Genomic DNA, 71,097 nt, shown 5'->3' on the forward strand with positions numbered 1-71,097 from the left:
TGCTGCAGCTTCCTATTGTAATGTATTTTACTCTGTGCTTTCAGTTTTGTACCCTACAAGTATAATGTGAGAATGTATAGTTGTTTGAAAAAAAATACTCATCAAAAACAGAGTTTGGTAGAAAATGATGGCACTGTTTGTAAATAGGGACACATGAGGACACAGTGTATGGGTCAAATCAAATGTACTTTATTTCTAAGAATTTAGGAGGCTTTGTCAACCAGGAAACGAGTTGATATTCTTCAGTAAAAAGTGTAGGCTAAATGTGATTTGTACTGTACTGGTTGATTTAGAATCTATACTGCAGGCTAACGGAAACAAAGAAATACTGGATTCGATATCCATATTTCTTTTTCTGGCAGAGTGGAGACGGCTTTGAAGCAGCATTCACACGTTTAAGCTGACGAATTAACATGTGTAGAAAATGTAACAGTTAACCAAGTTAATAAAATATGAAAAAAATGTATTTCAGAGATTTTCTTTTGGTGTTTGTCATACATTTTCCAATAGGAGTGTGTCTGTGATAACTTCAGTATTTCTAAAATCTTTTCTCAAGCCCAAATTATAAACTTATTAGTTGCTGTAATTTAAAAATGGGAAATCTGCAACATTAGACTGTAGGGAAATAACCTAAAAATAAACCCAATGAATACACCACAGTAAAACAAAAAGCAGTAGATATAGATCTAAAATGATATCACTATCTCACTATACCAAAGGAGATAAGAAATAATTGAAGATGTGATTAATATTACAGTGATTTTTCTTTTGAGAAAGTGTAAAGTTAACAGCTGATTATTTCTCTCTGTGGACAAAGGATCTTCCTTTTATCTTGTAGCACAGTCATTAACTATTTGTCTGGCTCTTATGGTTATGCCTCCACTGGTCACAGGTATATGACTGTACTATGGTACTGGTTGGTAGTGGTGATATTTTGTAAAAAATGCCTTGAAACCAGGGGTTCATTTAAAATTGTGAGTATATAAAACACATCCTTTACTGTGGATTTTAGTTTATTGTTGCAGTTTTAACATACATATTGTATTGCAGTCATATTGTATTGTTTAGTCATACAACATGTATATAGTATAACAACAAGGAGCAGCATTAGTGTGATTGAGAGTAACCACTCAAGCCATGTTATTGAGGAAAATTATATATTGAGTACACGGTATCCAGTAAAACATCATGTGAACTGGTTTGGGAGAGGAGTTCTTTGGTCTTTTGAAGTCCACCACCATCTCTTGTGGATAGTTTGTACCAAGCTTGTATTTTGTGGAGTGCTGGCACTACCACTCCACAAAATATATGATTCTGAATTATCAGCCATGACCCAAACTGTCACTGTTCAGTGTACACAGACGAGTTCTTTGTGTCAAAACAACAACAACAATGTATTTGTCTGTCTCTCAATTCCCTACCCTACCCCCTTTTTTAAAGGCTATTATTTCCCTAAAACAGCTGGGCGCTGTAGTTTTGAGCAAACACTTCCCAGACAGAAGTATTTGGTGTATTTATTAGGAACAATTGTCAGCTGCAAGGTGATGTAAATTTGGTGGTCCATTCTTTTTGCATTTACGGCAGCAAGATGGCATATTTGGGATTGACTTAATTACCTACATGTGGCTATGATTATCAAAATGAAGGAACATGCCAAACACCCTTTTTAACTACGTGGCTCACTGACGTGTTTTATTATTTTTTGGATATCAATGCAGGTCTGTGGCACAGAGTCAAGCATCAGGCTTTGGCTTGACAGGTATTACTACTCGGACAAAATCACTGAGACAAATCACAGACTCTCTTGATTTCCTGCATGTAATATTAAATCCATTATTTAAATTGTTAGATATTAGTGAATTTCATGGCTTTTGCCCATTGCAGGGCATTGTTATTATCCCTTTTTCTGCCCAGATTTTTATTTGGGCCATAACCATCATAGGAGGCAGTTGCATTCAGGCATGCGTAGCTAATACATTCTGATAGAGAGACAATAAGACACAGTTCACAGAGGACACGCAGGTGTCAGTCAGTCTCTGATGTGCAGATGTTGTGTAGACCATAAGAGAGAATCCTGTCAGAGCTGTTCTCTAGAACAATCCATATTTAATGAGAGCAGATAAATGGATATATGAGCTCAGCCCTGCAGCTTGCCAAGTAACAGTTTCAGAGCCTTTTTTTCACAGAAAATTGTTATATAGATTGCAGGGAGGAAATGAGGCATCTCATTTTCAGAATATTCCTCCATTCATACATCCTGCCCTATATTCATGCAGACCATCTGCATTTTGCAACATGCTGAATGTTCCTGAATGTTTCTCACCTTAAGGTTCTTCCTCTGAATTTCTGGGTTTGATAATGATTTTAAATCTCCATCAAACCCCAAACCCGTAATTTAGTATTATCAATTACTACATGAAATGCTAAATACAACCCACTTTTTAAGCAGTGCCATTATTCCACCCTGCAAAGTGTCACAATGTTGCTGTGATGCAGTACAGTGTAGGAGTTGCAGCTGAACTGGTTGAACCGCAAGATACTGATGCACTTAAGGCTTAAACCTGACAGGATGTTGAAGTCAATTGGAAGAATTATCTCCAAACAAGTGGTAGTGAATATATGAAATTAAATTAGCTTAACAAATCAAAATGCAGCTTACAAAATGACCACCAAGCTGAATTATCCCTGATTATTTTAATAAAAAACAAACATTTTCAGTTTCCCTAAAGCGGGATTCACTAGGGCAATATCATTGGATTGTATGATAAACAGACGGTATTCTGCTGCCTGCTTATCGCACTACCTACGTTTACTATCCACCATACAAAAAGATGCCTGAATTCCTTACCGCTGCTCCCCCTCACCTCCATGGAGCCCTCCACTTTCTTTCTAGAATGCTACCATCCCTTGGGATTTCCACATCTCAACCCCGTCACACTCTGCTGCAAACTGCCTGAGGTTACAGTCTGAGAGACAACATCATCTGCAAATAGCTAGAGTAGAGTTTACGAAGCAGCTTTGTAGCTGGTTTCCCCACAAGGAATATTGCCCCTTATATTTATTTTGACTTATTTAACCAAATGTTCCTGCTTGAATTTTTATTGGCCCTCTCCAGCTGTAATCCCTTGGAAATATCACTACCTCTCTCCCACACAAACAGAAATAATATCATGCTTATATTAACTGTATGCAGACATTTGAGCTGGCATTAATATAAACAGAGACCAGGCCTACAATTGGATCACTTATTTTTCTTTAAGTTACATCAGCCTCAAAAATAAAACTGCTGGAGCTGCATTTGTCACGCAAGCCTCAGCACTGAGTCTATCTTGCCTGGTCTGTATTGTATGGGTGCTCAAAAACTCAGTCATTTCTGATACTCCCACGCTGCATTCTGCCCCTTCTGCACTTCTATTACATGCTGTATGGTAGGCGCACTTCCTGCCATAGCGCTTGGGCTGACCTCCTAACAAAGAACAGGTTCAATCTGCCTCCCCTCCCCCAACCCGGGAAGCTGATGAGGGTCACATGACCTTTCTAGACAGCACTGAGGAGCAATGGTAATATGTACGGGTGGGGGAAGGGTGCTGTGAGTCACACGACTCTTGTTGTGCCGTTATAAGGCCGAGGAAGCGCTTGGAAAGCTCAGTTTGTAGCAGGGGAATATCCAGTTGGGTATCTATTCCTCATTGTGCTCTGGTGTCCATTGACATATTGGATTTAGTTCCCTAAGCCCTGCTGCTTTATTTACACCATAAAGAGAATAGGAGCATTGGGGCTGGGCTGTCAGAGCCAGTCTGGAAGAAAAGGCTTCACTATCTCTGTGTGCGTGTGTGTGTGTGTCTGTGCACATATGAGCGTGTGGCTTTAGAAAGAAAAAGCGAGCCTTGTGTAGGCCCTCTCACTGTACAACACCACCCCCACTGTCTTCCTCCCCTCCCCCCTCTGTAACCTTCCACACAGGCTAGAGATGCAGGAGGCTTTCTGTGGTACACTGTTATGTCATAGCCTACAGACCTATTTACCAGACAAAGCAAAGTAGTATGAAAGAAAAGGACATCTGTATTTCCTGGTGCAAATGCTTTGCCTTCACGCAAGCAAAGAACAGTAGATGTAGGCCTAGCAGCTGACAAAGTGGAGCTCCAATGAAACTATACAGTACGCAAGATGCTGCAAACATAATGTTTGTATGTATATATATATATCAGTGAACAATTGTGATATATATACATATGTATATATATATATATACATATGTATATATATATATATATATACATATATACATATACATATATATACATATACATATATATATACATATATATATATATATATATACATATACATATATATATACATATATATATATATATATATATATATACATATACATATATATATATATATATATATATATATATATATATATACATATACGTATATATATATATATATATATATATACATATACATATATATATATATATATATATATATATATATATATATATGTATATATATATATCACAATTGTTCACTGAGTTGAGATTATTTTCTTGAGAGCTTGAGAATGTCACTATAGGAAGCCACATCCCCCCCATGATCAAATTCCTTTGACAGAAAAGGGGTCGGGCAAGAGAAGGCGGGAAAAAGCAGACAGATGTCATAGATTCAGGGGTCGAGGACAAGGGTCAAGGGTTGGTGACCTGGGCATCCAACAGACTCGCCTTCCCTTTCCTCCCCCTCCGGCACAATGGAAGTCATTGACTTTACGATGCTTTTTTTTCTTCTTCTTACAGTGACATGTAAATCTTTAAGTGACAGTTTTGAAATTCCCACTCAATCTGTTGATTGCATCTGGAGCTACATGTTCTGCAGTTTATCAATATTCTTTCCTCTTTTGATATTAGATGTTAAAAAATGTTTCTCCAGAACATCGAACATAATGCTACACAGTTGAAAATATGCTTATTCGCTTCCTTGCCGAAAGTTAGATGAGAAGATTGATACAAGTATATCTAACAATGGTGTTATCATCTGTCAGCAAAAAAGCGTGTTTTTCCCAAACTGTCAAACTATTCCTTTACCAAAAAGGTTAGTCAAGTAAAACCAGACCCCATTTTTGTGTCAGCTCTATATTTTAGACAACAGTCCAAATGATCCTTAGTAGTTAGTCCTATACATGTGGACATATCCAGAGAGTGTGTTACAGTACAATGGTCACAGATGGGTTTCCATCGAGATCATTGTATGAGTCGCAATGTTGAGATGTTACGCAGTGTGGAAAATATTCCTGCTAGGTATCACAATGTATTCATTCAGTGGTTTAATTAGATGGCACAATGGTGAAGCTGTGCATTACATCCTAACTGAAGATAATACCAGTGTATTTTACTGCGTTTTATACCATTTGCACTTTTGTGATGTGTCACACTAATGTGTCTAGCGGACCGTGCAATCAAAAGGGTCAATTCAAACATTTCCATGCCTAAAACAAATTGTTATCATGTTATCTGTTTACCTGACATTACAGACAAACTTATTCCTTTGATTTGTTTTCCTGGAAGTTAGTGTCGAGCTTCCTCAAAATATCTCTTTAGAAACCAGGCTGGTGAGCTTTGCTAAAGAAAATATAGGGCGGGGTTAGCTTTTGGTTTATAACCTGAGGGCGTTATAAAACATTCCTGCTGTATGATTTCTAGACAGGAGAATCTCACAGGAGCGGTGATCTCCCAGTGACACTGTGTATTGTTAGCTCAGAGGCTGGGGGATGGGCATGTGTGCTGTGCAGTGGATCACTGATTCCAGCCTCCTGCTTTGTCATAGCAACATAATGCTGTGTAATGGGCCTCCACTCAGCTAGACACCTACTACTACATTGTGACATGTCACTCTCCATAATCGCTCTCCTGACCTCCAGGTTCAGGACATTTGAACACGGTTGTCACGGCTCTCGGTGTTCCCTGTGGATATAAGTGGCGATGACAACGAGAAGCACGAAGATTTACACGTGGCTGAGAGTGAGGGGGTTGTATAACAGACAGGAAAGAACAATCTGTCTTATCGCACATCAAGATAAAAGTCATTCATATGGAGATGTCAAGCTTCTCGTGATCTGACATGTAAAATAGGCCTACAAATGACTGAAAGAGCATTATCATCTGTTAACATTTCCTTAGCAAATTAGGTTATAAAACATGAATAAATCCTGCTTCACTATGTAAGAGTCGTGTAAATCCATTTGAATGTCTTATTCCAACGCATGTGTGTCTGTGTGTGTGTGTGTGTGTGTGTGTGTGTGTGTGTGTGTGTGTGTGTGTGTGTGTGTGTGTGTGAGTGACAGATACAGAGAAAGAGAGATTACATTGAGTGTCGAAATGTGTTCTATTTTCCATCATCTCTGAAAATTGTTTGCCTCAGACGAGAACAAAATCCTCCCTGATAAATTCCCCATTGTTGGGTATTAATGCTGGATCATCTCCTGGAAAATATTGTGAGAAAAAGAGAAAAGGAGAGAGAGAGAGAGAGAGAGAGAGAGAGAGAGAGAGAGAGAGAGAGAGAGAGAGAGAGAGAGAGAGAGAGAGAAGGAGAGGGAGAGCTTGTCTGGACCTAAAATTTGTCTGTGCACACATTGCCATCTAGTGGTGCAAAATGGCACACTACCTATGAAAAAGTATGTTTTTTTGTCTTCATACTGTGAATAAATGAGTTGAAATCAGTGCTGTTTCATAACTGCCTCCTCCTTGTCTCCTTTTTGTCTATTTATTTGATCCAATCTGAAATCAATCATCAGCACACTTTGTAAAAAGGTGCTGTTATGGTCATCTGGCCCGCTAACAACCACCTTGAGATATGCAGCTGTCAGTCGACCGTCACTGTCTAAACTGAAACCAGCATGTAACTCCAGCTCTAAGTGGGTGGTTTTACATGTGAATAACAGCTTGTACTGGAATATCATCCTCCACCATTGCACAAAGCTGCATTGTTTTGTGTCGTGGTGAAACAAGGAAAATGTTTCATGCAGGCATTCAGAAGTCGTCCACGCCAAGTAGGTTTTTCCAACCTCATACACAAGATAAATATTTTCACAGGGAATGTTAGAAAAATCTTCTGAACACACCAGGAGTGAATACACTGGAAATTATGAATGGACAAAAGAGTGACTGTGGTTTTTATCAGTGAGACAGCCCATTCAGAGATTTTTCCACATTCTATATTTTATTAGTTTTAGGATAGCAGTGCACAGCATCATAGGCATAAAAGCATAACTCAAGGTAGCAGAGCATCATCAGGTTATTCACCAAATCAGAGACGGTGTATAGAAAGCACATCCAGATCCAAATTATGAGGCATACTGTAAATCTATGTTAGCCCCTCTAATCTGCAAGAGATGTGTACAGCATTTATTTTTAATTATTCTCCCTGCGGCTTACATATCATTACTGAAAGAAAATATTCTGCTGATGGAATTGAATAATAAACATGCATGCAATGCAAATAAAGTTATCTGGTTAGGAATATGACAGAACGTTTTAATTTACTGCCTACATTTGAAAGCCACAACATGTTATTTGATTTGGTAAAAGGAACAAAAGAGGATCAATAAATGAAATGCATTTTTTAAAATTGATTGTCCGTGTGTGTGTGTGTGCCACTTCAAGAACAATGATTTCTTAACTTGGCCCGTGATGAAAGGTGTTTAATCAACTCCTTTGTGAGTACTGACTTAAGAAAGAGTTTTCTGCATCTATACCTGGTGGATGATACTGTCTGTTGCAATGCTGTTATTGTCGTAGCTTGCTCTATGAGACAGAGTTTATGTTTTTTGTATTTAGTGTTGGCTGCTGATTTGCCTGAAGCCGTTTTCTTGATATTAGTATCACTCTGGAAATTGGATAGGCGTTAAATCATGGCCTCTGCAGATTAAGCAACGATAATGTCAGGCGGGGTGGAATTATAGACTCACAGTTTTGTCTGTCATCGAATGGGAGATCTTTGAACTTTCTGTCTCATCTATTAGCGGGTGTCAACCTGTTCTGCAGCAGGTGAAACTATACTATTAAAAAAATACATACGCAACACTATTGGAAAAATCTGCCCGTTTATTCTGTGAGCCCTTTCTTAACATACTACTTGTGTCCATGATTAAAACAACGGAGCAATATTTCTGGATTAAAATGTATTTCAGAAATGCACAAAATTACAATATAATTTGAATCAACATTATTACTGCACCTCCAGTTCATAATACTTAAACTACCCGTGTTGAAATACTTCCTCTATCTGAGCTAATCTCCTCCTCTTTTGTTTGCTAGTGGTCACAACAAAAGCCGGTCGTCTCCTCTGATCCGGGTGGCCTCTCATCAAAGGTGTGAACTATGAGCCCACCTGCAACTATAAGCATCAAAGATACTCAAGTGTTTGATCACCATACGCCGTCTTGCAGAAGTATGCAGGCTGAAAACTGATACTGCGGTGTTATCTTTTAAGATGCCTTTTGTGAGATCATGTGGTAGAAACCCTCATTATTGCAGCTGTAGTACTGCAGCCAATCCTTCGCCACACCAGCATATCAAGTCATCTTTCACAAAACCAACAAAAGAGGCTGCAATATAACCATGGGTGCTCTTGAACAAATTTCAGAAATAATATATACTATCAGGTCCTGGTTAGCACTGAACCTGGGGCTATTGATTGGCTGTCTTAAACTGAGGTTATTCATATTTTGTGAAAATGGGCAAATTGAACCTGAAAGTTGGGGGATGACTGAAAATTTGAATTCTAAAAAGCTGCATCGAGCTACTGGTTTGTGTTCGAATTTGAGCAATATCATCTAGATCAGTCACGTGAAGTCATAATGACTGGGCGCACCGTGCAGGACAAGAAGTGTATCCTTTGTTGTGTACAGGTTTTATTGGATCTATGAGCCAGTTTATGCCCTCACAGCCTTATTTACATAGGTAAACATATGTTGTCAACGGTGACAGATTGTGAATACAGGCGTGGACGCAATGACGTGACATAGAGATGAAATCCTGTCAGACAGTTCCTCCTCTAGGTAACTTCATAGTCTGAGTTCACAACTGGGGGAGGCTTTTCCCAGTCAATGAAAGCATGGCGTCGGAGGGGTACGTGTCCCACAGGCTGCAGGAGACATCAGGACCGCACACAGACAGTGTGTTTCCTTCACTGCGCACTATAAAACCCCTCACCACACATGGATGTAATAAGCCAACAAATTAAGCCATTATACTGTTTTTAAGGTACACAGACATCCGCGTTTAAATATTTTAAGAGTGGCAAGGGATCTCTCACCCCGAGTAACATTGTGTGTCTGAGACCACCAGGGAAATGATCGCACATCCATCTTATCATTAGAGAGCTGTGGGATGATATGAATGATTAATAGAACATACTTTTGCAAAACTACGACGGGCCAGTGCTCTCATTACAGCGGCCTGCTTACTCTCACCGAGCAGTATGTTGAGTATTCATGGACGACATGGGAATTTGTATCTGATGGGATTTTCTTGTTTGATTCAATGATTCCCCCATCATAGAGACAGTTTCTGCGGTTCAGGATGTGCTAATATGGGCATGTTACAGTTTCAGTGCAGAGGCATGGGTCAAACTATTTGGCACAACGTGTAATCGGCCCACGGCAAGATGGCGACCGAAGCCAAATCTAATGATGGCGTGTAAGTGTGTGTTCACTCCCACTCTGCACTGAGTTTAAGAGCAACACCTATAAACCTTCATTATGCTGCTGCTGTAATGGGGTTCAGGGAAGTACTCCATGAGCTGACAAAAGCAGGAGTGTCTTGTAAACCCTTGAGGGAACTTTCTAATTAAATACTCACTGTTTAACTCCAATAAATAGCGAGGATTTCAAGCTTTTCCTACATGTCATATTTTCTCCATACCTCAGGCCAGAAGTTGGGAGTCCAGCTTGAGGAATTTAGTCAGGATGGTTTTAATAGTTTTCAGAGTAGATTTGTTTTTCCAAGCTACTGTTAAACTGGGAGGTGAGAGCTAATGGGAAAGGGCTTCCCTGGGATGTTGGCAAGCTTCACCAAGACCATATGTGAGGGTTTGATATGGAAAACCTGGCTTCTCCACATTTCGGATGAGTTGTGTCATCAGTAGATGGTGGTTGGGCTATCCCTCCTGCTTAGTACGCAGGTGTGTACCTGGCTTTCCATTGTGCATGATGTGTGGGTATGTTGTTGGGGCATTTTGATGACGTCGGGAGCTGGTACACTGCCAAACAATGAATTCATATACGAAAGGAAGGAAGGACACAATCAGATAAGAGAAATTAGTTCATAAATAGATTAGACACAACACATTAACACGTATATTTTTCCATGTTCCTTGGCCTGAACGTAAAAATATAGAATAATTTGTTTCTGTCTGTGAAGTAAAGATACACATTGAAAGGCACTCAAGGGAGCTTTCCAAAGTTTGAAAAAGATAACCCTGATGATTTATCTCTGATTGTACTTGAGAGTTTAATGTTCTATCATAAAGACTGTGTTGCAAACTGGAGGTGTGGATCTATAACGAAATGTGTAATCCAGTAGCATTATGGAGAATGAAGGATTCCCATACTGGGGGACTAAAAGTCTAAAAGAGTCTTGGCTTCTGCTGCTTTGTTATTGACCGTTCTTCCTTTAATCTGTCTCTTGTGAGTCCCCCAACTTCATAAATGTGAAATACTAAATTGCTGCAGTACCTCTGTAGTGTGTGGCCATATTGTTTACTTGTATTGTTTTTTTTTAATGACTTAACAACTAACAATAAACCAGATGTGTATTGCTGTCCCAGGTAATAAAACACTGTAGATCAATGACACAAATGGTGAACGGTACAAGGTTCTGGGTTGGGCTTGTGCAGATTAAAAAATAAAGAAAATAACAATAATTATCTCTTCTTTCTATATTTACTGTTGCTCATTCCATTACGTATTATATTACAAATTATGATTATAGGCTATGATTTCCATTCACCCTTCTGGAGCAGCCTGCCCATGCTGTGAACAGTGTGCAGGTCTATGCAGCAGTCTACCTGCTTTAACGCTCCTCGTGTCTGTCAGTCACCGCGGGATCCTCCAATCGCAGGGCGCGCGAGCCCGTGACTCCTCCCCGGTGTATAATTGAAGTTTCTTTAGTTTCTCCGGCGGAGCCTGCGCGCAGTGTTGTACCGATCCGTGGAGGGATTAAAACCACAACCGCGGGACCATGTTTTCCAGGAGCCTGAACGTGTGCGTGACCCTCTGTTTGTGGATTACGGCGTTAATGAGCCCGGGAAGTGTGTCCGCGAGGAAGCAGGACGACTCTTTCTTCACTTCCAGTATTTACCGAGCAAGATGCGCCTCAAGATGCCTCAGTCTGCACATCACTCGCATCTCCGCGTTCTTCAAGCACTCTCAGGTACGAGCATGTGGCCACAAGACGCACAAACTTCAGGCGTTGAATATGAGAAGCAAACGCGATTTTGTGTTATTAAATGAATGAGTGCTCATGTGTCAAGCCTGTTTGTATTGAGCCCATCGTGAGGAGATAGAGCAGGTCACTAGTGGTGCTGAAATACTTTCAACACTTGTGTATTCTGTCACTGGCAAGTATCCTAAATCAGACCTCTCTCAACTAAAAGTAAATAATAATAGTAATAATAATAAACACCAGTCGCAGATATAAGAATGTACATGGAGGTTTAAGTTGCTTATAAAGTTGCCACATACTGGTGGTGTAGAATGGGCCGCTTTAAATATCTTATCTAATTAACACATTGCAGTATTGAGACTGAGGGATGATGGACGCCTTTCAGTGGAGCCAGTTTCCATTCATTACTCGCTAATCACCGGACAATGAGACACCCGTTTCTGTCAAATGTGATGGACTCAACTCCCGTTCTGACTCTATACAGTGTTACTTTTGTGTTGCCCAGTTATTTATAAGGCACCTCATATGAGCTTCATGTGCGTTGACAAGGATACTTGTGCACTAGTGTCCCCACAGAGCATGTTGCGATGCGGACTAGTTGGGGAAGCTGGTATAAATTAGCTGTTTTCTTTGTATGATTCGGTGTGTGGTGTCAGAAGTTGTTTCTCACCCTCCGCTGGACACACTGTTCTCTGCCAGGACTCTAGAGGAAAAAGGACTGGTCCCTGATCCTTCTCCGCTCTGCTCCTTTCCACCAGCTATCTATCTGGTGACCACCTTTATTCTCACCTCATTTGCATTTGCAAGGCTTGTCTTCTCCCCAAGGTGCATTAATGAACCCGTGATTGTCAGGAAGCTTTGTGAAGCGAGGTGAATTTGTCATTAGGTCTAATGAATCAGCAGAGTGCATTGCTTGTTTCTTTGTCACCAATTAACTTTACTTTGTAAGCACTGATTGATCTGGTGTAGTAGTTCTCAATGCATGTCCGTGGGACACAGAGGCCCACTGTGGTTAATTCTAGCAATTTTATTAAGGGGGGTATACACCCAGGGGGGAGGGATGAATGCAGTTAACTGCATTTGTTTGGACAGAAAACAGCAGTGCTGTGCATCCAAAGGACACAGATTGAAAACAGTGTTTTTTAATTCACAACTTGGCAAGCAGTGTTACGGATTTGTTTTGAGGAGAAGCCAGGGGTGTATTGCTGCTCTGGGTTGCAAAGCTGGGTGATTACATTAGTCACCAGAAGACTGAGAAGTCAAATAACTGATGGAAGTCTCACCTCTAATGAACAGCTAATAGTGTATATAATTGACTGCAGAGCCTCTGAGTCTGAGGCAGCCTTTTTTTTTTTTTTGCAGTGAGGGGAAAATGAGAGGGAGATATTTTGTCTAAAGAGAGAAGCATTTTTGTGGTTATAGTGATAAGCAAGGTTGCTTGAGCAAGCGTGTAGGTCTAAGAATAGAATGCAATTGTTGATAATCTGCAAAGACTGTCTCATGCACAGGGTCCTCGGCAGTCCTTTCATGTGAAAATGGGGGGTCTGGTCAGCTGCAAAAACATATGCCCCCCCCGCCCCAGCCCTCTACCCCCTGGCCCTGCCAATAAATGCCAGCATCACACCTCAGAGGCATGTAGAGGATACAAACACAGTGAGCTACCGATGCCGCTCCGCCGAGGTCACCTTCCTGCTAAATGCTGGCGCCCAATTGCGCTAAATGTGATAAGCTCTAATGTGCTGTTGCCATAACACTGGAGCATGCTCAGTCAGCACAACCTACAGGTGGATCTGCTTCCTCTGCCAGATCTTATTACAGCAACGGGCCGACAGGCAGCAGCTCGGAGCTCCACTCCAGTGATTGAGACGACAGACCTCTTAATTCAACTCGGACATCCTTCAGAGGTCATTTAATACTCAATGGGAAAACCAAGACACACAACACTTTCCAAACGCCTGGCTGCATTTCAGAGCGGTGACTTTTGCATGCTGTTTCATAATGCTTTACTGCGTCGACTCAATTTCTGGTAATATGGACCACTACTTATTTTGGTCATGGTACAAGAGACAATTTGTCTACTTAACACATTTTAGCAGCTGGAATTTAAAACTCTGTTTTTCATATCAGCTTTTATATGATCATTCTGTGAATACTGGAATGATACTTGGGAGAATTTAGCACTTGCAGATGTTATGAACACCCGCATGTCTTTCCTTTTTATGTGGCTGAATTGGAGGACAAATCAGAGACTTTGTTTTAATTGTGAGCAATTGTGAATTAGTGTGAAATGGAAACAAGCACGGTGTTGCAGAGTTAGGAAACACATGGGCTGTCCATCGGTTGTCAGATTTATGGCCACTGTAGATTTATTGATGTAATAGCGTTTCCAAATACAGATTTATTGACATTTTACTCCGCATTTGGGGAACTTGTCACCCTTGTACAATAGACAGAGGGGAACACCCAACCATAAATATTAGCCTCGGACACTTTCAAATATTAAGAGCGAGCTGGGAGCCCTGTGCAATAATGTATTCTGAAAGCATCAGCCTTGTAGTGGATTATTTATGTGGGGACCTGTGAAGCCAAAAACAAGGTGTGTCCATGAGGTCGTGTTATTACACTGAAAGCAATAAAAACATTTTAAATTCAGTCATTCATTTCTAATGTGCTGCACAGTTAAGTCTAAGCATCTTGTTTGAGAGATTTGTGATTTAAGCGAAGGGAAGAAAAAACATTGGAAAGTAGTTTTTCCGTGTCCCCTTTATTTTTTGCCTTTTGATATTAAATAACATGCGGTGGAATCAAACCTCAGCCAGTGCTCGTCTCATGTGTGGAGTTTTTCATTAGTGAAGACAGCGGATGAATAGAGGACTATGTAGCTTGGCCTCACCTCCTCCTGTAAATGCTTTAAAACCATGACAGTCCCGTCTGTAAATCTCTGCCGTTACACCCTGAGCTACCTCATTTGACAAATAGCCTTCATTCCTAACTTTGCGCCAGTGTTGTTTGAGATCTCTGAAACACCCTTTCATGTTGACATTAGATGTGCGCTAGACACATTAGCTCACTTTCAGAGCTCTGTCAAATAATTCAGCTGAAGTGAATAATTGATGAACAGAGTGGCCACGGCCCTCACACCCACTCAAGTCAAAGCCTAAATCTTTTTAGTGCTGCATATGTGCCCTTAAGGATCAGTTATTTTGGTGTTGCCTGAGGACCCCTGGGCTGTCAAAGGACACGCAGAGACAAGAGGCTGTCCTTTGAAGTCCTGTCTCCTGTTAACTTGACCGGAAATGTACAAGGTCTCATATAGACATAGCAGTGTTCTCCAGTAGTTCTCCAGTAGTTTATTGCTGGGAAAACATTTACGCGAGTTTGGATAGAATTCAAACGCAATTCATCAGTGTAACCTGAGATCCATTCAATCCAAATCGGAGGCTCATGGGAAACAAAAGATTTCCATGTTCAAAAGGTGGAATGCCATCCTTCAAGATAAAAGGGACTTTTTGTCCATGTTCGCCTCAGTTTGTCTAGACAATACAACACGCCCCTGGCCACCTGCTCTATCTTCTCAACTGACAACAGCCATAATGTATCTCTGTGATAAACCCCCTGTTTACATGACTCCACCGGTGTCACCAACAAAGCAGACGGTTCACCTTAGCCTCACATTCATACACCCACTGTCTGGTCTCCTCTCTTCGACCCCTGTCACACAGGAGGATATCTGGAAAGCATTCATTCACTTGAGTCCTTGACAGTCCTCAGCACTGCATAATGTTGAGACTGCAGAGGAATGCCATGGTGAGTCAGAGGGATGAAGTCCTGACCTATAATTATTCCCCCGTTGGTCCCTGACATGGTGGGGTCAGGCCTGGACAGCTGGGGCAACATCCTGCTGAGCTTCTCCGGTATAGGGATGCTGTCACGCAGCAAAATTAGCTCCTCTGTGGATCTGGCCCTGTCGCCGTTGATGGATGGGTTAAGAAAGGTGTCAGAAAACAGGATTGATGATTTAGAACATGGCCTATAGTTGTGACAATCTGTATGAATTATCCAGAGGCTCTGACTGCCAGTGTAAATGTCAAGGTTTTATTTACGGGGTGTCACCGACGGGGGGGGGGGGTTTGGCAAGGTTGGTTTGATCATTTTTTACAAGTTAGCAAAGTCCGCAAGGATTTCAATCATGCGATATCGTACAAAATGATGTACTAGTGAGGAATAATTCATATTTTAATCAACATTCGGCCAGGCAGAGTGAAGGTGTTCCACTACACAGAAAAAGGGCAGAAAACTTGCTGAGGCACTCCTCTGCCAAGTTAGTGCTCATTTCCACTTCATTTGGTAAAAAATGAAACGACTCTTCCTAGTCTCCTTGGTGCTCAGACTCCTATTTTTCATCCTTATCAGCAGTTTTTTGTTGAAGAGATTCTCCTAAGACATGACTATACAATCATGGATTCCTTTGAAGCCATTTGACCATTATCCTTGACACTAAAAGCACAGCACTTACTGGTACTGGATGTCAAATTAAACCCTTTAATGATAAGTTCTTTCCTAAGGTCTCATGGGAAATTTCCTCTGGATTACATTGTGGAAAAGACTTTGAACTTGACATTGAACTTAAGCAGACTTTTTGCCTGCCGACCCCCGAAAGTTTTGCTGTAACCTACTGCTGCATTGCTTTCACTGACTACAATTGACTAGAATGAATTTGTTTAATGAAGCTCTTATCTCAGAGCCTCTGTTGAGAATATTTAATTCAATTTGTATCACTTTTCCAGAGGTGTAGAAAACAGGCGTCCAAAAAAAAAAATCGGTTATTTAACCTAAATGTCAATTTTCCTGATTCACATCACATCCTGACATTCCGTCTCTTTCATGTTGACCAACTGGTCGTTTATTTCGAAGCACTAGCCTTGCACTTGCCATCCAAGCACAATTATGTTTGCAGAGGATGACAGCATAATTCCTCGCCCTAATGGAATTCAGGAAACGACCACTCGCACAAGCCATTTACCCCCACTGGCCCTTCGCTCGACAACTCCCCATATTTACACATAGGGGATTTATAAATACACAGCGCTATTAGGACCAAATGTTTGCCTCGCTGACGCGCACAAGGTGGCACTTCCACGGCAATTAGAGGAAATTGGCAGTATCTGCAGTCTACACAGGAGTGCTGACATCAGTTCTCGCCTCGGTGACCTCGGGGACGTCTGTTGAGAGATCAAACGGGCCCCCAGAAAAGCTGAGGTCACCACGCTCTGCTGAAACTGACCAGAGGTTTGCCCCGGCCCTGGTGCCGGTGACCCCGCTTTCCTGCTTAGGTTACATGCACTCAGCATGCGAAAGCTGACCCTTTGAAATATCTCCACTGTTAGCATTATTGTTTCTCAAATGCTAATGCGATAGGAGAGGAGAGGGTCAAAGCTGCAAATTAATTTCATGACTTGATAATTGAATTAATTGATTGATGGTGTTTTTCCTTCTCTTTCACAGAATAATGGATCCTTGGTTTGGTGCCAGAATCACAAGCAGTGCTCCAAGGTAGAAAGGTTTTCCTTCTTTCATAAGCGAGACACATACAGCCACATACAGCGCATGCCTCATTATCATGCGATGATAATACAACATAAAGTGTGCGAGTCACGACATGACTAGTTTTGTCATGCCTGCAGAATTACTTTGAGAGCTGTTGACATAGACCGAGAGAATGAGGAAAAACTATTTTCTTTACAGCCAGTCCTTACTGCTGCTTTCATTGATACTCATTTCCTCTTGTAATGGGGAAAAAAATTTAAGTAAATACAATTTGAAAAGGTTCAATGCATGTCAATTTCTTCAGGCAGACCGTGATTGTTATTTTTTACTGCTCGTGTCATTAGGAATTTCAGTCAGATGCATTACGCTACACCTCCCGCAGGGCTTGTTTGTGTTTCGTGCCCTGTCCCAAAGAAGGTTGATACAAAGCTGGTGTTGACAGCTCCTCTGAAAAGATGGCGCTGACATGTTCTATCAGACTCTCCCGGAGCTGTTGACAAGGCCCTCGGAAATGTGCCGTATAGGCTGCAGACGGAGAACACTATGGAGCTGAAATGAGGAGGATGATATGCTAGCCAAGTAGAAATCCGAACGGTGCTCTCTGTAGCTGTCAGAGGTTCTCATCTCCTCACACAGACCGTGAAACCAGGATTCAACGCTGTTTGCCCATGAGGACTCAAAGTAGGTCAGAGTCAACACATATACATTGTCTAAATGAAATACAGGTGGGCGTGATGACAAATTAGATGTAGTGCTTGTATGTATTTATTGTTTTTTCACCAAAAAAAAAAGTCCACAGACCTTGGTGTACTTATAGAGGAATGCATGCTGGGAATTTGGACGAATTACAGTATTGCAGTGATGGTGATTAATTCGAAATTTTAAAAAAAGCTTCTTTTTTTCCTGTTTACTTAACACGGCCTCACATTCAGTGTAGATATTAATCACAATCAGTGTCTATTATCAGCCGCCTCACAAAATGACCCCTTGTGTTTGAGTTCTAAATTCTCTCTTTTGAATTTCAAATTGTTTCCTTGGTAATTTGCATTTGCCTGGGATACAGCAGAGCCATTGTTCTTTGTGCTTCATTCTACATCTGCAAATGTATAGGTTACTTTCCTTCCCCAACTTAGCAGATGTTTACAACATTATCATATCACTGAATGTGTCCTAATCTGTGTGCAAATTGTGAGCTTATATCTTGCTTCTTTATTAATTACAAAGTCCTATTATTTGTACTCCATGTGGTAGTTTGAGCATCTCGAGTCTTGGCACCATCAACTTAAGTTTGGTCCCTAAAACAAAAATGTGCGATGAAGAATATATCCTTTTTATATTATCTTAAACCTTCTGTGACAAGTTAATGTAAAGGCAAGCCTCCACTGTGTTCACCATAATGCTGTGAAACTTGTTTCTCTCCTTTCCACTGTGATGGCCAACATCGGCTCTTGGCACCAGTCGTTCCCCAGTCGTTCGGCAGAGTTTTATGTTTGAAAAAGGCTTTTGCTGGCTGTGAGTCCAAGTGCAGCATACTGTTTTCATAATCAACCAGCGAACATTGCTGAAAACTATTGCAAACGTCCCAAAAACCCTTTATGGACTTCTTGTTCTCCTTGCCCTAACAAGCATGTCAGTTAGCACTTCTTTATCCTACTGGTCGTCCGTAAATAAATGAGGCCGGATTTGATGTAAGCCCTTAAAAAATAATGACATGCTTGTGTTACAGCTGCACAAATGTGGTGCCCGGCCGCTCTGTCGTTCCAAATCGTTTCGAGGGCCCTCTGAATTTAATCAATTTAATTGTATCCTAGGTTTTAGGTTCAGCCATTCAGGATGCAGGCCAGGGCACTGCGCTGAAGTTTAATTTGCGGCCAGAAGTCAATATTTTGGTAGCAAACACCACCGCACTTCACATCCACATCAATGACTCAAGTGCACACTTGGGGCCTGTGTCTAGTGTGTCAAAACACAGAGCTATTGTGGCCACTTTAACAATTGTACCAAATGGGCCCATGCTGTACAGTGGTTCCCTGTGAATAGCTCTACAGCCGCTGATTAGCCTCTTCACTTCATGAACAGCACACAGTCAAACAGAGAAGACAAAGGCGGTGGCTCCCGGGGAGTGCGTTAGGGCAGAAGGCCTGTCCACCCAGCGCTCTGTTAAAGGACCTCACAGAGCACCCTGCCTGTGAGGAAGGGCTGCCTAATAATTGAGACAAAGATGCGGTGACCCCGTCCATCTGTCTGCATTTTTAGGAAATAAAAAGCCTCCCGCTTCCATTTGTGAAGACAAAGTCATCCCGGTCATCTCGTATGCGGTGTCCAGAACCCGGCCCCGCTCTCAGAGTCCCCATTGTCATGGTAATTAACCTACTTGCCCCCTCTCCAGAGCAGAGCGAGGTGGCATTTGGAGAGCCGGGGAGTCATTATCACGCCATAACATTGGACCAGCAGACAAACTCCATTCAGCAGGGAAGATGCCAGGCGAACAGACAGCAGGCATTTTCTATGAGCTATTGTCATTTGGTCTCCCTACTGTTAGAGCTCCCCACTTGAGCAGTTTGAATGTGTCCCCTGAAAGTTTTCAAAACTCCAGGGTGTTCTCCCTTTTTTGTGCGAGTGCACGGGAGAGCGTGCAAGAGCAGCCAGGAAGCTTTCCACATTCAGAACATGGCCCATATTAAGCTGGGTTAGCTTTTCCCCCATGGGTGTTATCCATGCTCCGAATCAAATGCTAGGATTGACTTAAGGCAGCTAAATGCCGGTCTACAACAAAGCGGAGCGCTTCATTACTCACACAATCTCTCCGGGAAGGAAGAGAAGAAAGGACAATGTGCATCATGCCTGGATAAGTTGGCCTGTGGTGACTCATTGGAACGTGGCCATGACTTATAACTCCTGAGGAAGAAAAGTGTCATATATTTCTTGTAAATACACTGAATATCCTGAAAATGTTTTAAAAATCGGTATACTTTTTTTTTCCTCCCATAGAGACTTATCCCACAATGAATTAGATTGAGTTGTGAATTAAAACACCGGTGTGTAATAAAACATCTTTTAGCAGGATGGAGATTTTGACTATGCCTTATATTTCTCTAACCCTGCCAAGTCTCTGCCCTTTTATTTATCAAGACTTTCCAGAGGGAAAAGCTTCAGAAAGCATCATTGTCTGGTTACCATTTGACGGCAGTGAGTCGTGCATGTCTTTCATAGATGTCTCACATATCCCAGGTGGCTCTTTTGAGCGCTCCTTCCTTCCAATCACACCCTGAGGCGCACATACCCCGCGCAAGAACAAGAAGTGTTTACTCTTTTGGATTACATGCGCCTTCTCCTTCACATGTCGGAAGCTTTGGAGCGCTTTGCCTGAATAACAATCACTGGAATGCTACTATGTCTCATTCAAAAGTGTCTTTCTTGTCAACTCCCCCCCCCTCTCCCCTTTCCCAAACACCACATTTTCTCACGCCAAAATAATATGGTCAAACTTCCCATCAGTTTCTCTTTTTTTTTCCGGGTCATTTGAACCAATAAAAGCACCGGCTTATTCCTAAGTTTGTATGAATCTTTATTAAAGACAAAAGTAACAGTGCACTCTTTGGAGAATGGTCGCTTTGCAAGTCTGTCACTGCTATTTACAAGTCTTTTGTGTGGTCATCTTGTCTTTGGCTGTTGGGTAGTATATTTTGAAAAGCTGTGATAAAGTGGGTGCTGGTCGGTAGGTTTACAGCCGGGCACGGCACGGATTGTTTAGGCGCTTAGAAAGACTTCAAAGCACCTTTTGGTCACGCTGAGGCCAGACGTTGGTCTCACCTCCCCGTGTTAGCCACATTACCAGCACCAACACCTCAGCAAGCTGGACTAGAAATCAATCTGTCAAGCGGGCAGTGTGTCTGGATTGCCGGCCAGTGGAGCTGCTAAGCAGACTGTATTTGAGAAAAAAGTTTTCCCCAGTTTATTATTTCATATATGTACATATATGTGTAAAGAGCCATCACTGTCCTTTCTTAGACGCCTGTCTTCTTGTATTCCATCTAGTTTGAGGCTGTGTGTGTGTGTGTGTGTGGGTGTGTGTGTGTGTGTGTTGGTGTGTGTGGGTGGCGGAGGAGTGTGAAGCAGGGCTGGTCAGTCCCAGCAGGAAGGACCTGATCTGGACATGGTTGTTAAGTTTCATTGGCTAAAGGGGGTGGGGGTGGGGGGGTGGTCGCTTCATTGGCTGCTATCTGTGGAGCTCATTATTCACATGGTGGGTGGCAGAGAACGAAAACCCCCACAGCAGAAACAAACTAAAGACGTGGCCACAGGAGAGGAGGCGAAGAGGCGGTGGAACTGCAGTTTGAGACGTCCTCGGCAGTGAAAGCTCTCATCTGAAGCTGCTCTCTGCAGTGCTGTCTGTTCAGCATCTGAGTGATGCGCGCTCCAGGAAATCCTCCGTGAAGAAATGCACTCACTGTTCTTATACCAACCTGTGTTTTTATTGATCCCCAGAGCAGGGGCCCTTTTATTGTTTTAATAGTAGCCATCTATTTTCTGAGATAATCACAGAAAAGCCTGATTTCACTTGTACTCCCTGTCAGAAGGGATTTCATTCCCTTGAAGGATTAATGTAATCAAAGCGGCTGTAAAATCCTCTTTCAGCAATAATGACCAGTCACACTGAGACAATCTGCTGTCATCCAAGTGTTTATTTCCTTTTCTGAGGAGGGATTGGATGAATATCATAGATTACAGCATACCCTTCATGTTGACTTTGCTGTCTTTTTCCCTCCCAAAACTACATGTTTAAAGGTACTAAAGCAAGAAATGTTTCCACGGCTGTATTTATGGTCTGTGTTAATATATATCGTTAGAGCATAGTCGTGCCAGCAGTCACATTGACGGAGAGAAGATTAGAATGTAAGATTCTTAAAGCTGATGTACTTAGTAGATGTGGGCTTATCAATTTATTCCAGTTCCACTCAAAGCTGCTGCATCCCGCAGATAAATCCCACAGATTGTGTGTGACAGTTTCAGGACGATGTAGAACCAGAATGTGTCAAAGACTCAAGTGATTGACAGTCTCTTAACCTTTGCCCCGGACATGGCTACTTCAGCAGATTATTTTTTACTTTCCAGACTGTACATGCATCAACGATGAAAAAAACCCTGCCGTCTTTGGTTTCTGTTCTTCAGTTTCAATATAAATCCTAACGTCGTCCCTCTCAGCTTGCCCAGGTTTGCCCTCTCTTTGTGCAGCCGTTGCTCTCAGCTTTTGAAACTCATATAAAAGAGGAATCAATCATCACATCAAGCCAAGGGAATACATTATATCACCGTTATTGGGCGGCACATTGTTTCTTAATTTGTATGTAGTGCGCTGATGTTAGTGGAGGCTGGAGAGGGCAAGTAGGATTAGTGAATTTCAAGTGTTTCTGAGACTCAAATAAACAAGTGGAGATAGTGGTTGAATGTGACTGCAGCGTGGGATTAGGGGGGGCTTTACTCCCCTCAACGGCGTGTCGTGTTTTACATGTTTGTCGGCCTACATTGAGACACAGAATCTCCTGGTCTCATTTTGTTTGAGATGAGGAGGGGATTGAGACGGCTTGAGTGGTCGCTGCAGGAGCAAGCCAGCAACTGCTGACATCCTTTTTTTTATCTTGTTTACTATCCCCTCAATCTTCAATGACAGAAATGCATTTTTCATCTCCTGCGAGGTCATTAATGTTGCTGTAAATGAACTGTACGGGCCTTTCGAATAAATGGCTTTGGCGCTGAGGAAGTGTTTTATCATTTTATCGCTTTTTCAACTCCGCTCCTATGCATCTGTCACCGTGACATTATTCAGTGCGATAGTGTGGGAGTAGATGCAGTAAATCATGTCTGATGTGACATGGGTTTTTTTTCAGACAGAACGGACGGACGTGGCTTTCCCATGCCACGTCACAGAGAAAGGCCTCCTTTATCGGCAATCTGACTCTGCATGATGGATACATCCCGTTGAGTCTAATTGTCATGAAATGTAAGCCGAGCCCAGAGGTAGGTGATAACTTAGGCTCTAGTTACAGCCGCTGTAAGTTTGACTCTCGTCACTGCAGAACATAACATCACGAGACGGCCGAGAAGTAAGAGAAGGGGGGGGGGGGGGGGGGGGGGGGGGGGGGGGGGGGGGGGGGGGTGGTCTGGGTGAAACTTCAGAGTCATTAAGTATTAAGTGAACTGCTATTGCATTCCACAGCAGACAAAGCACAATTCCAGCTCCGCTGTGTGGGCTTTTTTGGCTCATAAATAAGGCAGGCACCTCTGATTGTGGGGTGAATGTATAATTCATGCACTGCCCCTCCTGCTCCTCCTCTTTTCCTTCTCACTTTCTGCCAAGCTATTCCTTTTCAGCTCTTTGTTGTCTGCACCCTCAACTGCATTTAAATTAATAATTAAAGAGATGCTCAAAGGACGTCTGACACTACCTGCTCGGTTACTCACCGTCTGCGAGCCGAGTTTTTTGGGAAACAAAATAGAAAGTCTTGAACCGTGTACGTTTCGGTTCACCCCCACTAGAGCTGGAGTACTACAGTGTTTTGGTTGGTTGTAAATATGAAGGAATTATGACGCTGGCAACGTTCTTCTCAGGACTGTAAAACACTTGAAGATTTGGCAAAATGTCATTACTTGTGTGAGAGAGTAAAAGTCTGTAAATGATTGTAATGTAATGTAATAATGTATCAGTCTTGTGTTATTTATAATTAAGACATGTCGCAGATGGGTTGGCTTTGCTGGCTGCAGTGTATCTCATGTGTCTGCTCAACACACACATGCTGGTTTATAGCAGCGCAGAAATTAATTTTGCGCTATCTCATGGACTCAACAGACTATAAGGTCGCGCAGGGTTGAGGAAATGGCGAGTCTAGACTTTATAACGGCTCAGGATGGGGATATCTTCTTCCTGATTTTCTCGCCATATTTTCGCAGTCCTCTGGAACTTAACGGCACGTCACAGATGTATTGGAAAGCCTTGCTATCGTATGATTTTACAATCTTTCAGATCACAGCTCCAGAACTTGATGAAATAACTTCTAGTCGTGTGATCATAGTCTCAGTGGGCATCGGCAACTACAGAGGCTACTCCTTTTCTGCCCACAAAAATAGACTTAAATACTGTATGGAAATCACTGACTTTAAATTCTGAAAGGCAGCTTGAAGTAGGGCCTGCATGAGACTTGTGGAGAAAATAGTAGCAATCATCAGGAGTAATGGTCCTCATTGTGGCTTTCCACTGAGAACAGAGAGACAGACAGACAGACAGAGAGTGCGGAGTCGTGACCATTATAATGCGGATTAATTTCAAAATATTATTAACCTTTCAACAATTTTAAAATCGCTTCTTTTTCTTCCATCTTATATGTTCAGTGAAATTGTGCACCACCACCACAATTTGGAAAGTAATGGGTCTGAATGTGCTGTATAGACTGACTATCTTTGGGTTTGGGGTGGTTGGTCAGATACATTTTTTAAAATTCTTGGACACTTTATCGAAAAAAATCATTAACTGCTTAGTTAGTGGTAAGTTCGTTAGTTAGTTGTGAACCTACTTTAAAGCTAAGTTTGGTGACTTCTGACTCCCTCTGTGGTTGCTTTGTGTCTCAGAATGCACAAACACGTGACATTTCCCCCCCCCCCATTCTGTTTATAATAAATAAATCTACAATCGCAGTATAAAAAGTGAATTTGTCATAACGGCTTTGTGCTGTTTAAGGCTTAATGTAATAGCAGAGCTTATTTTGGACATGCAGTGCTTAGTGCTTGTCTCTGCATAGACAGTGTTAGGTATGCATCTCTTCCAGCCATCATCAGTAAAGTGTTCTTTGATAAAATGTCAGAGGTATGCGGGGTGTGACTGCATGCTTGCAGTCAGACGTGGTGGTACGGTTGCTTGCAACCCAACCCAACTCTTCCTCCACCTTGACCAAATATGCATTTTTGCCAAGATTGCATTGAATGGCAAACTCAAATCCAGGCTCCAAAATGTCTCTACATTATCTGAAGACTGTGATGTGATTTTGCACTTGTGCAGTTGTCTTACAACAGACACAAAACACGCGTCATTGGCATCAACTGTGTTGTGCGGTTGGCTATAGGCCTGGAAAATACACACAAAAAATACACTATAACAAAATAAGTTGGAGGTTACAGAAACATGGCCCCGTGCAATGGCCATGTTTGTGAAAGATATATCACATGATAAAAAAAAAGTTCATACTTTGTCTGCGCTGCAACGTGAGCCTGGTGTTTTCAAATGTATCTACTTTGGAGAGGGTTTTTGGAAAACATCCATTTATTGAGCCTCTGGCTTGGTGCAGATGTAAGGCCAAAACGGAGAGAAAAGATGTTTTGAAATTTATCAGGATTACAGCAGACGTGGTCTAAGAGTGCAAAAGAATGAAAGGCAGATAAGAACTGAGAAGAAAGACGAGGGGAGACGACAGCCAAATAAAAGTGAAATAGAGTGAGAAGTGGAGTGAATACGTGGAGTAAGTGCCTGTTTCAGTAGAGTGGAGGACAGAGCTCGGCGACTCGCTCCCGGATGGGTCGATAGATATGAGCAGAGGGCTGAGACCTGCCGGAATAATTGAGTCCGGTCACAGGGAGTGTGAAAAGTGCCGGGGCAGCAGAAAATAGCCATAACTCAAGGAGATTGGAGGAGGTGAGATTTACAATGTGTGTGTGTGTGTGTGTGTGTGTGTGTGTGTGTGTGTGTGTGTGTGTGTGTGTGTGTGTGTGTGTGTGTGTGTGTGTGTGATCAACAACAGAGACTCCTCCATATCAGAGTCTCCCAGAGAAGCAGACAGCTGCTGGTCTGTTCCAAAGGCACCTTGTAAAAATCTGTTGGCACCGCTCAAGCTTTCGCTGACCGTCTGCACTGGGATGGATACGTTCGGCTCTGATAACAGAGAAAAAAATATATTTGGGAAATCCATATTTTAGATGCAGTTACACACGTATGGGTGTGAGGTTTTGTGTCTGAATGTAATTTACAAAATAACAGAATCAGTCATAGCCGTCTCATTCATCTCCCTATGACTGTACAAATGTGTTCTGGCAAAATGTCATCTGCATCAGTGTGAATTATTACCTGTCTTTTATTTTGTACACACTGTGTATTGTTAAGCCCGGGGGCAATCTCGACTGGTAGCAGTCCACGCTTCATTAACTAAAACATAACACTTGCGTGACATTTTATGTGTGCGCTTTTTCATAGTTTATGTTATTCCAGTTACTCACTGGGGGCAGTTAGCAGTTTTATGATGGGTGGAGATAACCATGCTCCAGTGACGGAGAAAGGCAGTTCTGTGCACACCAAGCCAACTCCCCCCCCCCCCCCCCCCCAAGTCTCTCTCCCTGCCCTTTCCTACCCCTTCTTCCCCCCTCTTCACTCCCTCCGCCTCGTCCCAGCGATGACAAAGTGAAGATGGGCTGTGGCATTGGCTGCCATTCAGCCTGACTCTCTCATCGGCCCCACAGAATGCCTTTCAGGGTCCCCCAGAGTAACAACTGCTGCGTTTTATTACAGCGTGAAATGGGGAGTGAAAGACCGCTATGGATGTTCCTACTTAACCATGCAGAATGTGTCACTGTTGGGGAGGAAGATAAGAGGACAAAGGGGAAATCAGCCTGCTCAAACGCTTTTGTTAAGACTAAGAGCTCTCGTACATAGAAACAACCCCATGCCCTTGTTTACATCTCAAAGTAGAACCAGTTGTGTCTTTTTAGTTGAAATTTGTTCAGAGATATGTTAACATATCATTGGATGATTACATGCATTCCTTACGCTATTCAAACAGATGGTAGCCGTGTTGCCAGCTGGAGAGATTTGCTCGAGGGAGACCCAGACGTTGGCACCCAAAACCAGCAGATACACTATGTCCAGCTCAATTATGGTCTCTACTCCAGTTCCATGGTGTGTTTCCCCCAGAATAGATCTCAGAAGTCAAACACTAGCCTCACTATCGACAGGGCAAGATGACCAAATATTGGAGTTCTCCAAGCCTCTATGGGACCAACTAATATTAACTGTTAGACCACACACATCTCCTGATGTGATCCCGTTAACTGAATGCTTTTATGTGTCATTCATGTGCAATTTAGTATTATTTGGTTTGTTATGATCGGCAATTTAGTGGTATCGCAACACATCTTTAAAATTTCAACATACAAAAGTGCATATTTCAGGACTGCGAGGGCGTGTATCTGGATGTGAACGTTGCACAAGAGCTTGGAGAAATCTGTTATGGCATTATCCCAAGCATGCTTTTGACGGCATTGGTGCTACGGTTTTACATCGAGCACCAAACTTTCTGCAAATAGGAATCAGGCAATTGATTGATGAGAGCACCTTTGTAATTATATATAGCCGTCCCATTTGCTTTGGCAAGACATCTGTCGTCGGCCGTCCTCTTCCCTCCTTAAATGTCAGGTTGTGGGTGTGGCTGGGGTGAAACGCTGACAGATTGTCGATTTTCAGCACACCTGCAGGGAGCTCTCACCGCCTCCACACAAATGCTCATCGGTTTTGTTGCCGTTTACGATATAACCGCTCATTCAGTTAAAAAAACACTGTCCTGATGATATATACGTTTTTTTTTAAAAACAACATCCTGTTAGATTTCAGCAGTGTTTTGGGAACTTTTGCCCCTGAAGAGTTAAAAAAAAAAACGGGGTCTGTTAGGGGTGAGACAACACTAAACTCACAGCCAGCATTCTGATCTGTGTTGCAATATCCTTGGTACGCAATGTGCTGTGTTAATTCATGCTGCTTGGCATGCAAGCCTGAGCATCTCGAGGTAACGATGACTCTATTTTCACTTGTATAGTGAAGCGATTGTGGTGAACCAGAAAAAGATTCATCCTCATGAAAAGCCAGTGGAATGCATTCAGTCCGTGCACACAAGATCTTTCAATGAGTAAAATGAGCTTGATCCCCTGGCTTATGTGTGTATGTTCAGTGATTTGTAGAAGGGATTTTCTGGGCTTTAACATGTGCGTCTATTGGCTGAATGTCCTTTAGACACTGGTGCAGCACACAGTTATTGCCTCAACACCTCATTGTTCCTGCTGGGATGCTGATGCTGCTGCTGCTACTGCCCGTCTTCGCTGCAGGCTCTATACTCTCAGAGGACACAATTGAGAACAGAATTAATGATATAAGGTCACCGTATTATTAATAGCAGATGATGATGATAAAACTGCGTTTTCTCTCTGGGTGGTGAGGCATAACTTTGACAGCGCAATTGAGCTCATATGTCATTCTAAATCTCTGCGGGGTTGCGGTGGTTTCACCTGATCAGCTCTGTAGAAACCACATAACTTTCTTTTGGAGCTCTCAGCTGTCATAACTACAAGCTCTCCCTCCAAGGTGTCCAATAATCCCTCAGGCACTTCATATTTTATATTATCACTAGAGGGATGTCTATATTGCTACGAAGTAATTAAGGAAACACCTTCCCTCCCAGCCTCCTCCACCCTCTGGAGCCGGCTGCTCGACACTCGACACACTGTCCACACAGGGCTTCCCGAGACGAGGCTCAGTGTAATTGAGAGCTGGCAGACGTGTGCAGGGTTTTGATTGCAGCATGGTCCTCCAAAAAAAAAAGGTTTATGTTTCATCATGTGCCCATCCGGCGCACTCCATAAAAAGCAAATAAACTTTTCACTGGCAATGGCATAATAACGACGGAGTTGGCTAATGAGCGAATTAAAGAGTCGTAAATACCACTCTGCCCCCTGACTGAGATGTGACATTTCTTAAATCAACTTAAAATATACTCCCTTCAGTAGGTGCCCTCATTTCACCACTCTTCAGTACGGTGCCTTACATAACACTATGTTGTTCTGATTACCATTTTTCTCTCCCACTGACCAATCTATTGGACTGTCCCAGAGGAAGAATGTGTTGAAAATGTACTGCTGTGCCTCTTCTGAGTGCTGTAGCTGGTGCAGGAGTCTAAATTAAATGGAGTTGAATGAGTGACTTTGGCAGGTCTCTAGTTGGTGTGGTTTGGGCTGCTCCCAGTGCAGCATAGAAGCAGCCTGGCAGTGGTTTGACTGTTTGACTGAGCTTGCTCTTCTCTTTCACACCAGCTCTTTGTGGCCAGCAACGGGAGCATATAAAACCCTCGCTTCTCTCAGTCCCATCTGAACATATTCTCTTTCCTACGGCAGCATTTGCCTGATTCTATTGGACATGCATGGACTTTTGTGTTAAATTACATTTGCTTTTATTGAATTTGATCCATCCAGTGTGAGCTGTAGTATTTAAAGCAAGAGGAGTATGACTAGATTGGTAAACTTTCATTTTAAATTTTTATCATCCCATTATGTTTGGCAAAATGACTTTGAGTTCCACTCATGCTGATGTTTTTCTTTCATCCCATGCCTATGCCAAACATTCAGTAAATTTGTTCCACGTGTCAAATAAGGGAATCCCAAGAACATTAAACCAAGTGTATCATTTACGAAAGCGCTCTCTGTTCCGCGTGGTAGAGAGAAGAGAGGTTGGTGCCGGTGCCAGAGAGCATCAGGCCCAGACATGAGCAGGAGAAGTGGTGCGATGAGAATGAGGCGTAAACACTATATGGGAGGCTAGTAGTGTTAAGGTATGAAGGAAGAACCCGCCAGGACACACCAAAGCCAAGCATCGCAGCAAGGGTGTGTCTGACTCCTCATAACGGACAACACCTTTGCCCCATGTTTGCTTTTGCAGAAGATTGTTTGTGTGCTTTGAAGGTATGCCAGGGATCTGCAACAAAAAGAGGTGTGACTGGTTGTTTTTGAATGTGCAGAGGAAGTGGCTGAGTGAGGTGGCCTGTCAGGGAGCCAGCGCCCGAGCACAGAAAGCACCATCTCCGCAGCATTGGCTCTTTGATGTGGCTGGCTCTTTGAAGAACTGACACCCTTCTCTCCTTTTCACAGTGCCTGGAGCCCTGCAAGGAAACCTGGGACCTGAAGGAAAACCAGTGCCAGGATTTATGCGAGGTATGTCACTATACCACAAATACCGTGGTCTGCTCAGACTGAAGTGTTTGAGCTTTTTCATACTTAGTGGGAAAATTCAATAAGAGGAAACTTTGAGAGGAGTGTGAAGTAACTCTTTCTGCGCTGTAATGACACTCTCTGTGAGGCTAAATCAAAGCTCTTTAATATGCCCACCGCTCCGGTGAGTCATAAGCTGAAATGTAAACAGGACAATCCCTGTTAGCTCACAGAGCGGCCTGTTTGCAGGCAGACAGGTTGGTCTGTAAAAGTAATCTGACATATATTTTCCCCTTCCTCTTTCTCATCCTCCCCCCTGCCAGCCGCTCTTTCCTAAGAAACACTACGAGTGTCTCACGAGCTGTGAGTTCCTAAAGTCGGTAGAGGGAGTGAAGCAAGGTGATTGTCCTGCCCCAGAGAAGGCCAGCGGCTTTGCAGCAGCCTGCGTGGAGAGCTGTGAGGAGGACGGAGAATGTTCAGCCGTGAAAAAGTGCTGCTCCAACGGCTGTGGTCACACCTGCCAGCTGCCTAAGAACCTCTACAAAGGTAATACTAAAGGGTACACCTGCACCACATTGTATTGCAATATAATCATTTTGCCACAACACATTGTTTATTAAAGTTATAATCCATTTGATTTAAATCCTGGATTATAGTAGTAGTAGTTGTAGTAGTAGTGTTTTTTATTCAGCCATTACACACAATACAATGAGTATCACATATAGTAGATACAATACTATACAATATGACTGAAACGGAAGAGGCAGAAGCATAATGCTCATATATGCCTATCCTGCATTCTTTTCATTTAAGGTACCCTCAAGAAAACAAAATATTAAATCCACACTTGTAACCCACACAAATATATTTATAAACAAATCTTTTGAAAACCAAAAATGAGCTACACATTCTGTCCTTTTGTCCTTTTAATCCCTTAGTTAGCTTTTTGTATAGTTTTTTAACAGAAACCACATGTTATTGGGTCATCAACATTTGGGAAATTGTTATCAATAAGTGTGGCAATCGTGTGGTAATAGATTTTCTTAAAATGATAACAACAACAACAATAATATAAATTTATCAAATTAAAATGTAAAAACATTATGACAATGTTTAAGGGGTCGTTCATAGTAAGGAACCAACAAAACAATTGCACCTGAATCTGCAGCTCAGATGGCCAGAAACACAACTCCAAATTAATGATAATGTTGCTCTGTTACTGTTGGATGTGTAAATAAGCAACTGCTAACAAGTTTGTCATTTTAACATGAAACGGTAATGATATGTCAATGTTGCATTCTTCGCTTCTCGGCCTTCCCCAAGTGGCCAAAATAACTGTTATTGCAGGATTAAATGCAAATTAATAAATAGTTCATCATGCAAAACGCATATGAGGAACATAAACACAAACATCATGTATTAATTAGAGGAAGAAGGGAGTTCGACAGGGAGCCAGGTTGACAGACTAGGATGCACTCAGTGTCTAAACGTTAGACTGTGTGCGTTGATACAGTTGCTTAATTGTCCGTGCATTCAGCAACTCATCTCTTCATTTAATCATTGCTCATTACTGTTTCCAAGGGGGACCAGATTAACACAGTTCACCAGCTGAATCATGGATACCCCCCAACCCCCTCTGTTTATCCATCTCAATAAATGACGTGTCATAACTGGTAATGGTCCAATGCTAACGTCAGGATTTTAATGTGATTAAATGTTGCAGTTTGCATCTTTTTCATGAACAGTGTTGAACCAATTAATCCTCCACTGTTAAACATTAGTTTTAAATCTCAATGATGCAAATTCCAGCTTATCTTGAACAATTTTTGACAACTTGCACAGAGTCATAAATCTTTATTTCATCTCTTTGTATTGCAATCCACCCACACATCCCTCATGCTGTTCCTCTTGTAAATTGGAATATATCTTCAGCCTTGAATTTGCTGGATAAGCTTGAGGGTTTCACAGACACAGATGTACCCAGGAATCTTTGCTCCAGTAAAACAGTTTAATAGTGTCGCCCAAGGCGGCCTGACGTTCTGAGGCTGCTGAGCTGTTATGTGAGAGAACCAATAGCCTCTGAACTTGGAGATGGGAGCTGGAACTACATAATATACACTATCTGCGCACAATTGCTGGCAGCCTGAGGCCATAACAAAGTTGAGGAGATGTTGAAGTGAGAGCGGTGGAAGATGAGTCTAAATCAAGCTTTGAACCGCAGCAGTGATCGACTGTGTATGCTCATCACTCTGCAGTTAGAATACGCATGTTTTTTTTCTCTGTGTAGTTCAGAGACGCAAAAGCATGCTAGTATTTTCATTTGATTTGGAAATCAAAAGATGAACGACACGTTAATCGTGAAAAGATGAAAGCAGGAGTAACCTTGAAAATTTCAATCCAGTGACCCAGTCAATGAGAACCATTCACCACACTGCGAGAGCTTCAAGTCAAGCAGTCTACACGCTGGTTTTTAGTCCAGCCGCTGAGCTCATGACGGGTCGCCGTCAGCGCTGCTTTTACACTGAATTACTCTGAGCGTTTTGGTGAAAGTCCGGATGGCATTCCTGTCCTGGTCCTCCGTGTTAAAGGTCTAATTAGTTGCTCATGGTTTGAAGAGCGTAATCGTGTGTGTGTGTGTGTGTGTGTGTGTGTGTGTGTGTGTGCGTAGTCTTCGCCATGATGAGCCATGATGCTGGAAGCCATTAGCAAACACAAGCGGGGAGAAATGAAGCGTTTCCCCCACTGAGATCACTCTCAGATGTGTGTGTCTGTGTGTGTGTTCAGGTTAGGGTACCCAGTCCACGTGTATGTCACTGATGGAGAAGAACTCAGAGAAACTGAACCCCCACCGGGCTTTTGATGAGCAACAAAGCTTTTTTTTTACATCAATAGATGTTACACATCATCCACTGCTCTGTAATGCCGTCTCGAAGATGTATGTGTGGGGATGCGCCTCCGATAGCTGGTTTATTAGGCTCTCCTATGTCTTCCATTTTCATATCTTTCTCTCTAGTTCTCTCATTTTCTCTGCCACTCAGAAGAAACAGCATGTGATGTAACCCAACGTATGTGTATGTGTTTTCTGATCAAAAGCAGTGCACATTGCTGCACTGTACTGTGAGAGAAACCAGCAAAGGCGCTGGAGGGGGGCGTTAAAATAAAAGAATATGTGAAAAATGTAGATGTCAGAGTGAAATTGAATTCAGCTTGAATTATCCTCGCACTGTCACAACAAGTCAGTCAGTTAATGGGTCCATGAGATTTCGGTATCTCCTCATGCTACGAGCAGTGTTTGTATTGCTTCCTCAACACGTATAATTAGAGCAATCATTATGACGGTATGTGCGTGAGTATTGAGAATTATATTCCTGCAGTGTAATTGTTGGCATGATTAAGACATGAATGGACGCCGCACTCTTGCTTCAGCAGCAGTTACATCACGGTTTGGAGGAAGCGTGCAGCCATTGAAAAATGAACACTGTATGATTCTTGGACCAAACCTGACCCAAAAGTTATCTTTGGAAAGAACAAGCTGAGGGAAAGTGTTCGTTGCCCTCCCACGTATTGCGGAAGAGAGAGGGTGCGTGTGTGTGTCTGTGTGTGTGTGTGTGTGTGTGTGTGTGTGTGTGTGTGTGTGTGTGTGTGTGTTTTTGTATTTCTGTGTGGTTTGTGCTTTGCAGGAGTACTTGTGTGACTTTGTGGAAAGATGAGCTAAGACAGAGGGAGAGGTAGGAATGCTGTGGTTACCTTGGTGTTCAGTATTGCGCAGGAAATGTGACACGTTTGTTCGCGCACACACAAACACACAGACACACACACACACACACACACACACACACACACACACACACACACACGCACACACACACTCTCAACCGCAGAGCTGTGAAACCACAGCACAATGACCCCCAGCTGTTAGTGTGCAGAGAGCTGTTATCAGCGGGACAAAACAAAGTACCGACTCCATAAGCATGTGGCTCAAGGACCCTCCTCCATCTTCCAGGATTTTATATGCATCAATCACTTTTACATGCCTTGTATGAAGACTGAATAGAGATATAAGAAATTCAAGTGCTCTGCATACAAAACACAGTCTTGATTATGTTGTTTACTGACATGCTGCAGTAGCCTTGAGCGTGTGTTAATGCTGTTTATAAGTGCGGAGCAGTGGTGAGCCGCTCAACGGCGACAAAGGTCCAACATAATGGTCTGAAGTTCTAGTTGATTTATTGAGATCTGTGGGATGTGTTCAGCCTTCTCCTGTACTTTCAGACTTGCTTTTCCAATCTCCATCTCATTATCACTCTGCCCAACGCTCAATCAACAACTCACTACGTCTCCGCCGCAGTAAATTTACTTGAGAGAGTCAATCTGACTTGGCTGAGCATTTGGCTCAGTCCTGCACTTAATAAATCTCTAATTTACTGCACATGGCCACTTCCTCTGAAAAGCTGAATGTGAAGTAAAGTGATGCAAATTAACTTTGTAAGCATGTGTGTGTATGTTTGCAGTAGTGTATCTTGTGTCTGCAAGAGAGGGAGACATTGCGCCCACCATCTCACATACCTAGATGCAAACTATGTGTTTCATTACTAAGAAGCGCGGCTACTAAAACACGTTACTCTGGCCAGGAAATATCACGATCTGTCACAGTAGAAAGATGATGCTGTTGACCCGCAGCGTGATTTAAATCTATTGCGGTGAGGTCATGTCTCATTTTCAAATCTGAATCCGTCCAAATCTGGTGGTGTCATTTATCTTTCCAGTCAAGAAAGGAAAACAACACATTTCATGTTGAAGTTCACCTGCGATGTTCCACACAGTGGTGATATTAACTCCTGTCACGGTATCGTCTGTCTTGCTTGTACTTTTAGGAGTCCCTCTGAAGCCCAGGAAAGAGCTGGGGTTTTTGGAGCAGCCGTCGGGTCAGCTGGAGATCCGTTGGTCCTCCAAGTTCAACATTTCCGTGGAGCCCGTCCTCTATGTGGTGCAGCGCCGCTGGAATTATGGCATCCACCCTAGCGAGGACGATGCAACCGAGTGGCAGACTGTGGCACAGGTAGGAATCTACACACCATACGTGCAAAACACTGAAGCATGTCAGTAAGATGAAATGCTTTTTTTTGGGGGGAGGGGGCTTTGTAGATCCCATCAAATGAGTGATTCTTTTGATCAGACATTTGGGATTTGGATCACTAAGAAATGTCAGCTTCACATGTCCCGGCGTGCCACATGCTGCAGCTGTGAAAGTGCTGCAGTGCACTGACAGAGTGTTGCACACGGTTGCACATTCCTCACAGTCACAGTGTCTTTGAAAGTTTGGAAAAAGAGAAACATACAGATGACTGATGTGGCAGCAAACTCACATGGGACTGTGACCCTGCGTGAACCCTGACCCCTGTGGTTTTCTAAACCCCCCCCCCCCATCTGTCCCTCAGACTGCAGAGGAGCGCGTCCAACTGGCCGACATCAGAGCCAGCAGATGGTACCAGTTCAGAGTTGCTGCAGTCAATGTCCACGGGACCCGCGGCTTCACTGCGCCCAGCAAACACTTCCGCTCCTCCAGAGGTCTGTGTGTGTGTGTGTGTGTGTATACATATGCATGTGTGTGTGTGTGTGTGTGTGTGTGTGTGTGTGTGTGTGTGTGTGTGGCCTTAAGTTCCTGTTTTGACACCCAGTGCCCTCCATTTGTTATGGTTAAGACCTTGGAACAGGTGGAGCGTTTGGGAAAGGGTTTTAATACCTGATTTGACTTGATATCTGACAAGCCAAGTGTATGTGGTGGAGCTTTCTTTATCACAGACGCAAGGAAATTCTGTTTTTGGTTCATCTTAAAAATAAATTTAAAAAAAAAACAGTTTTCATTCACCTAACCTCGTCTCTCATTAGAGGACTAAAATACATATTTTTAGTGAAATGTGTTCTAAGTAAGCAAAAATCTAATTGGTGAATTGGGTTCACACTGCTTAGATGTGTTTATTCAAAACTCTATTAAGGAAGTTAACCTTTGAATGCTTTTGTCAGCCTTGTTAACCTGGATTGTAAGAGTTTCCCCTCCACAGCTTCAACACATAATACCCAGTGAGTTAAGTGGAAATGGTAATTCGTGCAGTTGCCAAGTAGAATGCGAGTAATGAGGAGCGACTGGGTGTGGAAAACGTATTTTTTTCTGCGTTGAAACCAGATCTTTAGTTATGTCTTCAAAGCAGGGGTTTCCCCCTTTTTACGGTCATATAAAATGTAATATGTCTGAATTAGTCAGGATATTGCAGGTTTCAAATGAATGCAAGTGTTGTCTTGCTTCCAGAGGGAGTGACGTAACCTAGGCGCGCTTCAGATCTTTGCCACAGATTAGAGAAACAAGCTCTGATGGCATCCTGTGTTGCTGCTCTGCTCCTGCACTTTCAGTGTTGAATGACGCTAAATCCCAGTGTTGTGCTGCAGATGGCATTTGTTAAAGCAACGGCCAATTGTTGAGTGGTTCCCATGGATTACAGAGTTGTGAATATAATGTGTCTGGATTGAATGTGATCCTGATCAGGATACAGTGCGTTTTGTTTGACATGTAGAGGCAGAGAAACGTGCCGCGCCAGCTCAGACATGCGCAGCAGTCAGTTAAGCGCCTGTAAAGGTATATGTCGTGTAAAATAGTGTCTTCATTGTGTGGACCATTTTAATTTGGTCAACTATGTAATGCACCGTGCACATCAACATACTTTACCATACCTGGGTAATTTATTTATCCATATATGGAGAGCTGTTTAGCAGTGGAGCACTGGCCAACATCCTAAGTACTGCCATGTTCTGCCGAATGCTGAAAACCTGTGCCAAATACAGAAAGTATCGGTGTGTTTTGGCGTTGTGTGTGTTAGCGTGTTGACCTGCCCTGTCAATCCCTCGTCATGCATTTGCTCCCCAGAGCGCTCTGGAAGGCTGTCAAACAGAGCCAGACACCAGGTGGGAAAAAGATTCTGCTGCAGGGATGGAAACCGATCTCCAATCAGGCCAATCGGTGCCAGAATGTTGATAGATTGATGGGAGCTGTCACGGATTTGATTAGCTCCCGGCCATTCTGTCATGCCATTGTTATTTATGTAGTACGGCCATATCATCTGATTGCAGTTTTGCACTACCATACTTCGTTCGGGCAATTTGTAAGAACTGACTGCTTATTTATCTTGCACAGCCAACATCAGCTGGTATGGAGAACCGATGTGTCCAATTGTGTTGTTTGACTACATCAAATGTGTTTCGGGTGGGAGAGGGCAGGAGGAGAGGCGAGCCAACCGGGCTGTGGCGTGAATCATTTTCTCATTACGGGGCCTTTCTCTCTGGTCTGATGTCTGGCATGTGGCCCTGCCTCTCCTCCTGCACAAGGAGGCTGACTCACAGTGCATTCGGATGGGTTCAGAACCATCTTTACTCTAGACTCACACACACACACACACACACACACACACACACACACACACACACACACACACACACACACACACACACACACACACACACACACACATTAGTTAGAGTACAGGAATGGTGAGTGTGGAGCCAAAGTGAGCTGCATGTGTTTGTTAACCCCTGACCTGCACTCTGGGTCGTGCCAAACGCTGTCATAGACGTGACATGACACCTGTCATAACATCTCGTGGCAGATTGTCAGCGGAGGACTAATTGCTACACACGGTGTCATACTGGTCCCCCTCCCGATCTGCAATGCTGACTCGCAAGTGTTGAAAGGTGTCTTGGCCCGTAATGCGTTCGACCTGAAATTATACTTGCAAGAAAACTGCCTTGGCTCGAGATTTGTCACATACAAGAACCAGAGGCCCTCTTTGTCTTCCCCTCTAAATGTCTACAGATGTACTGAAATCTGTTGGCGCTGAATGTGTTGTTTCATCTTGGTGCTATGTCTTCAGATCCATCCGCCCCTCCCAGCCCGACCAGTTTGCGTGTCAGCAACGTGACGCTGGGTGAAGAAGGCCTGGTGACAGCCCGTCTCAACTGGACCCTGCCAGAGGAGCCCGATATCCCCATACATCACTACAAAGTGTTCTGGAGTTGGACTGTGCCCACCAAGTCGCTGGTGCCATCCAAGAAGAAGAGGAGAAAGACCACCAACGGGGTAATCTCCTCACCCGTCTCTCAGTGATGTGTTCTTTCTCTTCCTTTTCCTCGCTCTCAAGACAACTTATCCAGAATGATCTCAGCATCTTTTCCTCTGGCCTCAACACATCACTGTGAATATTATCCATGCAGGCCAGTGGAAGAAAGGATAAACACGGAATAGGAATTGCATTTATTGATGTACTTGCAAGGCTATCAATCACACACAGATTGATACAATGTGTTATTCATTGTTTTAATATACTGATGAAAGAACCCTTAAACGCACTATTAAGCTTTGAAAGAAAACACAAGTGTGATAAATAGCCATATTTATTCTTGTAAATCACAATTTTAAAGTCTGTGTTTCTTAAATATCTTAATTTGTATTGTTCCCTTTTTTTGCAGTTTGTATTTTGGAAATTTCGTTTTCTCCTACTCAGTTTTTTGATTGTGTAATCAGCTATTTCAGAGGTGGTGCACAGGTTTATGTATTTATTTGTTGTATTTTAAACATTGATCTCAGTAGTCTCAAAGTCAAGGAGTTGTATAACTATACTTCATATCCTAGTATTACTTCTTTTTTGCCTATATTATATTCAAACTAAGGCAAGACTCAGTAATAACAGAACAAAACATCCAAGACATATTCTCTAATAATAAAATAAATATACTTTTTAAAGGAATGTTAATGCCTTGGAACATTTTAGTTTGCATACTGGAACATTCTCAACACTCCAGAATGAAAGAATAGTTTTCATGACCCTTTTTAGAGAGATGTAACACAGAGAAAGCCCCCCACTTGCAATCACAAAGAAAGGATACATGCAATTTGGTTTTATAAGCTTAAACAAACAGGCAAGCTGAAGGCTTACAAAGTTAGACTTCCTGGCTTGGACAACTCAGAAAGCCACAGAATAATATTTTGATAGTATTTGTTGTCACATGTATTTATTTTTAGGATAAAACCCTTGCCCTTATAGATAAATCATAAATTACAGACTCTTCTGCGCATAACTGAATAATAGATTTAAGCGTTTAGTGAGACATTTGCACAATACATTCAATATCATGTGACCTGATGGCACATACCTGTGGTTTAGTATCTGTGAAGAGCATTTCATTACAGACTCGAGCAGAAAAAGACAGATTGTCTAGACAGTTCACACACACCTCTATAGAGTCTTCTCCTGAATTAGTCTATGAAATGTGTAGCAGATGTGGCACAGAGGAGATAGAGGTGGGAGACACCAGACACCCATTGACACATGTACTACTGGTTTCCACTTTGGCACCTCGGGCCTTTGAAAGCAGCCTGCTGGTAGAGGAATGTCAAAACACGCACAGTCAATAACAAGAATTCATCAAGCTCACGCTGATGGTGGAATGCTGCAAGTCAAACACAGTGAGGAAGCCCTGGGAGGCTCTGATAACACAGCTCCCTCACAAGGCCCTGAAGCCTATCTCCTTGCCATGATACCTTCCCCAGCTCCGCATGTGTTCTTAATAAGCAGGGCTTTCCCACAGGCCCCTGAGCTGAGCTGGGACTATGACTGGGACAGTAACAGGGCTTCGAAAGGAGCCTCAAGCGACTGTGTGATAACATACAAAAGTCAACATGCAAGTGTTTGTCATTGTTGCAGGCGCAGAGCTGGGTAGAACTGGAAGGACTGCAACAAAACAGCAGTTATACTGTGGAGTTGCAGGCCGTCACATACTGGGGACAGGTGCGTCTGAAGAGCTCCAAGGCCTCTCTCCACTTCAGCACCACCAAGAATAATGAGTCAGGTAACTGTTCCACACTGAAAAAACTCAATAAATTCTGGATTGATTGCAATGACATTTATGGTCCCCAGAAGATAAACCCTAACAACTTTGGAGATCCTCTAACTTTTCCTCTAGCGCCACCATGTTGACCTATGTGACTTTTAAGGGAAATGTAAATGGAGAGCTCCTGGATGGATTGTCAAAATTGATCAAATCTGGTACAGATATTCATGTCCCTTTCAGGATAGATTCTAATCACTTTGCTGACCCCCTGACTTTTCATCTTGCACCATCATCAGATCGAAATATCACTTTGTCCACTTTATGACCAAAACCCTCCCAAACTTGTGCATTCCTATCATCTTCAGCTGTACTTCTTGTTTAGTGCAAATGTGTAAGTGCTAGCATGCTAACATGCTAAAACAAGATGGTGAACATGGTAAACCTGCAATTAGCGTAGCTGGCACTAGTTTATTTGCCATTTGGTTAATACTTTTGTCCAAATCACCTTACTTTTGGTTAATGGTTGGCTCAAAAAGTGACACAGCCAACGTTATGTGGCAACCTAATCATGGGTAGTAAGTGCAATTAAGATTTAGGTCATGCACTACCTAAAATATTTGGCTGAATCAATCTAGCAGAATCCAATTTTCTTTTTGTTTGTTTGTTTTCCCGGAGAGTTGAATTTTCCTAAATTACTGAGAGTCTTCAGGCAAACAATCATCATGAGAATTGCACAAAGAAGAAATGGCCAAGGTGCGCAGACAGCACATCTGCATTCAGTCGAAAGCTCCTGCGTGTTTTGGAATCACAGACCAAGCCTCAGCGTTATGAGTTTGTACATTTTCAGCATGTGTGGCTCTAGAGGGAATTGAACCTCTAACCTTGGCAGTGTTACGCAGCACCGCGTATACCCATAGAGTTACACCACATTTATGAATAAAGAACGTGTTGTAACCGCTGTGATATATTACAAAGAAATAATGTGTGTTTTTGTTACCATGCTGGAGAGTTTGCCACAACACAGTCACTGTCTTAGCTACAGCAGCAAATATTTCTCCTTTCTCTTTCCAGTAAAATCAGTGCTCAAGTCAAAGAAGGAGGAGATATCCCCTCTTGGTTCGACCTTAGCCAAACGCCCCTCTGGCCCTCTCGAGGTAGGCACGCCCTTCTACCAGGATGGCCAGCTGCAGGTCCGTGTCTACTGGAAGAACCGGGGAGGTATGTACTCCACTATATTGATTTACAGCTTTGTTAGAATCTAATTAGCACCCCATTAAGCCCATCAATCACTATGACTCATGTACACCATTATTAAGTGTTAAGACCGATTCTCAGTCACTCAGTTATACAATGGAAGATTCCTTTTTTATAAATGTGGTATCAGATGGTGTAAATGAAATAAATTAAACAATGTGTCATTGTGAGAGTTAAGGAATGCCAGAGCTGGGCAAATTGGTGTAAACCAGCATATGGACTGTTAGAGCGGAGCCACCGTTTAGTAACCAGAACAATAAACACACGGAGCCTGAGCCGTGCGATGGGATTTATTGACAGCTGTATTTAATAGATCCTCGCCCTCGCATTAGAATGGAAGCGGTCCGTTTTGTTTTACAAGGCCTGATGTCATTGGGAACAGAAACAGTCATGGGTTGCAGCACCCCAAGGGGTTAAAGCCTATAGGAATGCCTGTCCCAGCGGCGTCCATTCCCCAACCCTCACCAGAGTGGAAATATGGAAACCTTGAAAGCCATGCTCTCAGGGTAACCTGTCAAGTCCCATTCACTGGTCTATGTTATGTTACTAATATATGTCATCGCCTAAGCCAAACTCCACATCTTGGAGTCAAGAATGCAAACCCTGGCTGAAGGAGAGGCCTGGTGAGACACCAACTGCTGAATCAGAGTGAGAGAGAGACAGAAGGGGAAGATAGAGTTGGCCCAGAGCTGTTAGCGAGGTTGGCCTGGACTCCAAGAGCTGAGTGATGCTGACGGGGATCAAGTGTGGCTTGGGAATCGCAGTGTTGCAGTGCAGAGTTAATCCTGGTCCAGCTTCTCTTTCTGTCTCTTGTTTGCAGTGCTGGTCTGCAGCATGTGTGTGTGCCACTGCCACTCATTAGTGTGAGGGATGACCCTGGCTTTGACTCTGACAACCTGGGTTCCACTACTGTAAACATGGAGACACGCAGATGGCCTGGAGAGTTATAGTCTCCGGACATCTGGTTTGTGTGACGGAGAAGAAGGGACAGGTTAACTGAACCATGATTAAACTCTCACTCATTGTCTCTGTGATCCACAGCAGCCCGGCCTCTGGGTTGTCTCCAGCAGACGAAAGAGAACCTTACTGTACAGCAGCACAGATAATATATCGCTGTCTGCCCAACACCCAGACAAAAGACAGCAGTCCGGCTGTGGCGGCACTTCCTAGGCTCGCTTCCAGCCATGATTTATCGAACACCGCTGAGGTTCTGTTCCCTACCTGATTTCCATGTCCCGTCTCTTGTTTTACATACCACTTCCCCATCTCTGTCAGACCCGGCTAAGCATATCTTGTTTATTTTTTCCCCGATTTCCCGGTTCCCTGTAATTCCTCTCTTCTGCTTCCAAAGAGCTCAGGGGCTCCACGTGCCAGATCTGTGTCTAAGCCTTCAAAGGACCCCTTTTATCTCCCCACCACAACCCAGGCCCCCGCCGAGGGGCGAACATAGGATATACTAAATTATTAATCGGAGAAATATTTCACATATTCAAGCGACACAGTTGAATGAATAATAAATCTAGCAAAATAAGATAAACACTACTGATGAGCTACTGTACAGTAATGAAGCGAATGAGAGCTACTGTGTACCAGCATGACCAAGGCTGTCTCTCCACTGATGAGAATGCAAAGTTGAAGTTAGCTGAAGTTTGGGTTGGGAATGGAGCCTTCAGCAAACAAAAGGAAAGGTTTAGGAAGCAGGAAAATCACATTCATAAACTAATGCAAGGATAAAGAAGGAAGTTGTTTCATGTTTTGTAATTTCAGAGACACACATTATTGTGATTATCAGTAATGGAAATAGTGATATCAGATCTCAGATAGGGAGTATTGTAATTTGTGAGATACCCATCAGTTAATCATTTCGGCCTGTGTAACTGTCTTTTGATATCCGATTAATGTTCAGTGGGTGCAGTGGTGTTACTTAACTATGTTAAGTTACACTAGTACTGCACTAAGGTACAATTTTAAGATGTCGATGGCTACTTTATGTTAACCGCACGACATTTCAGAGTTAGAGGGGCAGTTATTCCTCTTACGTGACTACTTTTATTTTACCTTCATATTCATTTTAGGCTTTTTTCCAAAGCAAGTTCAAGTTTTATGCACACACATCCATTTAGTTTAGAATTCAGTGTCTTGCTAAAGGATGATTGTGATTATTGATTAGTTTTTTGTAGAACAAAGGGAAAAATGCCCGACTGGGGCCAGCTTGTTTTGTCAGCCAACAGTCCAGAGCACAATTTGTGCCGATTTAAAGAGAAAAGCAGCAAATCATTATATTTGAGGACCTGGATCCAGTAAAAATTTGCCATTTTTGCTTCATAAAGAAATTGTTGTCAGTAGATTTTTTGTCGATACACTAATTATTTTGACACAAGTAATTAATACGGTTACACAATAATATAACACTGATAAGGGCCATTCTGCTCCTTAATAAATACTTTTATGTTATTAATACCTAAGTACCTCCTGCTCTTGTAAAGATCTGAGTTGTGTCTTTTTTTGTGTTTTACATGTGACATATTCTCTCTTGTCACCTTTTTTACAGACCCCGCTGTGAGTCGCTACCATGTCCAGTGGATGCCGGAGTACTGCAGCCACAATGAGACCCGAGGACCGGAGAAATCCGTCACACAGGTTAGTCTCCAGCAGCCGTTTCACACACCTTTCCGACTGCAGGTTTAGATTAGAGTGCATAGCACAGAGCTACGGCATGATCAGCAGCTCTGTGCTATGCAAAGCACGCGCCTAACCTTTTGTCTGATCCTTAGAAAGGACAGCGCCGCTAAAGAAAACAACTCCGCTGAGTGAGCCTGAAGCCCTGTTGCGTTGGATTTGCACCGGGCAAATCACTGGCTGGTGTTTTGAATATTATGAGTCAGTCGTGTGTTCAGGCATGCGGCGTGTTGGCCAATAAAACGCATTTACTTAAACAATGTTTCCCAGAAGGGGGATCATTCACCTCCAACGGCCCCAGCCATGCATTGTGCATGGGGCTTTTTCTCATGGCGTGCAGTAGAGTCTGTGTAGGGGTTGGGAGAGTCTGGGGGTGGGGTGGGGGGTTAACTGCTTGGGCTCAGGCTGATACAGGATGGCAGAGGCCTGGCAATCAACACATTCTTTCGGGACCAGCACTCTGGTTGCTAGGAAATATACATCCATTTTCTATAGATTGCTGGGAAGGATTCCAGGCTTTTGCTTTTATGTGAGCACAGCGCCTCATTCCCTTTTAATCAAAGCTGTTTCATATCAGAGATAATATACACACACCCACTCTCAAGGGACTGCCTATTAATGTAGAACCTCTTTATTGCAAATGCAAGATCTAAATCCACTAGTCAGCAGGATTTTCTTGTTTTGTTTCCTCGAATGAGATGAGAAAGGCGTTTTTCTGTTGAGATCAATAGATGATTAAAGTTTGAAATGAGTGTTAAGTGTAAAACTGCAGCACAGCATTCATTAACAGGGATTTACAGGCCATTCAGTTTTAAAAATTCCCTTTGGTTGCCGTTTCTTAATTAAGTCGTGTTTATGCCACATGTGGAAGCTATAAAAAATCATTTATATTGTAAGTTGAATAGAAGGATAGTGGTCTAACCCCTACCATGTGAGTGTTCAAAGTGATCCTGTAATGTGGGGCATGTTCCTGAGGCCTGAGTGGGAATGCGATCTGCCCCTGCGCCGTGTATTTAATTATCTCTGAAGCTCCATGGGACCTGACCTGGGTGACATGTCAAAGTCATCAGGGCTGAATAATGTGTTTCTTGGCTCAGGAGAACTACATCAACCTCCCAGGCCTGCTGTTCTCCTGCAAGTACAAAGTCACTGTTCACATGCTGAAGTCCAAGAGACGCTCCAAGGACGAGAGCACCACCTTCCTCACACCGTCCTGTGCAACCATCCGTAGCAAGACTCACAAACACATCCCCTGCCCGGGGGAGGGAGGTGAGCACTCAGCTGTTTGCAGCGTACAGGCCATATTGATCTGTATTAGTGCTGACGAAGTAATCAGACACAAAATCTATATATACTCTTAAAGGAATAGTTCAACATTTCAGGAAATGTACTCATTCGCCTTCTTGCTAAGAGTTAAAGGAAAAGATAGATGTCACTCTCATGTCTGTACGGTAAATATGAAGCTACCACCAGAAGCATGTTAGCTTAGCTTAGCACAAAGACTGGGAACAGGTGGAAACAGCCAGCTTGACTCCATCCAAAGGTAAGAGAGCCCGCATACAAGCAGCTTTAAAGCTCACTAGTTACAGTCATGAGCGTTATCATTCTTCTCATCTTACTCTTGGCAACAAATCACATTTCCCAGAATGTCAAACTATTTGTTTAATAACAAGACCCTGACCGAGACCACCTTTCTCTGAACAGCTCCAGGGGTTCCGAAGGTTTTGGCTAAGCCAGAGAACCTGACGGCCTCTTTCTCCATCATTGAGGGAAACATCACCGGCAACTTCCTGTGGCGTGTGTCTAGGGTGGCTCCCAATCAGCGAATCACTGGCTTCCAGGTCACCTGGGCCGAGATCACCACAGAAAGCCGGCAAAACAGCCTGCCCAACAGCATCATCTCCCAGTCCCAGATCCTGCCTCCAGTAATTCTATCTTTCTATTTTAACTCCCATAATGGCCATAGAGTGCCATAGCTGTTTTTAAATGCTGCCAATTGAATATATTTCCCTTATCCCAGAGACCACGCTGTCATATATATATATATATATATATAGTCTGTAAATTGTCCCTACGGTTTGTTCTATTTCCAGCATTTCATTTCACAGTATCTGTCAGAGGTGAGGGTGATTTGAGGATAACAATGCTGTGGCCTCCTTGCACGAATCTTTGGATAAGCAGTGGTGTGTGTAGACAGACGCAGGGAGAGATCTGAGCAAGTGTTGTGTCCTGCTGGAAGTTCTCCTCCTCTACGTTTTCATCTGCCTGCACGTCTTCCTCTTTCATCCTCCGTGAGAGCTCCGAAAAAGAGGCTCTTTGACATAATCGGCTCCATCAACAACACGTTCCGCCTATCTGCACCTCCCAGCCTCTGGAGCTCATCTATAAATATATCCACCCACCGCACACTTTATCAAGCTGGCAGCAAAAAAGGAGAGACAGCAAGCCTTATGAAAACAAAGTCTTTGTTTTTGTCTGTGGCTTGTGCAAAGACGGCTCTGTGGCCGATACTCCCCTGTTTTACGGCCCATTCAAGTCCTGTCAAATTCAAAAGCGAGTTCTGTTGTATTTCAACTGATTGTTTGTCTTCTGCTGCTCTCTTCCCTCACTTGGCAGGATCATAACTTGCTCGTTGTGTCCAACCTGCGGCCATCCACCTACTACAGACTGGAGGTGCAGGTCATAACAACTGGAGGGGAAGGTCCTGCCACTGTCAAGACCTTTCAGACCCCTAACATATTACCAGTCATTCAACACCGTAAGTCAGTCACTGTCTTTGATGCTGCATCACGTCCACTGATGTGATTTTGTTTTTTGTGAAAGTTTGTTTGGTTTTATTCAGTGGCTGTTACTGCTCAGTGCTAACATCATACTGTAGATCTTTCATTCATTGTTTAAAGAAATAGTTTTAAATTTTTGAGTTTTAAGTTTTCATTTTTATATTTGCTTTCTGCGGAGAGTTAGATTAGAAGATTGATATCACTCTGACATCTGCAATGAATATAAAGCTACAGCCAGCAGCCGGTTTGTTTAGCTCAAAGAGGAAGGAAAACAGGAAGTAACAGGGAGCCTAGCTTTGTACTACATTAACAAAATCCACCTACACGCTTAACATGCCACCTGGCAACTGCTCAGAGCCAAGAAATAGTCCCGCACAAATAATAATTTTCCTGAAAGCAAATATTTGGGAAAGCATAGCTCCCAAATTGTCAAACTATTTATATCAACAATGGCTCATGTCACATGCCTACTTGTATGTGAAATGGGTCGCTTAAAGCGATGAACCCACCGAGAATAACAGCATTTTGGTATCTTTCAGCTGGTTTTGTGGCCCGTGTCGTTTTCTAGACACAACAAGCAGCTGTTCACTGTGAACATTTTCTAAAAACCTATACTGTTAGCTACCTGCCCAGCACCAAATGCCTAGCCAGGGAACATAGTGAAGCATTTAGCAGCTGAAGAGTTTGATATTTTTCCCTCATGAATTGGTGGAGAGCAAAACAAATCCAAGAGAAAAGTGGATATTGATCTTACGTTCAGAGATCCAGAAACACAACTCTAAACCAATGCCCACAAGTTCAACATATACTTTATAAGAGGACATTATGTCAATGTTTACAGCTTGTTTCTGCAGCCTCCAAGTTGCCAAAAAATCAGCAGTTTTAAGAAAAGATGCTGTGCTTGCGCCTCATTGTTTTGTGTTAGGCAACATAATTTGTACAAAGAAGACACACTTAACGCTGGGTGTTTAGCTCAGGAGAGGATGTAAAACGTATTTATGACCTAGATAACAGGTTAAACACTGCCATGTATCAACAACAGTGAGTAGCAAAACAAGCACATTTATACTGCATGGATGAATATGCAGCCATTAAAAAAAGGTCTGAATCTCTGATAATGTGTGTTTTTCTAGGACCCAGACTCCGGCAGCACCACTCCCACCACCAGAAGCCATCAGTAGAGAGGCACTGAGCTGCAAGTTGAGGCAAACCCAATATGGAGAACCATCAGTGGCTCTCTGCTCCTGTCTGTCAGGGAAGGAATGTGTGGAACCAAACAGAAACACAGCACACCAGACCATGAACTGACCCCCCTCCCCCTGCTTGTGAAATATGGGTCCATCTTCTCCTGGCTCCACAACACGTCAGCTATTCCTTCTTAACCCCTCTCCCTTGACTGGTACATGTCAGCGGACGGGTTGGTCTGTACAGTGAAATTTATACTGCAAGGTCTCATATTCTGCGTTTGTTAGTACACAGCTCCCCAAACATCCCTAACTCATCAGGTCAGGAAGTTATGGGAACCCCTTAAAGTGTAATCCAGCTGCCCTCATAAGCAGCCACAAGTTATTACAAATTAAATTCAATCAGTTCAATTAGGCATGGTCTAAAGAAAAACATTCATTGATGATTGAACATGGATGGTAAGAAATGCCAGAACTGTAAAACATTTTTTTATTCACGAAGAAAGAAAAGTAGAAATTCATCTATTTATTTTGTGTTACCCATTAAAGAGGCGCTTAGGCATACAGTCAATACTGATGGATAATGTAACTAAAGTCATTGTTGTCTAACCCAGAATATTTCACATAGTATGTTGCATGTAGTACATTTGATTTTTTTGAACTGTAAATGAATTACTTGCTTCAAATTGAAAGCTTGTAATGGTTTTGCATGACAACCGTTAGCATTCTGTTGGCATGAAATAATGTCTGTGTTACCTCTTTTCAGTATGTTAGCAATATTTCATTAAAAGATTAACAAAGAATTATATTGGGAGTAATATGTAATGTTTATTAATGAAATTATAACTTGTGTGGAAATGATGAATTGTACATGTTCTTGGCTGTAGAAATATTTGTCGTGGAACAGTCAGTGAATGTCTATATTTATTTATGTGTGTATTACAAAGTTTGGTTTGGATGTGTGTGAATGTGTATGTTCCGTGTGTTCTAGTCTCAAGTTTTTGAACCGGCAAAAAAATCTTGTAAAGACATTTTGTAAAAATGGAATTGTAAATACAGTCTAATGTTACATGTTATTTTTCCATGGTAGAAACTGTACAAAATGCTAAGTAATAAAATAATCCTTAACCAGTTCCCTTTGCTGTTTGTTTAATTGAAGCTGCTGCGAGCAGTAAATAGACATGCTTCTCCTCCTAGTGCTCAACTATTTGGCAGTTAATGTTGCTTATTTTGGCTGTAAAAGCCATCATGGCCGACTCTGAGTACAACATATTCACTGATCGGTCCAGGAGCCCGATACATTGACTCTGCAAGTCCAAATAAACAGGTCATCTAGCTCAACAGCCCGAGCGGATTTACCATAGCTGAGGTCGGTCACCCTTCAGCAGACTACTCTGCTTCTCAGAGCACTTTAGTGTTAGAAAAGCATTAAATCCCTCCTCTGCTCAGCAGCCTCTCACCCTCATGAAATGAAAAGTGGAAATGTTTACAAGCAAATAAAGCCAAGAGTGTCCTACATATGTGTGGTGTATGATTTTTGTGTTTAAAGTTACTTGTGTATGTTGGGTAAAACACTTACATGCAGAATAGTGTTTAATAGTGCATTTCGTTAATATGTTTTATCATTTGTATCCAGGCAAGTTGACATTACATTCTTGTTAATGGTAGGGTTTCATTTAGATTAAGGTTTTTTTTACACCACAGATAAATGTGGGCATTGTCATTACATTAAAGTTAAGTTTGCAGACATTTGGACCAAAGAGCCCTACAAATCCCCAACGGGAACAAGAGCAGTTGTCAAAAAAGTATTCAGAGTTTCTGCAGAGTATCTGCATCTGACTAACCTGGCATTTTGGACTTTAAAAGTACGTTTTTGTTTTATACAACATGCAGGAAATGATTCAGTGCTTGGACTTCATCTCTATTCCTTCATAGATTAAAAAGAAGAAAACAGAATAAAACAAATTGTGCATTTAGATCAATTACATACATTATTTTACCAAAAATCATCACAATCACATGTTTTACGTTGTTCTTAACTTTTCCAATTAGTGCAGTTTGAAGTTCCTGCCTTAAACTGATGCATTTTCATGAGTTTTGTTTATTTTAACCCCCTGAGCCATGTGCAACTGCAATTTGCCTGACATACACCTAAGGAAAAAGAGTGTCCCAAAATACACAATTATTATTCCAGTGTGCTGCGAGCAGAGGCATAGTTTCCTTTTCTGCTGTTTGACGTTAATCAGTGTCAATTAAATATTGCAAATATGTCAGTTTTAAATAAAACATTTGAAATCATGCACTGTATTGATTATGTCTCTGTGTTTGCATATTTGTGCAAGCTTTCATACGTGTGTGTGTTTGTGAAGAGATTTTTCTGTCCAGATGTTTAGATTGCAAGTCAGTTCACGTCACCATTTTCCACGGCGAGCGACAAATTATTCCGAGCCCTTGTTTTCACACACTCAGCCTCTTCAGTCAGTCAATGCTTCTCCGCTCACTTCTCAGGGATGTTGTTTATGTACAGTTCTATTATGTCACAGGAGATTAGTTCCTCTTGGTCTGTGCACGCTAATCCCTCTCTCTTTTCTAGGAGCCGGGCCAGTGTTTAGCCAAGGCTCCTTTCTGTGCGAGCCAGCCCAGCCCCTCTCCCTTTCAGGCTGTCACAGTCCCTTCTCTACACACACCAAATACCATGGCCCTCAAGTGTGAAAACCCCAAAACAAAAGGGCCTCCAGCCTCTTTTGAGGCATGTTGCAAGACGTCCAAGTCTCCAAGGACATAAAAGAAAGGGAAAAAAATGCAACAACTAAATAATGGGCCAGTCGTCAGAACAAAAGCTTTGTCTCTTATGGTACAAGGCCAGTGAGGGCTTATTCACTTTGCATGACATTACATCCCTATTGTGAAAGTCAGACGGGGGATATCACGTTCAAATTTGAACATATATTTCTGAAAACAATATTATTCATTTGGCTCTTCGAATGATCCCGGTCAATCAAATATTTACCCGTCTCCTGGTTGACATTAGCCCTCATCTTATTAGAATTGAGAATAACACAGTGAGGCCATTCAGAGGAGCGCAACAAAGATAGTCTGTTTCTCCCACACATTTCCTCTGACCCCTTTGCACCCGTTCTGCAGATTAACATTGCAATGAGCCATGCATTGCTATTTATCAAATCTAAGCCACTTTTATGGGTCATCCTACAATAGCTGACAGAGCAACTGTATACATTACTCCTTAAAGGATGGGTGGAATCTAAGTTTTGATGATAGGTACGATCCGAGCCTGACTTTGAAGTATGAGGCAAAAATGATAGTGGATGGAGTTTACTTTCCCTTTTCAGATGACACCTATTGTAACCTGAAAGATTTGAAAGCAAGTCTCATGTGAGTTTCAGGTCAGTGAGATCATCGAGCAGAGCCGGGCATTTGTTCCAGATTACTACCACATGGACTACATCCATTTGCGCTGGTACTCCTTCAATATGATGAGATGGAATACATTGTCTGTGAGATTGATGAAAAATAACCAGAGTGTTTTCCCCCCTCCATTAGGAAAGGCAATGTTGCTTTAATGCTGCGGTATGGTGAGAAATCTGACCTTGCCCTGGGCAGTGGCATGTTTCTGGTTAGGCTCTGGTGAGTGGGACCAGGCAGGGGACACATGAAAGGATCTCCCTGTCAGGCCCCAAAAAGATGTTCAGTCTAAGTCTAATGAAGACCAGAACACATGGGCAGACCTGAGAACATGCCACACATGACACAAGCACTAGAACTATACAACCCCGTTGATAAGCTTAGTATTCGTCTCTTGTTCTATTAAGGTTGACAAAGTGAGAAGCTCGATAAGGGCTGTGATTGAAAAGCAGCACAGCCAGAACATTGAAGTAAAAACGTCAGCCCATCCAAAGGCAGACAGATAATGTGTTTGTTTTCACCGACTTTCATTTTAGCAACAATTTCCTTTGCCTCTGTGTCTCCACGGGGAACGTTATTTCCTAGTCTCTGTGTCTGGAAAAGCTTTCTTGGGTTGTACAAGTCAGATGCTGAGCTGCTATAATACAACCATAACAAAATTCTTTCGTACAAACAAAGTTACCAGCTTATAAGATACACCTGTGCAATCAAATGCAGTCCAGAACCATAGCTCTCCAATAACTCAAATCCCATGAAGTTAATTTTGTTAACATGGTTAGAAAGCTATTGATTCAGCTCTTCAGTGGCTGTTGTAGTGAGATATATTGGGACACTATATAGACGTGTTTTGGGAAGCAACATATTAAATCACCTCTTATAATTATTATTATTATGATTATTATTATTCCATCAATTAGGTGCAGCACAACTAGAGACTTACATGTCTCTAGTTGTGCTGCACCTAATTCTAACTGCTTAATGCCGGGTCTTTTAATCTATAACGATGCTTCGTACTGTATATTGTAAACCAATCATTTGTTTTGCATGCAACATTTAAATAAGCAAAGTACTAGAAAATGTTAATTGTTGGATAAATGTAAAAAGTACAATATTGCTCCATGAAATGTAGTGGAATGGAGATAGTGGCATACCATGGAAGTATTCAGGTAAAGTACCTCACAACTGTACTTAAGTACAGTCATTAAATGTACTAAGTTCCTTTCCACCATTGAGTATAGTGTAATGCAGTATGGTACAACCACACGGCTCACTCCAGCCTAAAAAATCACCCAATTCAACACCTCTCTGAAACAGAGTCAACAAATCTAAACATTAAGAGCTTCACAAAGACAAATGCTCTTCCATTATCCTGAGCTTTGTTCAAAGGACTTGCCATCCTTTGGAGTTCGGGTCAAAGGTAAGCAAGAGGTCCAGTATGTTTGTGTTTACTGAGAAAACGTCACCAGAGGAGTCGTTATCCAGATCCCTCTGTCCAAACCAAACATCCTTCTCCACAGGCGTACAAAGTGGAGAGATCAGGCAGGAAAGCACCATCCAGCTGGGTAATAGCAGTTTATAATCCCCTCTGATTAGTGTTAATCCCCTTAATGCTCCTTCCTGAGAATAAACACATGTTGACCCAAGTGACCCGCTCCTAATTAATGAAGTTTGGTATGTTATATAGTATATTCATTGTGGTCAATCCAGTGTTACATGAGCTTGTAATAGAGCTCCTAATGATACAATTTATAGGTAATAACTACACCAACAGCTGAGACTTTTTAGTTTGGATCACTGGCTGGTGGCTGCTTTATACAATTCGCCCCCGGGCGCGACTGTATGCGATGAGGGGCAACTTTCCATCTTGTGTTCTTTTCTCCTGTGAAGTCAGCGTGCGGGGTCGGCAGCTGGGCCTCAGAGGCGAGGCAAAGTTCACAGGTCGGCGTGTACCCAGGAGGATGGACGGCAGCGTGAGGGCAGGGCCCAGGCTCCGGGACAAGGGAAAGGGTCAGGGGTTGAGTTCAGATGGAATCCACACAGAAGATGTTGAAATAGATATTGTCAGGGGAGAACAGAGCTTCCTTCGCTTTTCCTGCAGTGCCTGCCGCTAAACACTCCACAAGGCAGGAACAGCATCCGAGACTGTAAACACATCTCCTGCTCTGAACACTAATTCAAAGGTGTTAATAAGATGATGCATCTGCAATCCAAAGTGGCTGTTACAGTAGCGGAGGAAATTATGACAGGCATAATTCGATGTGTAAACACTGCGCTTCAGCGCCTCTGCTTGCTCAGTTTGTCCAAATAAACGTGCGTGACAGGAAAAAGAGTTGTGAAAAATGTGTTCTGGGGGCTGATTAAATTGTTTTAGTCCATGCACTCTTTTTTTTTTACAATAAACAAACAAATCTTGTACTTAATCCAGTCTCAATCACAGTGAGGAAAATCTGCTCTGTCTCCATCTTGATTGTTCCAGATTAGCAAAGGCTATCTTTTAAACAGTCAATCCATTTGTCTCTCTGTAGCGTTCTCTCTTCATGTGGGAGGACTGCTAAGGATCAACATCTGGTTCATACCCAAAACAGTAAATGTGCCTGTTTGTTTACTTAGAGAAAGATGGCATCAGAGGTAATTATTGCTCACAATAATGGCACTGGGATATTTTTTCAAAATTCATGTTAAAATCAATTGGTTGTGCGTAGAAAATCATAATAAGGCATGGGCTGAAAAGGGAGCATGAAATTGATTACTCTGTAAAAGAACGGCTTATATGTGCAATCACAAAAGCTTTTACAGGCCACCGAAAACATGAAGCAGCAATTGACTCCACAAATAAATAAGCACCAGGATAATCTGATTTTTTTGTTTTTATTTTGTATGAAGACGTTGATCTAAATACATTAAAAACAAAGCCTGCGCATGGCTCGGCAAACCGCATATGTTTATGTAATGAATATGCAGTATTTTGTCTTGTCTGTCTATGTGTGTGTGTGTGTGTGTGTGTGTGTGTGTGTCCTCCAAGGCTAAGAACTCATTTCCACCCTTGATGATCACAGGCACCATTGATTGTAATGCTGACGAGCAGGCTAGTTCTGCCCGTGGCGTACAAAGGAATCTGGACATGTTTAAGGCACTAACTTTCATGTTTTTTTTTATGCTGGTATGAAGTTGAATGCTGATGTTGCGGGCAGCTGGCTCTCATTAACAAAACATGATGTCAAACAGAGGGCCTGGCTGGTGTAAGTCAACTGCTCTTACTCTCTGGTCGTCGGCGTCTCTCTCTGTACATTCGACCTGGTGGACTTGATACTTAGGCTTTGGTCAGTAATGTCCTACAAAGCATCCTCCGCGCTACACAGATACACTTGTCATTCATGCAATTTGGATTTCTGATATCTGCATGTTAGAAAAATTGGGTTATGTGGGGTTTATAAAAGTTGTAACTAACATATTTATTAATGTAAATATAAAAAACATGTTAATGAATGCTTTATCGACAAGTAAAAACAACAACTTGTAAGGACAAGTTATGCAAAAACAACCATTGGCTGGTGTATATCATCATAATTTATTTTGTCTTTATCTAATTCTTTAAGACCATGAGGGTGCCCTGGTCACCTAGAGGTTACCAGTCTGCGCCAACCAGGAACTGTGTCATCCCCGGTTCTCTTCAGGCATGGGGCCTTATGTTGCATGTCAATCGTCCCATCTCACTCTCCCCTCATTCCCTGTCATGTTTCTACTGCTGTCAATATGAAAATGGCATTTAAGGGCCAAAAATAGGACTGTTGTAGTGGAATAACCCTTTAGTACTTACTCAATGACCAATAAGCCAACTAAGTATGTTACGACCACATTATTAAAGGTTAACAGCTTTTTAAAATGTTGTAATAATCATTCAACTTTGGCCAAATATTGTTCTTGTGAATATGCTATTACTGATCTATAAAGGAACATAATTAAATAAATTACTATTCTTGAACAAAGCCTATGAAACACAGGTTGTTTGTACATTACTGTAAACTCACATGAGACTAACCTCTAATACAACCTCAGTGATGGCTGACCATGTCCTGTGCCTCTGCATGCTTGGAGGCACAGCCTGGTCTTGTTTGTCTCAGAGGGTGAGGACGGCGGTGAGCAGAGCAGGATGGTATGAATCTCATTCATGCCATTGTCCTATTTCACAAGAATTACACATTATTGAAGGGATAAAAGGCACATGTACAGTTGGTATTTCTTGATATTAGGTGTTCATATCTTGAAACTGCTGTTAAAGGTGGATCAGCAACATGAAACAAAACAGAAACATCTTGTCCATAAATCCCTTGTATAAATGCACCAAGTGTGCTTTTTTCAAGTTCGTTTGCAACATAAACAGTTCCGTTTGTGTTGAGGTGTTGAGTGGATCTGAGATTTAGGTGAGCTGAGGGAATCCTGTGATTCAGTGTCAGGACAGGCCACTGTGCCTGCGCAGCCTGTAACACATTTATGATTCTCAAGAGGAGAAAAAAAACATATGGTATACATGTTAGGAAGGTTTGCACAGTACGGCTTGATGGAGGATGATCTCTCTTTTTCCACACTTGAATGGTAAGTGGCTGTTAACCACGTCCCACCTTTGGGATAAATGACATTATCAGCTACTTATCTGAGGACAATCTGCTTTTCATCACTTATGACAAAAACCCACACTCAGTTCACTTACACTGGCATCTGATGACTGCAGGAACATATTATAATTATTTTTTAAACTGCTTGATGTTTCATTCATTTACTCAAGAGGCTCTGTCTTACGAAACATTATAGCTGTCATTTGGCTGAAGTGGAGCACCTCAAGAAAGATGGTTACTGGAAAACCACACAGTCTTACTCATGTGTGCTAAACAAACAAACATTTTCCTCTTTTCAATTCAGAAACAATTTACTGCTTAGTATAATTTGTGCCGTTTCTACCAGCCTTCTCTATATTCTCACATCTGTGAATATATGATGCTGCCAAAGACCCTCAACTCAGTTCATCCCTGTGCTCACAGTCTTTTAAGCAAAGCTCCAAAGACAATGAAATATTGTGCGGATCTGATTGAAAACAGACTTCATAATGAGAAACTAGCAATCTCTCAGATTTATGTCATTCCAGCTTTAAAATAAACTGTTTGAAACATCACAGTAATTTCATTAATATGGATTGACAGCTCGGTGAGTTACAGTCAGTGCGCCGGTGGGAAAAGAGTGTTTCTGATTTCTCCTGAGATTCCTTCACCTCCCCAGCAGTTTTTTTAATATAAGGGCTGTTCCTTTCATCTGCTCCTCCATGCATGGCTCCTAATGCGTTGCAGATTATCTTCAGTTCTGACAATATTTTACCGTCATCTCTTTAGTGGCTTTCGGGAATGCGTTTAAATTATTCTTGAACTTTGTTTCAAACAAAGTCAAACTAATGTTTGATAATGAATGGCTCATACCCCGTAGATATGTCGAAGAATAATGCCATGAATTGATCAAGAAACTGTAGAATTTTAGATAATAGTGTCTGTAGGTTGAGCTCTGATCACGCTAATTCAACAAATATTCAATATCATTAACCAGGTGATGAACTGCATGGATGCATTTTACAAGCTCATAAGTTGGATACATTTTCCGTATTTGTGGAGATACCCCATTCACCAGTGAACTGTAAGTATTTTGTGTAAAGAAATCCACAGACCACATCAGCAGAGACGGACTAAAAACCTTAACAAAGTAAAAGAATAATTCTACATTTTGGTTATTCACTTTCTTGCCAAGAGTCAAATAAGAATATATACCAATCATATCTGTACTATAAAAGGTATACATTTTTCTTTCATGAAATAAAAAACACACTGTGAAACGGTTAAAGTTCTTAGATGAAAACACGGACAACTCCCGGACTGAACAATGGCGTGGTCGTGACCTGTCAATCACAAGGTAGTCACGCCCTAAAGCATACCCTGCTTTATTGTCTATTTTACTCTAAATAGATCCACAATTTACTAAATAAACATCATGTTGTTTTGAAGAAGACATGCAATTAAAGAACCATAAACTAATGTTTACAATGTTTACTAATGTAATTAATCAGGTGAGAAGTAGGGTCATTTTCTCAGAGACTTCTATATAATCAGACTTCTTTTTGCAGTCGCCCCTGACGTTAGCTGTTTTCATCTTTGTGCTAAGCTATGTGAACCATCTCCTGGCAGAAGCCTCAAGTCTATCGCTCAGATATGTGTGGTAACGATCCTCTCATCTAACTCTTGGCAAGAAAGCGAATAGGCGCATTTCCAAAAATGTCAAACTATTCCTTTAATCAAACAGTGTTTCAGAACCTCTCACTAGTCATTTGTCCCCTTGCTGTGTTTTTTTTAAATTCCTCTATGGTTTTATTATGTTCATCAAACATAATCAACCATTTGCTGCAGGGCACAACACTTTCTTGCTTGATTAACTCAATTAGTATGACTGAGTAAAGAACAGGAAGCCACAATATGTAAAGACAATACAAAAAGCAAACATTATATTAACCGACCACTGTAGTGGTTGCTGCAAAATCCCTCTAGTAGTCCTTTGGCCTTGCAGCGCGATCTGTCTTTCATAGTCGACCAGCGCTGACTGCCAAGAATAGCACTCTGACTGATGTGTCTGGCTCTTGTTAGAGGAGGATAGGTTTGTGTCAAGCACAGCTTCTCTGCAGGCTGAGCCGTGTTGTTGTTGTGGTTGAAAAACATCATGGGACTGTTGTGTGCAATCGCTCACTGACAGAGATGTCGGGGCTGCTAAACGGCACACTTTCCATCGACTGATCCTCTGCCAGTGTGAGTCATCTTTTTCTCAAGGCAAAGGCCCGATAGAACAGTCTTTGAACAGGTGTTCAAAGCTGTTGTTTTCCTTTCTCATCACTCATTTCTGAGATTTTTTGTGTATTTGATCCCATCTCAGTCCACCCCTCCCTCTTTCTCTCTCTCTCTCTCTCTCTCTCTCTCTCTCTCTCTCTCTCTCTCTCTCTCACACACACACACACACATACACACCTACACACATAAACACACACAGGCACACACACTTTTGCTCTTTTCATACAAAAGAAATAGTGTTGGCCTCTGGCATTTATCAAGGATGAAATGTGTTCAGAGAGAAAGAGAGAGAGAGCCTTTGAATGTGAGCCTATTCAACATACTTTATGAGAAAATATTGAATTGAGTTAAAGTTTCATACTGGGTAATTTTTTTTTTTTTTTACAAGAAAAGGGGATTATATTTCTTACTGTGATTTTTCTGCTGTACTCTGATCTTCTTTCAATTGACTTAAACTTCTTATGAATTTCTTCCAAGTGCAGTTTCGCTGAATATATAGCCAGTGACTTTCCTCTCTTGAAGGTCTACCAGCTATTGTGGGGCTGTTTTTAATTGACTCATTGTCCACATGGTTGGTGTATTAACGGGCATGGCCATGGGCAGAATTTTCTCTCATCAGAAGCTGCTGTTGACTCTCTGAATCTCAGATCTGAGGCCAGAAATTGAATAGATAGGATTTTGATTGATGTTTAGAGGAAGTCCCTTTCCTATTTAAATATTCATGGGTCTGTAGCCTGCAGGGGTGAGACAGGAATCCAAAGCAAACCTGTGCACAACAATAGCAGCTCAGAGTTCCTCCTGTCTGCTTCTCATTACAGTAAATACATTCTCAGAGCTACAATCTCTGCTGCATTCCTGCTCCCGGCTCCACGGGCCTCCACCTAACAGAGGGTATTTGGCCGCTGAAGGCAGGCCTAAATGCATGGAATGAAAAGACAAATTTCTCATCATCTCACTGTTTTGGTAAATAAAAATCAATCAGTGTCAAGGCATGGGAAAGCATGAGTGGGTTTCTATTTTTCAGGATTTAACTGGCCGTTATGCTTCATTTTCCTGCAGATTGAAAGTGACTGTAATGCTACTTTGTTTGAAACATGCAACTCATATTACAGGTGTTGCCTTTGGCGCCATGTCTCCACTACTAATGCACTTATAGTCTTTCACTCCTACCAAATCCCACTTAAAATGTGTCAATCACAACATTCCTGTCTCTGCGACATCACAGATTGTCACGGACTCCCCAGTCTGCTGTGCCAAAAAGATCCCAAACCCACGAAACATGTGAAAGAAAGCAGCATTATGCATGATTTAGTCTGTGGCTTTTCACTCTTGGATAAAGGCCCCTTGTATGATAATACACAAGGAATGCCTTTAAACTTCATATCAAGTGGCTTTAAACAATTATTTTAGCCTGCATTATTAGCATGTGATGACATCCAAACCATTAGCAGTCGTTTGACAGCTACACGCAAACTAAGACAGATGAAGTGACCTGCTGGAAAGAAGAGATACATCCTTTTGAAAGAGATCAGTAATGTCTAGCAGGTGTCCAGCTAAATAAAGTGCTAATTATATCGTCTTATCCTTTCCTCACAAGCAAAATCAGGTCACATTACCAGAGGTTAGAGGAGCTATATACGAAATTAATTGGGATCGTCTTCACTTCTGAAATCACAAGCAAACGTGGAGGTGACTTAGCCAAAATGGTGGCGGCTAACAGTGCTGTCAACAGCAACAGTGCTGACAGAGCTAACAGGGTTGGTAAGCTTATACTCACCGGGGCGACTTGTCTTTTGCGACAATGTTGTCAGCGGTAAGGGCCGTATGATCATTGCTCTCCAGCACACGCCAATGGAGGGAGGGAAAGAACCGGGGAAGGCCCACAGTTTCAAAGATAGTTGTTATTAATGTTCTGAATGTTTTAGATAGCTCCTTTAAGTTACAAACTCCATCCTAGCTCTCAAAAACAACCTTTGGAAGACATGGATCATTAAAGGTGGTAAGCTGCCAACAAGCCAGGAATGCAACTCTTTCCAAGGAAACACCTCGTGACCTGAGTAAGAAGGATGCCTCATTAGTGTTACAGAATCTCACCAAGATCAAATCCTGGATGCCTTGAGTATTTTAATTGCTGGGTCTCTGTTTGACTGTCAAATTACAGCAGTGTAAAAATCCACCACAGCCTCGCAAGACACTGATTAGAAAAAGAGCCTATTGGAAATAAATGTACCCACTTATTATAGGCCAACAAACACAGACACAATCTGGGTTGGAGTGAGTGCAGCCATCTTTGGGAAAACAAAGGTCCATGATTTGCTTGAAAAAGTGTTTTCTGCACGGAATATCTCCTTACTTTCCATAAACACATTCTCAATCGAGGATTTAATTAAGTGAGTGTGAGGGTTTGTTTGAGGAGTACTGGGAAGAAGCATAATAATAAAAGCTCTGTTATAGAGCCAGAGAGTCAAACAGCATGCTGCTAAACACACAGCTCACATTTCTATATATATTTGTTTTTTTTTACCATTGTGTGTAGTTTTTCTACACGTCTTAATTTATGAGGTTTGTAGGTATGAAGCCATTCCTCGCTGATGTTGCTGCCAGAGGATAATACTTGGCCATAAAGATCCTTAAGTAGAATCAGATATTGTCTTTCTATTTCTTGCTGGGTTGTATGGATTTGTTTTATTCATTTTGATTGAGTTCAAAGTTACTGTAAGGGACATCTCATTTTCGACCGCTTATCCGGGATCGGGTCGCGGGGGTAACAGCTCCAGCAGGGGACCCCAAACTTCCCTTTCCCGGGCCACATCAGCCAGCTCTGACTGGGAGATCCCGAGGCGCTCCCAGGCCAGTTTGGAGATATTGTCCCTCCACCTGGTCCTGGGCCTCCCTCGGGGTCTCCTCCCAGCTGGTCGTGCCTGGAACACCTCCCTAGGGAGGCGCCCAGGTGGCATCCTTACCAGATGTCCAAACCACCTCAACTGGCTCCTTTCCACGCAAAGGAGCGGCGGCTCTACTCCGAGTCCCTCACGGATGACCGAACTTCTCACCCTATCTCTAAGGGAGATGCCAGCCACCCTCCTGAGGAAACCCATTTCGGCCGCTTATACCCGCGATCTAATTCCTTCGGTCATGACCCAGTCCACATGACCATAGGTGAGGGTAGGAACGAAGATTGCCCAGTAGATAGAGAGCTTTGCCTTGCGGCTCAGCTCTCTTTTCGTCACAACGGTGCGGTAGAGCGACTGCAATACCGTTCCAGCTGCTCCGATTCTCCGGCCAATCTCACGTTCCATTGTTCCCTCACTCGCGAACAAGACCCCGAGGTACTTGAACTCTTGAACACTTGGGGTAAGGACTCATTCCCTACCCGGAGTGGGCAATCCACCGGTTTCCTGCTGAGAACCATGGCCTCAGATTTAGAGGTGCTGATCCTCATCCCAACCGCTTCACACTCGGCTGCGAACCGATCCAGTGAGTGCTGGAGGTCACAGCCCGATGAAGACATCAGGACCACATCATCTGCAAACAGCAGCGATGCAATCCTCAGCCCACCGAACTGTAAACACTCCTCCCCACGACTACGCCTCGATATCCTGTCCATGAATACCACAAACAGGATTGTTGACAAATCTGTAAGGGACATTTAACTGATTATGAAACAGTCTAAAATGAATGCTGATGACTCTATATGACCTTCATAAGATACCGAGACCATCACCAAGAAGATTGTCTATTTGTATAGTTATTCTTAATGCTTGTCATCAGTGACACATCCAAAATCAGGTGAAATCATACAGGTTCACCAGAAACTCTTTCAGTTCAGACTCCAGCAGGGCCTCCAGCAGCAACCAGCCCACCTCGGACAGACACAGATCCGGCTTCGCTGCGGCCTTCGACCTGCAGTCGCAAACTCCGGCAGGAGGAGGAGAGCTCAGCACTCGACAGCGTCTCCTCCTCTGCCAGGAGCTTCGTTTCGCCTCGCTGCTCCGCCTCTTCCCGCTGGGAGCCAACACCGACACCATACTGCTGGAGACCCAGGCTGTAACGTCAGGTCCGCTGGAGGGAAGGGAGGTATGGGAGAACCAGAAGCAGGACTGACTGGAGTAGACTGTCCAACACCTGCTGCAGTGAAATGAAAGTGTTCTAAAGGGTCTATGGAGCCCGGAAACACTAGCGCTTTCGTCCACAGGGACTGACAAAATCGACACAAAACAAAAGCTCCTTGCAGTAACTTTAAAGATTAAATATAAGTCAGTGATACCCTGATAAATATGTTTTGTAATTCTTATCTGTGTCTAGTTGTTCAGCAAAACCTGTCTGTTGATTCCCAGCAGTGTTTTTGAAGTGAGAGACAAAGTAGAATGAAGCATAATATCCCCAGGGTCCCATTTAGAATTTGGAAAAAATAAACATTTGCCAAGCCCAATCTTGTGTGACTGACTCTGTGCATATAGGCCTGGGAAAGAGCCAGTAGTATTTCTACAATATAATTAAAATGACAGGTATTCAGTTGCTCTTTGAGGAGTTGAGGATTTCATTATTCAGTCTTGTTGAATCCAGAGAGACTCTGCAGACACTCTGCTGCAATATAGTGAGTAATGTAGACACACAGGCTCAAGTAAGCTACTTTAAATAAATATCATAATTTGATGGATTTCGTATCCATTTTTTTCAATCTATTCCGTCAATTTCAATATTATGAATGGAAAAACATTCTCATATTCAAAGCTTAAATTGTTATATTCCCCCGAATTTAATTCGGAAATCAGAAAATAATGCACAAGGTCCATTTTATAGCTATTTTGGAGCGTTCAATCATATCATATGATGATCATCAGCAGAAGGTGTTTGCCCAGTTGTCAAGCAATTGCAGCTGTTGGAATTTCCATTCTTTTGCTTTTATTCAAAGGTGTGTGTATGGTGGAGTTATCTAAATAAATCATTGTGTAGGAAGCATTAGGACACTTAGATTTGATGACTAAATACAGATCTAAAGGGAAGAAGATTAAGTGGGACAAAGTTGAGCTTTAAGACCTGACTCATCAAAGCTTATCAGTGACTATTAAATGACAAACTTTCTTCTTGGCATTTATTCAGAGGGTCCCATCCAAGAAAGGAAAATAAAAATCTTTCTTATGACTGAGTACAATTTTTTTTCATCCTTTTCCAAAGCCGATATTCCAACCACTCATATCCCTGCGAAATATCCTGATTTATTACATCTTCAAATTTCAGGACAAATTGGTCTCCTCAAATATGCATGAACATGGCTAAGAAGCCCCATATTAGATGAAAATGCATTCCTGATGTTGCAACATGAGAGAATGCGGGCATGGTCGTGTCACTGTGGATTAAAGGAGATGCCATATTTTATGACTTGCGATACTGTTACTAATTTGGGGACACTTGATACGGTGCAATTCATTAGAGGGAGACACAAACACAGAAACCCACAGTGCTGTTTCTCTCAGCCCAGTTGCTGTCGCTGAGCTCAAGGTGACAGAGACACATGACCCACGGGGTTAAGCATCTCTTCTAACAAGAGGAACAAAAGCATTGTGAAGCGGAACAGACCGTCATGCCAAAACACTCATAAAGAGGCATGAACTGGCAAGTCCTCGATCTCCACATCTTGAGAAATAATCACTCCCTTCTGGATGTGTTTATGAGGGCAGAGGGGCCTGTGCTATGACGCCGGTACAATGTACTGAAGAAGAGGCATACAGTGCAGCTGATCTGAGCCTTGGACTCTCGCGAAGGGGCATGCCTGAAGCGATGTTGTGCTTTTCTAAACGACAGACATGCATTCTGTTGTGAATCTCTCATGGAGATCGAGTCGTTTGAGGTTCAACAGAGCCGAATGCAGCATGAATTCGTTGAGGAAGATGACACATCTATCTGTGACCACACAAAATAAAAACCATCATGCATTGTTTCACTTTATAGCTACGGCTTCGTAATCGTAGGTGTTCTCCACATGTGCTTCCGATCAAACCATAAAAGTCAGGCGTATGTTAACTTTTGCAAGAAAATCATTTATTCTAGCGCAAGCTTATATAAGGTTTGTCGTAAAAAAAAATCTAATTTGTCCCTTGGCACTAAGTTATTGTTAAGTTCAGGGAAAGGAGAGTTGAGTCCAGCTCCTCTGTGACTACAACACCATCCAGTGAAAGGCTCTTTCTGATTCAAATGAATGGAGCCAAGGTCGGGACCAAGGAGTCTGGACATCATGCAGCATGCAATCACCTCTCAGAGCACCACTGAACACATGTTTTTGTGAGAGAACTGGGGCGGGTTTAGAAACTGTTGAAGGGATGGGACAAACTGGGGCACTGGTTTTAAGAAGGGGGCCCATTTGTAAAATGAGTTAAAATATGTTAAGATTCAGATCTAAGGCCTGGGTTCTTGGCAGTAATAAACTGTACATTATTGATAGTTCCATTGTTGTTTTGCGTCTCTTTGTAGTCGTTTTGCACTTCTTTAGTTGCTTTGCGTCTGTAGTCATTTAACATCTCTTAAACCGTTTTATGTCTCTTTGTAGTCGTTTTGCGTCTCTTTAGTTGATTTACTTTTTTTCTTCTTCTTTTGAATCTTTGCAGTTGTTTAATTAACTTAACAACAAATGCTACCAGTCACTTCATACAGATGTTCTGGTCCAGAGGCCCTGGGCCTGTACCTGGTAGGTCCATTTAGTAATCTGTCCATGATACTACAACGATCACCCTCTGACTCTGATAAGGGGGCACAATGGCACATTTTAAAAGCATGACAGTGAAAAATACTTCAGTGGGTGCGAGTCATGTGAGCAGTAGACTGTTTACAAGTTACCACAGGATTAGGATTGGATGTATTTATGCCCCAGTGGAAGTTCAAATAATTCCATGTCAAATCCAGGGATGTGTATATTATTATTATTTTGTCCACCCTACATAAAGCAGCCCTCTCAAGCTGATGGATATGGTGAGAGCACACGACATGCAGAGGATTTGCTATTCCCTTTCATGATTGCTGTGGCATTGTTTCTGTATAAGCTTTGCGAGCCTCCAAGGACATCTGGGGGAAGCCAGGCATGTGTTTGTTTGTCAGGAGCCCATTTATAATAGATCCATATTTCAAAACAAAAGCAAACCATCAAAGTGTTTATCTTAATCATTACATCCTACTCGGTACAACATTGATGAATTATGTTACAATGAGGAAATGAGCTTCAAAACAGGAAAGAACAAAAGAAACTTTAGGATTAAGTGATACTTGATACAGTTGAATATGAATTAGCATCCATTTAGTGGATAGTTGGTTCATGTAACAACAAGTATGCCCGGTTTATCTGAACCCACACAGTTTGTAGAAATGTTTAAAAAAAAATGTAAGCCACCTTACATGCTATGATGGTTAACTTATGATTTATTTTTCTTCGAGTGTGATTTGCATTTGGAGGAGGACAATTCCTCTGAGAATCCCCTCAGAAGAGTTGCATCAACCGTGTTCTCTGGATAGACGAATGGAGCTTTATGTGTCTCTGCGTGCTTGTTAAAACACATAGGAGAATGTCAGGGAAAAGAACACGTGGATATACCATTCCCTTTGGAACAGCACAGACTTTAAGAGAGAAATCTGCTCCCCTCGTTTCTGCCTGAATTAATTTTTGCTATCGATATATTTTATTAAATATGAACAGTTCACTAACAAACCGTTCCATTGACCGGAAATGTCATAACATTTTCCTGGAACGCAACTCGGAAGTGAAATAAAAGTGTTTGTTATTCCTGGTTCAGAGTCTGTGCTTTTGTTCTCGGAGTTATTGACTCTGCTACCTTTGAAGATTAAGCTCATGATTTATTTCCTACAGATGAGTTTAGAATATTATATCAAAAGGCTTTTACAAATAGATCTTCCTCTTTAGCCAAAGGTATACGCACATGGAGCAACAGCACAGCTCAAGTACTGAAGAGTAACCGAGGCAGGAGGCTACAATACGTACTGTAATGGAATCCAGGTTATGACCTATTTTTGTTTAGATTCACCTTCGTTTGCATCTCATGTCTACAGCCGTTTATTTGCTGACATTTACAAGGACTGTGATGAATGTGAAGAGCTGTTTCAGGCTTCACCCTCTCACATGAAGTGTGCTGGGTAGAGCATAATGTCAGCCTGTTCAGCGTCTGCACCAACCACAGATCATCCTGACAGGTCCATGTTGCAAACCTGGTGACATGACGTCCGGACATCGAGCTCCAGCCGCCTTGTAGCGCCACAGGACTACTTCCTCCAATTAGTTTCTTCATTCATCAGTCAGACCCTTCGCCACATGCTGATGATGTACAGTGAGCCTAAAAACTAAGAGCTCCCCTTTGATATGGAAACAACACAATTCATCGCCTTCTCCACTTCCCATCACACCAGGCAGCTCAACACGGACAAATGACGTTGAATATAACGATATGCCATGTGAAGGTGCTCCATTGAGTTACTTCTGATTTGACTTTAATCCGAGTCTAAAGGTGTGATCACAAACAGGCCGAGAATCAGCGTAGCATTTCACATGCATGTCCCTGGAACTCATTCCTCTCAGCGTCTGGACCTTGCTGCGAGGTGTGGACGGGAAACGAGAGACATCGTTGTGGTGGCTACAGCTGAGAGAGTAGATCTATGAGTCTGCCAACTGTCCTCTCTACATCCCTACTCGGATGAGAGCTTTAACCTTGAGGTCAAGCCAGCGCAGAACATATGCAAGTCATTTGTATAGAATAAATAACAGGATGATCCTATGACGGTCAGTGCAGCTGCTCCGGGCTTTGTTGTTGGCTTGGAGGAGGCAGCTCTCTGTGCCAGGCTTCTAGTGGTCACCGGGGAAACCTGGAGCTCTTTGTAGCCTAGTTATAACTTTACTAAGTGGGGATAAAGCACCAACAAATTAAAACAGGTTGCACCATACAAACTCGTTTTTACTTTACTGTTAATCCATATTTAGTCCCACTAACTGCCAAGAGTTGCTGTCACATAACTGCACCAAGTGACTACAGCTAACGTTAGCTTGTTAGTATATGACATGTTTATATATATATATATATATATATATATATATATATATATATAAAAGAGAGAGAGAGAGAGAGAGAGAGAGAGAGAGAGAGAGAGATAAATCCTTATAGATATATGTTTGTAGACTTACACTACAGGAAAAATATGATCCAAAGCCTTTATTAAAATGGTAAAATCTGGCTGTGAAAATACTCGCACAGTTAAACAGAACTTCAAATTCACGCACCATCACATGTGAAGGGTGTGGAACTATTTGAGAAATGTGAAGCATGCGAGTAACGGGTCATAAACTTCTGCATCTGTAGCAGCATTTTCTTCTTCTTTTTTTTTGATGTTTGATGATTCACGACATTGGAGAGCTCAGATAGTGGACGCAAACAGCTTTATGCATGTTGTTTTTCACCCACTGATTCCACTGAGATATCTCCTGGAAAGATAAACCTTAGCACAAGATCAATCATTCACGTCACTCCGTCAGATCGTCTTGCCAGTGCAGGTATAGATTATGGATCTGCTCATTTCCTCTATATGAGCCAAAGAGCAGATGGATTGCACATTAAAAGTCCTCAGATGCGCAAATGGCCATTTATAAAAGTAAAAAAATGGGGGATAAAGGTGACATCATTTCAGGAAGGAGAACGATTTAGAATGGTGTGATTTTCAAAAGGCCAGTGGAGAGAAAACTTGGAGTGAAATCTAACCATCTTGAGTTTGTGTGATGACTTCTGTATATGGATTCATCACATTTCAGATAAATGAAGAGGCAATGCAATAAAAACTCCATGCAGCTCAAGGTTAAGATGCTCATTAGAGAGCAAAGCGAAGGAGGAGCAACACATTCCACACTGGGGAATTCAATTAGGTGCAAATGAATGCATGTGTGTTTGTGGATTAATGTTCAGCCCACATGTTGGATATTGGCATCCTAGTCATTCTTACCAGGACTTGTTCTGGCTCAGATATCGTGAGGAAAACATTCCCTGGTGCTTTACAGAGATTAATAACAACCTTGGTCACACAGTACATTTACGTTAGACAGATGAGAGAGGAACATTTTATCAGACATCTGTTCAACCTAGCTAATCTCAGACAGTTGGAACTGAAGTGCACTTGCAGAACCAAATGAAGCCATGAACTGTTGCTAACACTGCACAGTGACTCGTGGTGGACCGTCATCCAAGAATACCACATAAAACCAAATCATTCTTATAAAGCTATGCTGTCCCCATGGCTTTGAGCTGGGGCTTCAGAGCTTACAAAGGGGATACAAGAACCTTTTAAGAGACTTTGTGGCCTTGGGGTTAAGGTAACAGTTAATTGTTTCGCTTGTGTCCTGAAGATATTCGCACTGAGCTCATGAATCAAGCATGTGACTTATGCATCAAGCCACATCCCCTTGTTCTCCTCATGCAGCACGCAGCCTGTGATTTATGGCTGGACAGTGGCCTGCAGAGGTGTTGGATTCAATGAAATACAGGGGAGAACATCTGGAAAGCCTATTAGCTCCAATTCACAGCTTGGGCCAGTTTGATAGTGATGGCCGATGCAAGCCTGGAATTGACATGCTGGTGCACACCGAGGGACACCGTGCCGTTCTCATCGAACAGACATGTGTGAACCGAGGTTACTCATATTTTAAGTAGATCAATATTAATGGTCCTACTTAAAGCGCCAGGTGAGCTAACAAGAGCCTTAAATGAGCCTCTTCCATGTGTCCCTAATGTCTCCCAGATGTAGAGTACTTCAGTCCTGTTGGCGTCCTTGGTTGAAAGCAAAAGAAACTCTTAATCTGAAAAATGAAAAGGCCTTGATAGGATAAAGCATCCATTCCAAAGCTGCGTGACATAGCCAGTGTTACACAAGTCATTCTAGTCAAGGATAATTGGGTAAGAAAGAGCATCGGCAGGGAGTGTCTGAGCAAGGTACCCCTGCCTCCACTCATCTCAGCCCCGTAATAAGAGCATGGGGAGGTGTGTTGAAATACAACCCCATCACTATTCATCCTCACCCCCTTGATGCAACAATGACTAGCATGCAGTCTGCTTTTCATTTAAGGGAATTACCTTTGGGAGGCCAGCAGACGTCTCCCAGTTGCTCTGTGTGTGTTCTCCTCATCCCTGCAGAGCTGTCTCATTAACACAGAACCCAGCAGGCTTGGTTTTACCATAGCTCCATCTCTGTCCTGCCGAAGCCCGCAGCCTGCTGCATGGAAGCTGAAAATAATGACTCACACATTACAGAGACCCTGTACACGGTCCCCAGCTCTAGCACTACTCCCCAGGTCGCTGCAGCGTAGGCCTCCAGCCTCTCTGACGAGTTAACTGTGATGTTAAGGCCACTGCAGACTGAGAACGAGAGAACATAAGAGCCAGGAGGGCGAGCGGTCATGTTTTGAGTTAGGTGAAATAAAAAGAAGTACCACTAGCTTTAGCACTTAGTTTTTGTGAACCTGATGAGGTTTCTGACATGGTACACGAGTTTATATTCTCAGTACGAAGCATGACCTGTTGTCTTATTTCAGTTTTGAGTGGAGCAGCTATTACTCTTCCTCTGTAAAACATGTTTTTCAGCCATTGAAAAGACCTAATCATTCAATCATCAGTAGGGTGGCTACTTCCTCTAGAACGCTTATGAGTTCAGGCGTCATCTCACCGGGGTGTGGCTCATATCATTTACATTTCATTAAAGCCCGCTGTGAGACATCATTGATTTCTGGGTAAACCAGGAGTTTCCATGATGCAAGCTCATGGGTGGGGGGAGCGGTAGACGTGTCACCCATCAGGAGCTGTCAGGAGCTGTCAGAGGACAGGATCCAGACCCTTGGCTAGGAGAGGCCAGGCCAGCCAGCTGTCACCTCTCCGACACTGGCTGAGACCATCCATCTGGCTGAGAGAGGCCCACCATGGGTGGAGAGGAACTCGCCAGATCCCCGACTACATGCACATGACGGCAGGAATGCGCACACACACAAGCAGACGTGTTTCATGTGCACACACGAGAAAACGTTTATGCACGTACAATGACATACATGCACTTCTCTACGCATGTACGCACGCATGAACTCGTACAATGCCGTGTGCCAGGGCTATTTTGGGTAATCAGCAGCACAATCTGCGGTGCCGTCCACATGAATCATTCCCCCACAGACAGATTCGGGAAACAGAAGTGACACGCTGCCATCGAGCTGAACCGACACAAATAAAGAATTATAACATTTGGCTGTAACTCGCTTTAACGTACACTAACTCTCTGTCTCACAGAGTGAGCTTTAACAGCAGGAGTTTTTTTCCCCCATACCTATGCATCATTATGGAGTGCATTAAAAGTCCTTTGCTGGCTATAACATTGGAATCAGTGGCAAGCTTTATCTACTCCAAAATTACCCATGCCACAGTAGTAGATCTATTTCTCCTTGGTAGGTTTCACCGGAATTTTTACTGCTGTGATACTCATGTAAAGTAAAACAACAACATCACCGCACATTGGTCGAGCGTCAAACAAATCCACCCAGGCAATGTTTAAGTAAGAGGGGTCAGTGGAGTTGTCAGACATATGGAGAGCATTTGGACATATCCAGACTCCACATCGACCACAACAGAGCCAGGCAGAGTGCTCTACATCTTGTTTTGGTAACATCTCTTTTTCACACAAATGTTAAATAGCCACAATTGTACCCAGAATTCTGGATCTATTTTACTAAAAGAAACATGTTAAACTCAATTATTTATTTGCTATTTTCAATATTTTTCAAGACCGAAATGAATGTCATTTTGACATCTAATTATAGTCCATTCTTTATAGCACTTCAAAATGGAATTTCTGTCTTCTGTTCATGATCCTAATTGTTCAATAAGGATTTATCAGTTAGTGAGATAAACCAATTAACCAAGGCCCAATTTAAATGTGGGTGACCTCCATGTCAAACCTTTAGTTTCACTGAAAGCGGCAATTATGTGTTTGAATTCATGAACAATGCTCCTTG

At 42.4% G+C, this 71,097-nt stretch overlaps 1 protein-coding gene across 1 annotated transcript; it reads left to right on the forward strand.

Annotated features, from left to right (window-relative positions):
* Positions 1-11,198: 11,198 nt before the first annotated feature.
* Positions 11,199-49,288, forward strand: LOC137868217 (anosmin-1). Its single transcript, XM_068704856.1, has 14 exons — positions 11,199-11,435; positions 16,953-17,000; positions 29,940-30,002; positions 30,323-30,545; positions 34,874-35,058; positions 35,438-35,567; positions 37,919-38,124; positions 39,749-39,893; positions 40,947-41,093; positions 43,681-43,769; positions 44,906-45,077; positions 45,513-45,733; positions 46,425-46,566; positions 47,722-49,288. The coding sequence occupies exons 1-14, from the start codon at positions 11,244-11,246 to the stop codon at positions 47,778-47,780; spliced, it is 2,022 nt and encodes a 673-aa protein (XP_068560957.1). The 5' UTR covers positions 11,199-11,243; the 3' UTR covers positions 47,781-49,288.
* The last annotated feature ends 21,809 nt before the right edge of the window (positions 49,289-71,097 follow it).

The sequence above is a fragment of the Cebidichthys violaceus genome, unplaced genomic scaffold (genome assembly GCF_023349555.1).
Source record: "Cebidichthys violaceus isolate CVI_PGR_0920_01 unplaced genomic scaffold, fCebVio1.0.p SCAF_11, whole genome shotgun sequence".
NCBI lineage: Eukaryota > Metazoa > Chordata > Actinopteri > Perciformes > Stichaeidae > Cebidichthys > Cebidichthys violaceus.

What these genes read in the sequence shown, in the direction of transcription:
- LOC137868217 (XM_068704856.1), top strand. Translation starts at nt 11,244, where the DNA reads ATGTTTTCCAGGAGCCTGAACGTGTGCGTGACCCTCTGTTTGTGGATT. An exon ending in CACCAAGAATAATGAGTCAG is followed by an intron (nt 39,894 to 40,946) that starts GTAACTGTTCCA and finishes TTCTCTTTCCAG; the next exon opens with TAAAATCAGTGCTCAAGTCA. An exon ending in CGGAGAAATCCGTCACACAG is followed by an intron (nt 43,770 to 44,905) that starts GTTAGTCTCCAG and finishes TTCTTGGCTCAG; the next exon opens with GAGAACTACATCAACCTCCC.